The sequence below is a fragment of the Amblyomma mixtum genome, chromosome 6, assembly GCF_055824585.1.
Source record: "Amblyomma mixtum isolate Tamu chromosome 6, ASM5582458v1, whole genome shotgun sequence".
NCBI classification, from domain to species: Eukaryota; Metazoa; Arthropoda; class Arachnida; order Ixodida; family Ixodidae; genus Amblyomma; species Amblyomma mixtum.
The window spans coordinates 29,995,580-30,067,668 of NC_143017.1; the positions used below are offsets into that span (position 1 = coordinate 29,995,580).

The 72,089-nt window shown below is 47.9% G+C and overlaps 1 protein-coding gene and 1 pseudogene across 1 annotated transcript; one reads left to right on the top strand and one right to left on the bottom strand.

Annotated features, from left to right (window-relative positions):
- The window catches only part of LOC149338624 (uncharacterized), an 18,269-nt pseudogene extending 17,159 nt beyond the window's left edge, over nt 1–1,110 (top strand).
- Nucleotides 1,111–43,036: 41,926 nt separating this feature from the next.
- On the bottom strand, nt 43,037–47,365 carry LOC149338625 (uncharacterized). The gene has a single exon (XM_089550768.1). The coding sequence runs from the start codon at nt 47,363–47,365 to the stop codon at nt 43,037–43,039; it is 4,329 nt and encodes a 1,442-aa protein (XP_089406894.1).
- Between the last annotated feature and the right edge of the window lie 24,724 nt (nt 47,366–72,089).

The window sequence follows — 72,089 nt, forward strand, 5'->3', positions numbered from 1 at the left end:
TTACTGCGTCATTTCCTTTCCTCAAATACAATTTTCATTTACTTCATTACGCGTCCTCTTGTCTTCTTTCACTCCCACTTCCTCCCTTCCTCTACGGTGCGGTTCAGGTGTCCACCGAGATGACAGAGAATTACTGCGCCATTTCCTTTCCTCAAAAATCGTTGCGTTCAAAGAGCGGGGCATCGCGCCGAACGGGTGGTGGCGTTCCGTGGACTCCCTGGCAGCGCTACAACACGCTCTCGCGTTCCACTCCTAAATGCGAAGCTTAAGCGTCATTAGTTAGCCGTTAATTAGTATTCAGGCATTAATCAGTAATAAAACCATTAATTAGTGATTTGTCATCACTAAGTAATTAGTACTCATATGTGACGCCACCAGTGCCACAGAAGCAGCAAAAGTGGTTCGGAAAACGCTTTCGCCTCTACGCACTTTAGACAGTCAAAGTGCCCCCTGGATTTTTCATTTTGCTGGTCGGCGTCTCGGTTTTGGGAAATGTATTTCCCCGGCGAGACGGGATTCCGTCACACTCTCGACTTCATAACCCTGTGTATTGTTGAGAGCCTTAGCTTGTGATGTGAAATTAAACCCAGCTTAATTTTCTTGACATGGTCAAATAGACATTGCAGGAATCAATCGGGGTGACGTGCAACAGCTCTCCTGGAGTGCAGTTTATGGAATATACAAATATATTGAATGCATTTAACGCTTTCTTTGGTTCAACGCACTTCATTTATGTACTCCTGTGATTCCTCAATTTTACTGTTGCAATGGTTTGTGCAGGAATCCTTCAGGATAGCAAAATGCACAGCAAATTGGAGAGGCTGGTAGGGGGCCAAAACTACGTTATCTATGGCGACCCAGCGTTCAACAGTGGTATGAGCCGTGTATGACAAGCTGTTTAGTGGGGATTTGGCGAAGTTGTCGCAGAGTTTGCATTTTTGGGCTTCAAAAAAACCAAAAGCTCCTTCGGCAACAAGTTGCGGAGATGTACAAGTCAGCAACAATTTGTGCAAGTGCCGCACAAGCTTATACGGCAGCCAGGTGTTGAATTATTTTGCTCTGAGCCCCCGTTCTTTGCACAACTATCTGAATCATCATCGCACCTACTAAAAGATGATTCTATGCCACTGTGCAAAAAACCAGAACATGCAACCGAACTTGTGTACATAAAGAATGCTCATTTTGGTTTTCCTTCCATGGAAATGAATCCTCTATGTCAGTTTTTTTTTAAATACATTCATTGTATTTTGTTTATTTTGCTCAGCACTTTCTCAGTAATACTCTACATTGCTTGCTGCTGAGTTGAAGATGTGCAACGCTCTTCGGCCTTTTTCTCTTGTTTCCGCTCTTTTTCCATAGCATCGAGCCACAATGCCTCGGCACGCTCTTCAGTCAAACGATTGAGCTCTTGCTGCTTCAGGATGAGCTCAGCAAGAGTTCTTGCTTTCTCCCAAGCAAGCTTTTCCTCTTCAAGAGCTAGCCGTCTGGACTCCAGAAGGAAATCCTTTTCTTTAATGGTCTGCTCGTGTCTTAATTTTTTTTTCCAAGAATTCATAGTCAGCGGAATGTTCGTGCCGTTTTTTTTTCCTGCGGCGAAAAGAAGTCTATTAAAAATGAACTGTGGCAGATATGTTGTGGAACTGCTGCAGTTGCAACAAACAATTTTACTCCATGTAAAAAAATCGAGCCAAAAATCTGAGGCGCACTCACAGCTGGTCATCTGTGTTACTCGACAGCATCTATCACTGACTATCTCACCCCGTACAGCTGGCCGGAGTGCAGGAGTTGTTGCGTCAGCCTGCACTGGCTGGCAGCCTGTACTCAGATGGACAGGGCTGGTAGAGCGACCAGGCAGCTGCACAGTCCCAATTTGATCCTCCAGATTTTAAATTCCGACGTCCTCGGTATCGCTGTCATTCTGGTCGCAATTCAGGATCTGGTTAAACACCTGGGACGCGCTTTCGCTTCCATCGTCACCTGCAAAAAACGTATTACGCGGTAAAGATTAGGTACAGCTGCAGCTGCTGTCCAATAACAGTATTATACCTTATTCCACATATCGTTGTTAGTCTCCACCCACCTACTTAGGTGGGCTGGAACTGTTCACCTTTTTAGGTAGGCTGATATTTAATTTTTCATTGTGAGTGATGAAGTTCAGTGATGGTCGCTGTGCAAGTGAACAGTCATATTGTCACGTTGTAGTGACGGCAGTCCAGCGGTCAGGAAGACACCAATAAGACTTGAAAACGAAGCTCCCTATTTGCATACTGGAAAATTGCAGCGCAGCAGTAACAAGGACAACACGAGAAGAACGCAAACACAAGCGCTGTGTTTGCGTTCTTCTCGTCTCCTCCTTGTTACTGCTGCGCTGCAATTTTCCAGTATGCAGAACCAACTAGCCAGTCACTATGTTTTAAGGCCTTTATTTGGGCTGACTTGCGCCCGCAAAAGAGCTGAATCACTCGGCGGCGGCGTAAGCGACAAACGTGCTCGTCAGTCGTCGAACTACGAATGCCCGCTGCTCGCGGCATCGTTCAGTTTAAAGCCAGCAAGGAAACTTCGAGATAACAGGTTGAGATCATCTAGAGTAATCTGGAAACACGTAGATGCAGCTCGGCATGGCTGGGATCAATCGTCGAGATTAGTCCGGTCGCTTCTCGCGTCACCAACACAAATGATAACACCCCTTTCCTGCGGCCTTGCGCGAACGAACGGACAATACAATGATACGTGGCAATATCATAACCTTGCTTTGTAAAACTTCCAAACAAAAAGATGCGTGCAAAACAAAAAAATGCTTAACAGAAAAAGCTTAGCTGTACCATGCATGCCTATTGTATGCATACACTCGTACTGTCAGCATTTTCTTGGGATTGAAATTGAACATTGTCATACCTGCATCGTAGAAAATCTCAGCAGAAAAAGATAGAGTCTGATTTGGGCAGCAAAACTTCCCCTCCCCAGATGTTATTAGTGGACATGGAGAGGTATGCTGAGGGGCCCGTTCTCTCCGGAAAACTCACTTCAAAAATCGCATGCTGCGTACGCGACTTGAATATATTGCCGCGGCCGCCGCGGTGGCTCAGCGGTTATGGTGCTCGGCTGCGGACCCAAAAGACGCGGGTTCGATCCCGGCCGCGGCGGCTAGAATTTCTTTGGAGGAGAAATTCTAGAGGCCCGTGTACTGTGCGATGTCAGTGCACATTAAAGAACCCCAGGTGGTCAAAATTTCTGGAGCCCTCCACTACGGCGTCTCTCATAGCCTTAGTCGCTTGGGGACGTTAAACCCCATAAACTATAGTGAACTAGAATACGCATCGATAGTATTCTAGTTCACTATACCATAAACCAATATATTGCCACGCGCCTAACGCGCCGCGCGGCCTCTGCGCTGGATCGAAGACGACGACGAAGCGGCGGTGGACTCTCGCGGCGCGCTTGTTCTGTTTGGTGTCGTGGAAGCTGGCTCTATAATTAAAAGAAGGCTCCTAGTCTTGGGTTTTTCCCGACGCCTACCTTCACGGCTCCTCTGGTCGTGGCAGTATTATTATTGAAGCGTTTACTGATGACTGTAATGTACATTAATTAGTTCCGGTCAAGTAAGGTTGCATTCTATTCATGGCTAAAACAAATTGCACGTGGTCTGATTCTTTGAGCATCACTCATGACGTACGGTGCATCGGAGTTTTCTGCGAAGCGATGTCGACAAGGAGAACAGAAGTTAGTGACACAGCAGATGCTGAATGAAATGGAAGACTGGCTTAAAAGGCAAAACCATCGTCAATGAACATTGGATGCGATCGGGTATACCGACACTCACCGGCGCTTACGCCGAAGTGTGCCATGGCAAATTTATCTCGGGCTCGCGCAGGAGAATTGTGCATCACTGCTGGGGCGCAGTTCGCCTCGCTAGGAGTGTCAGCAGGGGCAGGACATGCCTGCCTTACGGCGTGTCCGGAGTTTCACTCCGTGCTCCCTTGCAAGGTCAAGAACCTCCTGCAGCAAAACCTTACTGCACCTGATATTGCTCCTCGTTTCCCGAACTGAAAATCAATCACAAAGACATGTAAGCTATGCTCAGGATACTCAGTGCAACATACTTTGGTAGGAAACTCACTTGTTCAGACTTGCTCTGTCGTTGGCCGCGTAGTTCCCCAGCAGAAGCTACGTTCTCTCACGAACGACACGAACAGTGAACGATCTTCCTGAGATATCTTGCATTTTCGATGCAATATTCGTCCATTGCATTGGGTATTGGAAAGGGTTCTCGCTCCGGACATAGGAGAGAAGTTCTAGATCCAAATGAACGGGAAAGCGCACGCGATTCCTGGCCGACATGATGCCCTTTGTTCCGCCACAAACTTTGAAACTGCTCTGAGAGCAAATCAAAGCTCTGCAGCTACCGCAGCTCCATACCGGTGAAAATTTTTCTGAATTAATAATGAAAATAATCACCGTATTAAAATGCTCTGTTTTTTAAAGAGTAAATCAATTGGTCTAAGAGATCATACTGGCGCAAATACGAAGAATTACTTCGCCCGGTGTTGTTGTTATGACAGCAGTGTACACCATACCTAGTTAGCCTTAACACCAAGAAAATCGTCAATTTATCTGAAAAACAACAACTAGTTGTGGCCTATACCATGATTTAGGGGTGAGATTGGGCAAAATAAAAGTGAATACAACCTTTTAGAGCGAGCTACCACGTCGAAAAGTCCAGCGGAGACATAGCATTCGGCTCGAAGCGGGCGGACAGGGCGCCGCCATGTTGTCAACGTTAACCACGCAAGCCACGCAAGCAACTGAACGCAAAGTCCGCTGGCTTGCGTACGTACGCACGACGCAGGGCTATCGTTGGCGTTCTGCGCATGCGTATTAACTTCCCTGCAAGCTCCTTGCTTACGCTAAGCCGTAGTGGACGCACAGCTAAAACTATCAAATGGCTCATACTAGCGGCCATGACTATCCATCCGTCCGTCTGTTACATCTGAAGTGAAAATCATATATGTAGTGATTACTAGTCACGTCATGACTAACTAGTCATTAACCAGTCATCAACTAATCAGTCATGGCTAGTTATTCAATAACAAATTATGACTACGTAGTGAGTCATTAACCAATCATGACTAGTTAGTCATTCAGACATCATGACTAGTTAATCCTCAACCAATTGGTCATGAGTAGCTAGTCATTAACCAGTCATGACTAGTTAGTCATGATTGGTTATCCATGGCTGGTTACTTATGACTATTTTTTTATTTATTTATTTGGGAATACTGCAGAGTCGGCTGACTCCAAGCAGGAGTGGGCACAAAAAACAATTACAAGAATCAAGAATACAAGAATACAAGAATACACTAATACAAGAATACACGAATACAGGAAACAATACAAGAATACAAGTACAAGTACAACTTTACCCCAGCATTTTTAGGTTTTTAATGCACTCTTGCGCACTGGGACTGTCGACAATATTCTTAGGTAATTTATTCCAAGCGCGTATGGTTCTCGGAAAAAAATGAATACTTAAAGGTATCGTTTAGGGGGCTATATTCACGAATCATTTTCCCGTTACCAAAACGCGAGCTTGTGCGTAGTGTGTGAGGGGTAATGAAATTATGATTGTTGATGTCTATTATATTGTTATATATTAAATACAAGTATTTTAATCTGCATTCGGAACGCCTCGCTCATAGTGTCTCGAGACCAAGATAATCAATCATTTCTGTCACGCTGTCAGTGCGTTTATATTTATTACAAATGAATCTGGCCGCGGTTCTTTGAACCTTTGGAAATATTTTTCTTTGTATAAGGGTCCCATAGACACGAAGCATACTCCAGACATGGCCGAACCAACGCTTTATAGGCTGCTAGTTTCACGTGCATGGGGGCTTTTGAAAGCTTGCGTCTAATAAACCAGAGAGATTTAAGGGCTTTGGTGCAGACTGTATTAATATGAAAATCCCAACTGAGATTGTGTGTAATAGTAACTCCGGGGTATTTAACAGACGGCGATTCCTTAAGTGCAGTGCCATTTACAGAATAAGAATGTTGTAAAACGGTTTTGTTCCTGGATATGCGGAGGACTAAGCACTTATCAGCATTTAAAAACATGTTCCAATTTGCGCACCAACCTGAAACGTCAGCAAGGGCTTTGTTAAGTTTAATTTGGTCAGTTGCACATTTAACACAGGTGTGAAGAACGCAGTCATCTGCGAAAAGCTTTATCTTAACATCACTGTGTATGACTTTTACGATATCATTAACAAAAATAAGGAATAAAATCGGTCCCAGAACCGAGCCTTGTGGTACCCCTGATGTCACCTGCAGTGCCTCTGAGCAGTACTTGTCAACTTGGACGTACTGATACCTGTTTTCTAGGTAAGCCCTAATGAACTCGATAAGTCTGCTATTTATTCCCATGTCGTAAAGTTTCTGTAATAATTTATTATGTGGCACTTTATCAAATGCTTTCGCATAGTCTAAAAATATAGCATCAATCTGTTCTTTGTTATTAATCGCGAGTGAAAAATCATGGCATGCACTAAGGAGCTGCGTTACAGTCGACAAACCACGCCGAAACCCGTGCTGTGCGTCTGATAACAGTTTGTTTTCTTCGAGAAATACGGTCAAGTGTCGGCAGATTATATGTTCTAATATTTTGCAACTAGTTGAGGTCAAGGAAATTGGACGGTAATTGGATACACTCAGGCGATCAGTTGATTTGAATATGGGAATGATACGAGCACCCCTCCAGTCTGCCGGAAGAGAACACTGTGCTAGTGACGCGTTAAAAATGAGGAACAAGTAATGTGAAATTCATTCCGCGTAACGGTGCAGGAAAACTGTAGGAATGTTATCGGGGCCGCCCGATTTTTTAGCGTCAAGGTTAAGGAGGAAGTTTAAAATACCTTCCCGACTCACAATGACATCAGGCATAGAAGAAAAATACCCAGCAGGCCCGGTAACAAGATGACTATCCTTCTGGGCGTATACGGATTGAAAGTACCTGTTAAATTCATCGGCAACTGGTTTTGCCTCTAAGACTGGGCAGCCGTCAACCATCAACGAAATACTATTGGATTTGGTGCCACCTATATACCTCCAAAATTTCCCTGGTGCTTCTTTCATGAAATTGCCTAAAGTTGTAGTGAAGAAAGTGTCCTTAGCCTTTTTGACCTCAGTTTTCAGCGCTGCGCTTAGAGTGTTAATAGCAGGGTCTCGAGACCGACCTGATCGTCTCATTCTCTTAAGCTTTCTTTTCATGTGTATGATCTGTCTCGTAACCCAGGGGTTTTGTTTCTTTTTCTGAATCCTGTCAGGAACAAACATGGCAATACAATGAAGACAAATTTGCTTGAATTTACACCACAAAACATTCACATCTACGTCAACATAAAAACCGTCCAAATTCATTTCTAAACAGTCCAGGATGCTCTCATCGTCTGCCCTGTTGAAATCTTTCACAACAATCACAGGCTTGCTTTTGCCACAAAACCTTTCAAAGGAAAAGGTGCCAAATACTAAGTTGTGATCAGAGAGCCCGTTCATCACATCAACAGTGTCACATTTGACAGCGGAACTTATAAACAATAAATCAATAATATGCCTAGTGGTTGGAGTTACTCTGGTAGGGTCAGTAACAATTTGAGCTAGACCACATGAAAATGCAGTGTTCAACAGAATCTCTGAGTGCCTTACATTCATGCCCATCGTATTCATGGTTGACCAATCGAAGTTCGGCAAATTGAAATCCCCAGCTAAGAAAAACTTTACGTGCTCACCCCGAAAACGCTGTACATAATCGTAGAGTTGCTCGAGAAATGCAAGATCTACCGTAGGAGGGCGGTATACAACACCGAGAGCTATAGAGTTACCGTAAAAATCAATTTTACAAAAGATGCTTTCGTGTTTAGGAATAGCTGGCAAAATTGTCACATTAATGTTTTCCTTAACTACAATAGCAACTCCACCCCCTCGGGATTGTCTGTCACATGTAAATATGTTATACGATGTGGGGATGGTTTCATTATCGAGCACACCGGCGTGCAACCAGGTCTCCGTCAGCAGCGTGACATGCGGGTCAAGGTCATAGAGCAGCGCTTCAAATCCGACACTTTTATTCACGATACTCTGCACATTTAAAGAAAGTAACCTTAGTTGACAAGTGTTATTTCCTGGTCATTTGGGTGCCCCGTTTGCGGCCATTCGCCGGGTTCTCACTCGATTTTGAGGCAAAGCCTGGTTTTCGTTATCTTGTGCAATACGGTCGTCTGAATCTGCACCGGGCCCCACAAGCTCCCGTCTTTCGTTTTTTTCCTCATCCCACACGTACGTCACCTTGTTGAGAGCGAGCTTATCGTACTTCAGATACGCTTTATGTTCAGGCATGAGAGTGTCTTTAACGGACGACCATAGCTGCTTTCTTATTTTTTGGATTCTGAAGGAATAATCCTCCGACAACGAATAATCAGTGCCCTTTAGTTTCTTTGCATTTCTGAGGAGCTCCATTTTCTCATTAAAATCAAAAAACCGCTTTATCACTGGGCGCGTTTTGTCTGGCCCCCTTCTTCCCAATCTGTGTATGCGCTCAAGACTGTTTACTTTTATTCCCAGTTTCGTTTCAAATATTTCTGTCAAAACAACATCCCTGAGCGATACCACAGTTTCGGATGCAGATTCAGCGATTCCGTAAACGATTATGTTATTGCACCGATTTCTGTTCTCAAGATCATCGATTTTTTTTAGTAGAAATTCAGTCTGCTCATTGAACTTCGAAACCCGACGCTCACATTCTTCCACCCTTTCTATGGTCTCTGAAAACGACAGCAGCTTCTGCTCAATAGAAGCGAGCCTTCTGTTAGTTTCAGCAACATGACTTTCCAAGCTTTCCCGTATAGTCTTAAGTTAATTTGAGGCCTCCTGTTGATTGGCAAGAATAGCTGCCAGCTGTTCAGAAACCGCAGGGCCAGGGCCAGGGTTCATTTCTACATCCCCACTTAACAGAAGAACAATAAAGCACAAAGAGTCAAAACAACTCGCGACACATTCACACAACACCCTTGGGCAAGGGACTACAACCAGACACAAGGAATCGCTCTTAAAGTCGTGACTACTTGATTTTCTACTAACCTGCGCAAAAAAGACGACCCAGGTTAGCCGCGTCTGCATTCTTTGGTTGGTCCCTTGCCCACTGATGAAAAAAGCTTGTGGGGCGGTGCCGGACGGCTCGGGTGATGACGATGTTGCTCCGATGTACCTTTGCAGAACAGGAAAATGTCCGAAATTCGAGGCATTTCTTCCAGCCCGCAAGCTATCACTGCCGTCGAGCAACACAACTTGTACTTGATGAAGCTTGAAGATTAGTGATGGATTGCCAATGTGGAATTCTTGAAATGTCACCGGCTCATTGCACGCAGCAAGAACCTGCGCAAAAAAGACGACCCAGGTTAGCCGCGTCTGCATTCTTTGGTTGCTCCCTTGCCCACAAGGGACCAACTCAACAATTATGACTACTTAGTCATTAACCAATCCTGACTAGTTAGTCATGGGTAATGACTAATTAGTCGTGACCAGCCAATCCAAGTGGCCCCACAGCCGCCTCGTGTGTGCCTACGGCCGTCGTCTCGTTGGTGGCTTACTGCGCATGCGCTAAGGTGGCCCCACTGTCGCGAGCACTGCTTTCTCGCCAGACGCCTTGCAGCCATCGGATGCGATGGGTGCCTTTACAGATGCATCAACCGTACCAGAGAAAGTTGCGTGAAAAGGCTTTAGCGTGTTCTGGGCCCACTTGGGCTACCCCCTTCCGGGCCCACTTCGGCTTCCTGTGCATGGTTCACCTACGCCGTCTCCACAGGGTCTACCCGAACAGCCCCGTGGGCTTCTTAGGGGACACTTATGGGAAGTCAACATGGGTTACCCACATAGAACCTATAGCTGTATGCCTTTGAGGCCGCCGATCTAAGCACTTTAAGCTTACCTTGCCACTCAGAGGGGCTTTCTTCACTTCATGAGTACTTTTTGTGTGCATGTTACTGCTGGAAATACATTCCACATACTGAGATCAGAATGCAACCCCAGGTGGTCGAAATTTCCGGGGCCCTTCACTCCGGCGTCCCTCATAGCGTGAGTCGCTTTGGGACGTTGAACCCCCTAAACATAAACAATGCAAGTAAAAATGGCTCTTATTTATTTATTGTTCTCTCAAGGTGTTTTGAAAATTGGTTTTGAAGAAAGGTAAATTACGCATTAACTGTCTCACATATCTGGGTGAACACCCGAACTGCGCCTTATGGGGAGGGTTAGAGGAGGGTGTGAAAGAAAAAAAGAAAGAACCAGGTGCTGTTGTGGATGTCTCCGGAATCTCCGGGGATCTTTAACGTTTACTGGCGTTAAAGATCCCCAGATGGTCCGAATTATTCCGGAGAGTTCCAAACTCATTTTTGGGCATTCTTGAACACGATGCCACAATTACAGGGGTGAAAGGTGCACCGCTTTCATTCGGGATTTTCGGCCTCCGTTCCTGTCCCTTGACCCCCGCAGAAACTCCGACACTCTGTTGTTGATTGTTTCCAAAATGACTGTAGGGATTCTGCGCTGTACAGCAGCTGTAAAAGTGAATAAATAAACATACATTTCCAACTGACATTCGGTATGGCGGGTAGAAATCACTTTGCACAGTATTACAATCACATCTTCCAGGAAATACTTCATAATCATATGCAATGCTTCAATGTGCAATGCTTGAAATATCAGCTAATTGCTTTTGCTATTAATATCGAGTATACAGCATAACCAAAAGGTCCATGGCCCATTAAATTTGGATGCCTTGAAAATAGCTTTTTCCTACAGTTAGATGGTGTGTTCACAAAATGTCTATAATCCATAGAATATTCACATTTACTCACCAACCACTGCGCTGTACAGCAGTAGCGTTCTTTGCCCCGCCCCTCAAATGTGTACCTGAGAGCCACAGGAGTTTTTAATGCCATCATCATAACAAATTTTGTGGCCTCATCAGCCGTGTCGCCGCCAAAAAGTGCCAGTTTTTTATCTGAAATGTATTATGCAGATTACATAAAGTGAACTATGCCTACGAAAACCATACAGTAAATATTTAATAACACTCCCTCTTCGAGGAGCCATGTGGAAGGCAACATTCAATCAGAAACGTGTAGAACAGGATATAGAAATGACTCAAACACACCTGTGATCTCAGTGGTGTGACTCCGGCTGCTGAAAACAGAATTCTCTAATGTCTTATATACACCCCTCTTTGCATCATTCTATTAACTTCCTTTTATGCACGATTCAATGATATATGCTTCCCTAGCAATAAGATGAGTGTATCGTGCTGGGTCATGCCAGAATATGGCACGTGATGCGCACCTTGTCGCGCGTCAATTGAGAACGGCCTATATACGCGGTCACAATAAACCCAGCGGCAGCATTGCCGCTCCCGGATTCTTAGTCATTTGTTTCTTATCAGCCTGTCTGGGACTTATACATGGTGTCAGAAGTGGGATACATGGTGGAAGCAGCTACGACGCTTCGTTCGTCCCGGCAAGCATGGAACTACTGAAGCCACCAGACCATCTTCGTCTCATGGGAAATTTTCAGAAGAACTGGGAGCTTTTCAAGCAAAAGTTCGAACTGTACGTACAAGCAACACAGTCAGCAACGCCACTGACAGAAGCTGCTAAAACCGCCATGCTCCTGACTGCTGCCGGGGACGACGCACTGGAAGTCTTCAACAACTTTACGGTCGCCGAAGATGAAAACAAGCAAGACTACAAGACTGTGGTAAAAAAATTTGAAGCGTACTGCGGAGAACAGCTAAACGAAGTCTACAAAAGATACGTCTTCAGAACAAGGACGCAAGATGAAGGTGGACCAGTGGAGCACTTCATACGAGACCTGCGCAAGCAAGCAAGGTACTGTAACTTCGAACTGCTTTCCGATTCAATGATTCGCGAACAAATCGTGTTTGGTACCTGCAGCAGTAAACTAAGGGAAAAAATGCTGAGAGAGAAGAATTTGACGCTCCAAAAGGCAGAACAAATATGCAAGGCCGCAGAAGTGGCGAGCAAACAATAATAAGCATGGCAAAGTAACGAGGCAAAAGTGGACGCTGTTGAAAAAGGCTATCCACGTCGCAGCCAAGGGCTGAAAAATGCGTTCCAGTGTTCCAAGTGTAACAGAAGACACGAGCCAAGGAAATGCCCCGCCTTTGGCAAAATCTGCCGTGCTTGTGCCGGCAGAAATCATTTCGCGGTTTGCTGCAGAAAGCATGAGGTTTCCGGAGTGCAACACGAAAATGAGGATTTCGAAATACTGGACGTCACCGTATGCGGAATCCAGAAAATGGACTGGATTGTTAATGCCGAAGTTGGAGAACAGCAGGTTGCATTCAAAATGGACACTGGCTCCCAAGCCAATCTATTACGACTGTCTGTGTACAACAGATTCCGAACGAAGCCACGCCTGAGGCCAAGTAATTCCGTCTTGCGGTCCTATAGCGGGAATGCAATCATGCACTGCGGAGTGACAACTCAAGTAGTCACGATCAATGATCGTCGGTGCCTAGCAGACTTCTTCGTTGTGAAGCGGGGCCAGCCGATGTTAGGTCTGGGACTGGCTGAATCCCTTACACTACTGTCCCGTGCTGTGGATTCCGTGACCGCAGACAAGGTTGCCCCAGCAGTACAGCAATTTCGCCACCTTTTCGAAGGCACTGGTTTCGCGAAGCGAGAATATCGGATGGTGCTTCGTGACGATGCAATTCCGGTGATCCACGCAGCGCGTCGCGTCCCCTTGGCGTTACGGGAACCCCTGCGGAAAGAACTCTTGCGCATGGAAAAGGCGAACATCATCTGCAAAGTGGATGAGCCCACTGATTGGGTAAGGCCTTCTGTTATTGTGAGGAAAAACGATGGTAGCCTCAGGGTGTGCATAGATCCAAGAAATGTAAACGCATGCTTGAAATGGGAGCACTACCAGATGCCACAACGCGAAGATATTGAGACGGAGCTATCCGGCGCAAAATTTTTCAGTCGACTCGACGCTGATGCGGGGTTCCACCAAATTCCACTCGACGAGGCCACTTCAAAGATATGCACGTTCGCCACGCCGTTTGGTCGCTACCGCTTCCTTAGACTCCCATTTGGAATCGCATCCGCACCCGAAGTCTTCCAGAAAACGCTTAGCGAAATTTTTGACCCTTTACTTGGAGTAAGGGTCGACATAAATGACATTTCGGTGTGGGGACCTTCTAAGCAGGAGCATGACGATCGCCTGAAAGAGAGAGAGAGAGAGAAAACTTTTATTTTTCAGCTCAAGTCCGAGCCTTCTTAGTTGCCCGTTTGGTGGGCGCTATTTATCGGCGGTGGCAGAGTAGGGCCACGTGTCCCTTGGATGCGTCGGATGTGGGCGGCGAGGAGCGGCCAGAGGGTGGGCTGCAGAGAGGTTGGTGGAGCGGTCCATCGGGCCCACGTGAGGTGAAAGGGGGGAGGCAAGGTATGCGAGGAAGGTATGGTGGGAGAGTTAGTTGCGCGGGGGCATAACCAATATGTATGAATGTTGGAGGGATGCTCTCCGCACACGAGACAGGCGGGTTTGCCCGGTTTATGAAGGATATAGTGGGAATACAGTTCGCAGGGAAGGGAGTTAGTCTGTGCCTGTCGAATTAGAGTGGCGTCAGCACGGCAAAGGAAATGGGAGGGTGACGGAAGGGTTCGTCGCATGTGCCGCAAATTGCGAAGGTGTTCGCGGCGGTCCTGTCGGTGTGTAGCGCGGTCTGCCTTGGGATTATAATGGGCTGGCCAGGCAGTCGGAGGGCCCGGTGGTATTTTTTCACGGGCCAGAGCATGAGCAAGCTCATTCTCCGGTATACCTTGATGACCAGGAATCCATTCAAGGCGGACATGGAGCGTAGGGTGGGCTGTTAGGTATTGCAGCAAAGTGTCTAGGATATGGGGAGGGAGTTTTTGAGATTCGAATGAGCGTATGGCAGCCTGAGAGTCTGCACGTATGGTGATGGTGGAGGACAGGTGGTCGTGAAGCGTAATCGCCTCTGCTATGGCCAGAGTTTCTGCGTCGGTTGAGGAGGGCACTCCTGTGTGGAGATGTGTGGAGGTGCTTCGAGGGCCGACTACTGCAGTAACTACTTGGTGCTCGAGGATATGGGCATCGGTATAGTAAGTGTCGTGGCCCAGTACGGGTAAATGGCTCGCCAGTGCTTCACGCCGCCCGGGATTTATCGTTGGAGACATGTGGCGTGGAATGGGTTTTACAGTAAGACGCGGGAGGCTTTTCCACGGGGGAGCAGATGGTTGAAGCGGGGGTAGTTGGGAAATGGTGTGTCCGAAAAGGCTGAGGAGGTCTCTGCCTTGCTCGGAGGTAGAGAGACGGTGTATCTGGGCTCGGTGGTGTGCTGCTGCGCGTTCTTCGAGGGAGTTGAAAATGGCGGCGTCTGCGATCAGAGCATTTGCGGCGTAGATGGGAACTCCCATGGCTAATCGAGTGAAGCGACGCAGAGAGGCTTCCAGTTTGCTTACTTGAGAGGATGTGAGGCGTTGATAGGGGTAGGCGTACATGACCCTCGAATAAACGAGTGCTTCTATAACTCGACGGAGTTCGTGTTCTCTGAGTCCATGCTTTTGACGAGATATGCGGGACAGCATGTGGCGAATTTGGTTCAGTTGTTGCAGGAGTTGGCTAAGCCACACGTTGCACTTGCCATCTTGTTGAAAAGTGAAGCCAAGGATCTTGATGTGGCTCCGTCGGGGAATAGGGGTTTGCGCGAGAGAGAGTTGAATGAGTTCGCGGTAGGAAGAAGCGGTTTTTTGAGGAGCGTTAGAAACCACGATGTATTCCGACTTTTCGGCGGAACAACTCATACCTATGCGGCGTGCATGCTCCTGAACGACGTCGAGGCCTTGCTGCAAAGTGGATTCTAGTTCCCCGGCGTTTCCTGTGGTAGACCAGAGAGAGATATCATCCGCATATATAGCGTGGCGTAGGCCAGGGATTTCAGCGAGTTTTCGGGGCAGTTCTTTCATTGCCAAGTTGAAAAGCATAGGTGAAAGAATGGATCCCTGTGGTGTACCTGCGGTGAGGGGAAAGGGGGCGGAAGGTGTGCCGTCGGGGCCAATGATTCGGAGGGTCCTGTCTGTAAGAAAGTCTTTGATGTAGTTGAACATGCGGACCCCAGGGCGAGTGTCTGCCAGGTTGGTGAGAATTGCGGAGTGGGCGACATTATCAAAAGCCTTTTTGATATCCACGCCGGTCAAAATTCGAAGCTGTGCGCTGCTTGGGAAGGCGTACAAATCCTCATAGATTTGCCGTCCAATGTCTTGTGTGCATACGTGGGCGCGGAATCCGACCATAGTGGGAGCAAGACAGCGATTGGTATGCAGGTGCCATTCGAGGCGGGTAAGGGCCATCTTCTCCATCAGCTTCCCTAGGCAAGAAGTCATGGATATAGGTCGGAGGTTAGTGATGAGCGCAGAGGATTTTCCTGGTTTCGGAATCATAATTACGTGTGCCTCTTTCCATGCAGCGGGAATTTTCCCGGAGCGCCAAACAGTATTAATAATCTGAATAAGTTCGTCTAGTTTTGAATCGGGGAGATTACGGAGTATACCATAGGTAATTTTATCTGGGCCGGGTGCTGTGTTTCGCTTAAGGGAGCGTAGAGCAGCCTGAAGTTCGGCGAACGTAAAGTCGGAATTCATTCCTTGTTCGTCTGCTTCTTCTTCGGTGTAAGGGTATGACGGGGAGCTGGCAGGAGAAGTAGAGGATGGGTAAAATTGATTTCGGATTTGCTCAACCAGCTCTTCTTGTGAGACGGAGAGGGCCAACTGTAGCTTTTGAAGTGTGTTACGAGGTTTACCCTGTCCAAGTAGGGTGCGCATAATGTGCCAGACTTTTGGAGTGTGGAGTCTCTCGACCATGTCATCGCAGAGCTGAAGCCAGTTGTTCGTGGCTAGTTGGTCAGCGTATTCTTGGGCTGCTTGCGTTAGTTCAGCAACTTTTCTTTTCAATGCGTGGCTAGATCTACAGTTGCGCCAAGCTTTTATGGCCCGGCGACGTTGTTTCCATAGCCCAAGTAGGTGTGTGTCAATGTATGGATAGTCGGGAGATCGGTGGACATGTTTGGTGTGTTGGGAGACGGTCTCCATAATGGCGCTACACCATTTTTCGGGGTCCTCGAGTGAGACTGATAAGGAGTCGAGGGCCGGCCGAGCCTTTGGCCAGTCTACGAGCATAGTGGGAGGTAGATGTGTTCCGGGTGGTCTGGAGGGTCGCTGGGACGTGAGCGTTATCTGAAGAATACAGTGATCACTCCCCATCGTGTCACCCGTATTACTCCAAGAAGCGCGGAGGTCGCTGCGAATCCATGCGAGGTCGGGGTTTGTGTCGGATTGTGCTCCACATCCTAGACGTGTAGGCATGAACGTGTCATTCAGGAGGGTGAGGTGATGAATACTGGCGAAGCGGTCGAGTTTTCGTCCGGAGGCTGAAGTACGGTCGTATCCCCATGCAGGGTGTGGGCAGTTGAAGTCACCAAGAAGGACGAAAGTAGTAGGGACATTAGAGGCAGGAAGGGCCGTATGCAAAGGTGGGATGCTGGTTTTGGAGTCGGAGGGAGTCCAGTAGCAGTTTAAAATCGTGATACGGTGACCCTGATAGGTGGAGTGTGTCAGGACATGCTCTTTCGTCCCGGAGTTGAGGTGGGATGTATCTTCCTGAATGGTGGGTATCGTGCGCCGTATGTATGTAACCGTCAAAATCGGCGGAGGAGGGGGCGTTTGATGTCCTTTTCTCTTCATGACTATACTTGGCTGAGTAAAATGGTCGTAACCTGGCAAAGAAAAGGCACCGTGCGTTTCCTGCAGTGCGATGACGTCTGGGTTAACGCCAGTAATCCGCATGTGTTGCAAGAGGGCATTTTTCTTGCGACGAAAACCGCGGCAGTTCCACTGCCAAATAATTAGAGGGTTTTGGGGTGGGGATGTGTGTCGCATGATATCACTCATCATGCCGGTCTTCCTCCATTGTGTCGAGGTTAGGCACTAGAGGGGCGCTTGCGCGCTTTCGAGGGGGAGCATTGGAGTCTGCGTCGGGAGAGGGTGGGGCAGAGGACGCGAGGGAGAGGAGATGGTGCTCTAGTTGCTCGACGCGAGCCGTCAGTTGTTGTAAGGCCAATAGGACGGGAGCAAGGGATTGCTGTATGAGAGCAATAGCGTTGTCGGTAGGGAGGGGTGAAAGTGGAGTAGGTGTGGAGGGACGTGAGTAAAACCGGTTTTGGAAGGACGGGGGAGGGGGTGCGATGGATGTGGGAGATGGACCGCTCACCTGGTGACTTGGTGGAGTCAGTGACTGCATCACGGAAGCTTGCGGTTTAGTAGAGGAGGTGGAGGTGCTGGTTGCCGCACCAGAAGTGGTGGACGGTGGCCGCTTGGCAGAGGGCTTGGTTCGAGATTGACTTCTTTGCGCGGTCTCGTGCCCCGGGCTGTTGCTGCTGCTGCTGCAGGAGAGCTGAAGGGCCTCGTAGCGGTTCGAGGTAGGCAGGGGCGGCCAGATGGTCGCGTCGGCTTTAGGGGGTGGAGGGGCGGCGCGGGCGCGATGGCGTCGTTGGGCGCGGTGCCACTTTAGGACTGCAGCGTCGGCGTCTTTCCTTGCGGGGCATTCAGGATGAGACGGTGTGTGGTCGCCCTTGCAGTTCCAGCAGTGTGGTTCACATTCGTGTGGGGTAGTCGTTGGGTCTTGGTCAGGAGGAAACGGTTGGCTGCAAATCGAGCACCGAACAAGGCTGGGCTTGTTAGGACAGACGTCGGCACGGTGTCCTATGGCGTGACAATGCGTGCATTGTTTGCTGTGCGGCTTTTGCGGGTAGACGCGGTACACTCCGCTGTAGAAGACGGCATAGCGTGGTAGACGGGGCCCTTCGACGGTGAGCAGAAGTGTGTTGGTACGTCCGAGACGGCGGGCGCTTAGGAGTCGGGTGCCGTCAACACGAAGGTTAGCGGCAAAGTCTTCTTCGGTAAAGTCCATGGTGATGCCGTGTATAACACCACGGGCGTTAAGGGGGTCGTTAGCTACGTACGAGGTGACTTCGTACTGTGTGTTGTTCAGTGAAACTTGCTTGAGTTGGAGCAGCTTGTCAGCAGCGGCTGGGCGGTGGGTATCGATGGCCAGGATGTTTTGCGAGGTGCGGAGTTTGATGTAGGTATTGTCACGTTCAGTCTTGGTTAGGCGGGCGGAATCCATGACGGACCGACAGAGCACAGGGAATAAAGTGTTGCCGAGGTTGAGGTGGTTCGCAAATTTCATGACGATCGTGGCTGCGGTGGCTTGCCGGGGCGCCGCGGGAGCACAGTGCTTGTGATTCAGCGCCTGGGCTGCTGACTGGCTAGGCGAGCTCCCCGCCGTTCCGGCTGCGAGCATGCTGGCGAGCGCGGGGGGCGTTGCCCCGGCGGTGCAGATGTAGGCTTGGCTTAGCGCGCCCGGCGTGGGCGGCCAGCCAGATGCTGATGTGCCAAAAAACGGCGCAGAACGCTTGGAATTTTGATTACCAGGCGTACAGGCGATGAAGTAGCGCTCCTGTAGAACGGATGGTGGCGATCCGAGGTCAGGAACCTGGACGTAGACGTGATTTTGCTGGAGCTCGGTGTGCGCACAGCCGATCACGGTGGCGCTGGTGGCGCCCTCCTCCTCGCCTGAAAGCCGCTCTGTCTGCAGCACAACAAGCAGGGCTAACATTTAACTTGGCCAAGTGCAACTTCGGAGTACAGGAAATAGCTTTCTTGGGCGATGTGCTTAGTCAAGCGGGAATTCGTCCAAACCCGGCATTGGTAGACGGTGTAAGCAAAATGCCCGTGCCAAACGATAAACTTGCCATTCAGCGCATGCTCGGCGTAATCAACTATTTCGGGAAATATCTGCCAACACTAGCTGAGAAAACAAAGCTTCTTAGAAGCCTCTTACGGAAGGACACCGTGTTTAACTGGACAGAAAAGCACGCACAAGAATGGGAAACAATCTGCGACGCACTGCGCACTGCCCCGCTGCTGACGATACTCCACCCCGCGAAAGAAACGAAGATAACGTCAGATGCTTCTAAAGATGGCCTAGGCGCTGCTCTGCTTCAGCGACACACCAGTGGCTGGCTTCCTGTCGCTTACGCGTCGCGAGCGATGACCGAAGTTGCAAAACGCTATTCCCAGATCGAGAAAGAGGCCATGGGAATTGCATACGCCTGTCACAAGTTCCACCAGTTTGTGTACGGCAGGAAAATCGTAATAGATACCGACCACAAACCACTGATCGCCATTGCGTGCAAAGACATTGGCAGCATGCCCCCCCCCCCCCCCCCCCCCCAGGCTTCAACGTTTTTGTCTTCGTCTGTTAATATAGGAGTATGCTCTACACTTTGTGCCAGGAAACTACTTGACACTTGCTGACATGCTGTCAAGGGCCACAGCGGCAGAATGTGGAGACTCTAGCGATTTCGGCGACATTCAAGTTCACGCAGTTGCTGTTCTGTCGTCCTCGGTAAGCGAAAGAACAAAACGGCTTTTGGCACAGGAGACCTATAACGACCCGGAGCTGCGTTCAGCAGCAGAAAACCTGTCTTCAAACAAAGCGGCCGAAGGAACACTGAACACTGCTGAAGGGCAGCAAAGTAGTTATTCCAAAGAAGATACGTCCAGAAACGCTCAGGCGCATTCACGAGGGTTATCTGGGTCTAAATAAGAGCAAAGCGAAGGCAAGGCGTTTAGTCTTCCGGCCCGGTTTTAACTCCGACATTGCAGACATTGTACGGAAATGTGCGGTTTGTAAAACCTATGCGTACAAACAGCCGAACGAGCCTCTCATGTTACGACCCCCTCCTGATCACCCCTGGTACCGAATCGGCGTAGATCTCTTCTACTATGCTGGATCCATGCATCTTGCAGTTTTTGACGCATATTAAAATTTTCCAGAGGTCGATAAACTCGGAGACGCGTCTGCAGCTGCGGTCATCGACAAGTTGGCAGCCATCTTTGCAAGATACGGAATCCCGGTGGAAGTCTGCACGGACAACGGCCCCCAGTTTTCAAGCCACCAATTCACCGCCTTCGCGAGACGGTACGATTTCAAACACATTACTTCGAGCCCCGAGTTTCCACGTTCCAACGGGCTTGCGTTTTTCGCAAGCCCGTTCAGATTATCAAGATGTTCAGATTATCAAGATGTTCAGATTATCAAGGTGTTCAGATTATCAAGGTGTTCAGATTATCAAGGTGTTCAGATTATCAAGGTGTTCAGATTTCAGATTTCCGGTGTTCAGATTATCAAGCGGCTTCGTAAGAAGACCGGGAACGCACATGAAGATTTTTGGTTAGGTTTACTCGCATACCGCTCTGCTCCACTGCAGGATGGTCGGTCACCGGCGGAACTTCTGCAGGGCAGGCGCATACGCACCAGACTACCAGACTTCTGCCAGGAGCCCAAACCACCCGTAAAGAAGCGCCAGCAGCAGTCGTCGGGGAGGCCGCACGAACTGCAACCAGGACAGATTGTTCGCGTGAGAGGCCAGGCCTGGACACAAAAAGCGAAAGTATTAGAAAAAGTAGCACCTAGATCCTACAAAATTGCAACAGAAGAGGGCAGAACGCTGCGACGTAACCGTCAGCATCTGCTGGCCACCTCGGAGGCATTCAGGCACTCCAGCTACAGCGACGACAGTGACAGTGACGTGGGAGACGCTGATGCCGAAGAACCTCCGCATCGGTCTTCACCTCGTGCGACTACGCCGGCACCTAGTAGATCGTCAAGGACTACGGCTGAACCACGACTTTTAGCATACAGATCCAACTTTGAACAAATCTCTTAGAGGCGCTTATCTCTGTAGCGTTTGTTGTTCCCATTGTTCTTTCTTTGCTGTTCTATTAAAAAAAACGATGGGAAGATGTATCGTGCTGAGTCATGCCGGCATATGGCACGTGGTGCGCACCGTGTTGCGCGTCAACCGAGAACGGCCTATATAAGCGCTCACAATAAACCCAGCGGCAGGATTGCCGCTCCCGGAATCTTAGTCGATTGTCAGTCTCTTATCAGCCTGTCTGGCACTGATACAATGAGGGGAAAAAAGTGAAGCCGTTTCTTCAAGCAAGCCTTGAACGATGACAAGTTCTAATCTGGAGCTACATGAGTGATGCAAGCGCATGACCGTCAGCTGCCACTATGCACAGCAAGGCTAATACTTGTTTTAATTTTTGCAGTCCGCTAGATAACTTTTTGCAGTCCGCCAGACTGGGCACGGTGGCATTTCAGAGATGCGGTCACGTAATCCGTTCCTCTTCATTCCGCAGTTGTGGATCGGAGTGCGGTTGGCCATCGCCAGCTGCTTCGCCGGGCCGCCTGTGCATGAAAAGGAGTTCGTCATCCAGAACATCATCGCCTTTCACGTGGATCCTGTGCTTCATCCGACGCCCTGGAATTCCATGATAAGACAATCAGCGGCTACATGCAACGATGACAGCGTGCATGACCCAGGAAGGGCGCCACCACATCACCAGCCTATAAATGACCCACTCGGGACCGGCGCGCCCACTAGGCACGGTGGCATTTCAGGGATGCGGTCACGTAATCCGTTCCTCTTAATTCCGCAGGTGAGGAAACGCTACGCAAAATGTATTCGTTCTAGTGATCCCTTTCTATTTCTGCTGCCGTGCCCACGGATGTGTTGGTTCTTCTATCGAGTTGCTCTGTACTTGAAAGAATTGTTAGTGCTGGATGGTGATATTGAGACAAATCCGGGTCCCAATAATGCACAACTTTCAGAACTACTGGAAGATATAGCTGCAGACATCAAAGAGATAAAAGAAAAACGGTTGACTGACATAGAAACTAAACTAGATGCAGTATCGGGACTGGAAGCCAAAATCGTTCTCTGTCAAGGCCAGCTCGAATCTATGAATCGCGGAATTCAAAACCTGGAAAACAGAATAGATGAGCCGCCGCGGTGGCTCAGCGGTTATGGTGCTCGGCTGCTGACCCGAAAGACGCGGGTTCGATCCCGGCCGCGGCGGCTGGAATTTCTTTGGAGGAGAAATTCTAGAGGCCCGTGTACTGTGCGATGTCAGTGCACGTTAAGAACCCCAGGTGGTCGAAATTTCCGGAGCCCTCCACTACGGCGTCTCTCATAGCCTCAGTCGCTTTGGGACGTTAAACCCCATAAACCAACCAACCAGAATAGATGACTTGGAAAACCGCAGCCGTAGATCGAACTTAATTGTTTACGGCTTCAAAGAAGAAGACGACGAGACTTCTGAGTCCCTGGAGCGTGATGTTAACCAAAAGATCATTCAAGACAAACTTGATCTCGCACCAGTTACCATAGAGCGCATTCATCGTTTGGGAAAACCTGCAGAGAACAAACCTAGGCCAGTTACATTCAAGCTCCTGGACTCTCGTCAAAAAACCGAAATTCTAAAGCAAGGACTTAAACTGACAGACAGCGGTATATCGATCGGCGAAGATTTTTCCTATAAAATAAGAGACATAAGAAGAAATCTCTGGAACAGTACCAAGCCGAACCGCGATAAAGGCGACAATGTTTCATTAGTTTTCGACAAAATTTTTATCAACAGTCAAGCCTACGTTTGGGGCTATGAAAAGAACTACAAGGTGCCTTTACGAAAAAACTATCGTACAAAACGGACACGACCCTTAACGCCTTCAGTGGTGCAGTCAACTCCATAGATAACGCAATTCTAAGCCATAAAAAGGGCTCTGCTTCTAAATACCGATTTCCCCAACATAAACGTAATAGAGGTGACAAAGGAATTGCGACAGTGACAGTGAATAAGTATCTCCGAATAATTAATGTTAACGCTCGAAGCGTCGCCAATAAAACCGAGCAGCTTGAAATCCTTCTCCTTCAACATGACCCTCATTTTGCGCTTATAACAGAAACATGGCTGCACAGCAAGATTACCGATGACCTCATCTTTCCACCCTCGTACAAGGTATTTCGCAAGGATAGGCCCTCGAGAGGTGGAGGAGTTTCAGTACTCATCAAAAATAATATACAAGCTGTTTCGCTAGAAGATGTACCTGATCTTGAGTGCCTTTGCATGAAACTTTTTTTCTGGGGACATTGCTTTATTTTGTATGCGGTTCACAGGCCTAATGTAACACAACATTATCTAACTAAGTTACAAGTTCACGTGTCAAATTACAAAAAGAGTAAAATATTGCTATTCGGTGATTTAAACTTACCTGGCGTTGACTGGGAACGTCTGCAGCCATGTTCCGGGTACAAAAAAAACGTGGATATTGTATTCGACATTATGTTTACGCACAACTTGTGTCAAGTGGTTCGCGAGCCAACCCGCGAATTTCGCATGAGTAATTCAGTCTTGGATCTTGCATTTGTTCCCCATGTTTTGCATGATTGCAACGTGTCTGTCGCACCAGAACTTTCAAATCATCATTTTGTTTGTGCTTTCATTCCCATAAAACCGCTTGCAAGACAAAAACATGTAAAGCACATCGTATCAAGGAATTCACACGTGCCGATGACGGCTCAGTTATTGAGCATCTTGAAACATGCATTGCCGAATTTGATGGAACCGACGCCTGCGCACTTTGGAATCAGTTTAAGAAAATGTGTCACTATTGCCTTAAAAATTTCATACCTGTAAAATACAAAAACGTTCGCAAGCAGACGCCTTGGATGACACGCCGTATCATTCATCTCAGACGCCGAATCAAAAGGCTAAAAAAGCAACACGCACAGCAGAGCACAATCAACCATTTAAGAGAAAGCTTCACCCTTGCTGTACGCCGTTCAAAAGATTATTATTTCAAAACAACTCTGCCGAACTTCATAAAAAATGACCCGGGTAAATTCTGGCGCCACATTAGCGATAAAAAAGCCCCTATACCAGAAATGACTATCAACGGTACAACGGTTACCAATCAGCCTGCCATTGCTCACCATTTTAACAATTACTTTCACAGTGTATTTTCTCAACCAAAACCGTACGATGCACCAAGCACAACTTCAGCACATCCATCTGAAGTTAACTTCATCTGGTATGATGGTGTCGTTTCAATGTTACTAAACCTGAAAACTAAATCATCCCCAGGGCCCGACGATATTCCTAACGGTTTTCTTTGGAGGTGCACTGAATCTCTGGCCAGGTTTTTCGTTATTATATTTCGCGCGTCATTGTTAACCGGGTGTGTACCTGAGGACTGGAAGATAGCCCGAGTCGTACCTGTATTTAAAAAAGGCGACCGCCTTCAGGTGACGATTTATCGACCTATATCCTTAACGTCATCTTGCTGCAAATTAATGGAACATATTGTCGCAAATAGCATTAATGAATTCTTAGATCGCAACAACATTCTCAGACTACCAGCATGGTTTTCGCAAAGGGTTTTCCACAGTAACTCAACTACTTGCAGTTATCCATTCATTTGCGGCATAACTTGGCAATAACAGCCAGATTGACGCGATCTTTCTAGATTTCAGTAAAGCGCTTGACAAAGTTCCACACCACAGCCTAATTCTAAAACTACAAACTATTGGACTTCCGCCTATTTTTATTTCCTGAATAAATGATTATTTAACTAACCGGAGTCAACATGTTTCAATCGGTCCGCACCAGTCTGGCTGTCTCCCAGTCACATCAGGTGTGCCACAGGGAAGCGTACTGGGGCCACTACTCTTTCTAATATACATTAACCACATCATCGGTGAGGTTTGCCCTGGTGTACATATTCGATTATATGCTGATGACTGTGTCTTATTTCGCGATGTTAGCAATGAAAATGATCAGAGTGACCTACAAAATACGCTTACTAATATTGTACAGTGGTGCAAGCGCTGGGACATGACACTGAACGCAGATAAAAGCGTTTCTCTTCGCATAACTAACAAGATAAACGCTCTACAATATGTATATAAATTAGAATCATCACCATTGCAACAAGTAGCGTCCCTAAAGTACTTGGGTGTAACACTTTCTAATAACCTTTCTTGGAACTCTCACATATATAACATCTCTTCACTCGCATTCCGTAAGCTCTGTTATATAAGGCATAAACTTCGAAACGCCCCCGCTAACGTTAAGCTCTTAGGTTATAATACTCTAATTAGACCCAAGCTTGAATATGCTTGCATAATTTGGGACTCGTATACTAAGTCTAACATAAGAAAGTTCGAGAACATTGAAAGGAAAGCAATTAGATTCATATATTCAAAATATATACCCACTGACTCCCCCTCAGACTTGATGCATGCTAACGGTATTGAAGAACTACAGACGAAATTTTCGTTTAGATTTTCTTTCATTACTTCTTAACGATAAACTCAGACTTGACCCTTCTGCCTATCTTTCCCCAATGCCAACACGGAATACACGACACTATCACAAAGCTCTTTTAAAACCACATTTTGCCCGGACTAACTCGTTCAAGTTTTCCTTTTTCCCACGCACCATATCCGACTGGAACTCATTAACCGAACCTAATCAACCCTGAAAATCAGACGCGTTTCTCAGCCATCTTTGATAGTGCGTATTATATATTTTTGTGCTTTGTCTTGCATTACTGTATTGTTGTTTCACTACATTATCGTTGCTGTATTGTTGTATTTTTGTTGCTATAATTTTGCTTTTTGTGAACCTGCCGTTCTGCTTGGACTAACCATGGTGTTGGGCTCGACGCGCCGTCTGCAGCGACGACAGTGGCGCCAGCGGGACTGGGCTACGTGAATAACGGCCGGTTTCAGCACGCTGAGTGTGTGTGTGTATTTGTGTACGCGTTTGCTTCCGGTGTCCCGTTCTGGGAATTGTTTTGGTCGCGCACACGTGCGCCCGCCGGTGGCTCCTTACCCTCTCCTTCGAGGTCGAGAAACGGCCGTCGCCCCCTCCTTCTCGGCCGAGAGACACTGCTGGCTAGCCTTTGCGGCAGCCTTTGTCGGCGGCTGCGGCGGTGGGAAAGCGCGGCGGCGCAACCAGGGGACGGAGGCCCCTAAATCGGCTGTCGGCGGAAACGCGTCTGTTTGGATTCTCAAGTTCGCTCAAAACCGACAGCGGACCGACAACGAAAGGGAGTCCATCACGGTGCGAACGGCTCCGACTTGACAGCGAGAATGTGTATATCACCTTAGTTGCCGCCAAAGGACTCCTAATTCCACGGAACGATGGGTGAACAAAATACACAAATCGACCATCTGTGCGTGGGAGGACCGGCGAGAGTGTAAATGTCCCGCCTTTTTGTCACGGTGGCGAGAGGGTGATGTTCCGCCCTTTTGTGGGCGGGTTTCGTCAAGGAATGTGATTGGCGATGTTCGAACAACCAAGTTTCCCCCAGATAGGTACCTAGGGAATTGAAAATGTATAAAACGTGGCTTCAGTGTGCTTCTAGGGGGAGACTCCTGATAACCTGCTTTGTAAATAAAATCGTCTATCTTGTCTGGCAGTAACCGGCTGCATCTTATTCGGCACGTTGCTGGAGAGAAGAACTTCGGAGACCATCCCGAGGTACGAACAACAGTGCACTAACATATCTGGCGCAGTCGACAGGATCTCCAGCGATGGGCGAATGAGAGCAGCAGCGGTGGACGGCGGACGAGACCGGTGGCGTGGACGGCGGACCCGAGAACGTCACTGAGGAGCCAGCGGCCTGCCAAAGCGAGTCCCTCCTGACCTGTGGAAGAAGAGAGCACCGCGGAGCGACTCTTCAGAAGTCAGGCGAGTGCCACTTGGTTTCCTGTCGGGCGCAGTTGATGACAATGCCATATAACTTGCGAGACAGGGAGGTTAACACCACAGATGCGGAGTCGGACGGAGTTGAAAGCTTGCAGGAGTTGGCGGTGACCAGTGACGCGGGGGGGAATCTGAGTAGCGCCATGGCGGAAACAGCGTCGGAGCAGCAGATGAGAATGCTGGAGCTTCGATTTAAAATTGCTGAAGCAGAAAAAGAAAAGCAACGATTAATTCTGGAGAGCCAGAAGTTGCGAGCCCAAGAGCGGGCTGAGTCCCACGAAGAAGGTAACAGCGGAGCGCTAGCTGTGGATAGGTCAGAGGAGGATAGGCGCCTAAAATATGCATCCTTATTGAAAGGAGTACTAGCACCGATGCCGAGTCGGGAATTCCTAGTGCCCGGGTGGTTTGAGGATGTGGAGGCGACTCTTGATTCATATGACGTCCCGTCTGAGTGGCGGGCCGGGCTTGTCTTGCCACAGTTGAGTGAAAGAGCACGCGGATTGCTTTCTACGTTGACAGCCGAAGAAAGAAAGGACTATAGAAAAATGAAGCAAAGTATTCTAGATGGATTGAGGTTGTCAGCAGCAGAATATAGAAGGATGTTTGAGGGATCGGCAAAAGCAGCAGATGAGACATGGGGCCAATTCGCAATCCGGCTGGGAAACTATTTTGAATACTATACAAAAACCTCGAAGGCTACCACTTTTGCAGAATTAAAGCAGTTAATGGTCACAGACAGGTTGAAGGACTGCTTAGCAGCTGAGGCACGGGCTCATATTGTTGTCAATGAGAATCAGAGGTTCCTTTCTCCGGGCGAAGTGGCCAAGCTGGCGGAGAGTTTCGATGAAAGCGTGAGATGCAAACCAGGGTCAGCAGCTCATTTGGGAGGCTATCGAAAGAGGCCGAGTGGGGACCAGAAGGAGCGGGCAGGTGCAACACCTCATCAATGGGAGAATTCTACTTTAAGAGGAATGAAAGGACGGTGCTTTGAATGCAAGTCACCAAATCACTTCGCTAGAGATTGCCCTCTCAAAAGGACAGGGGATAAGGCAGGCAGACGAGGCCAAGAAAAACCAGGAGACCGCGCCGTGGTGGCTAAAGTGAATGCTCCTTTGGAAGAAATAGCTCCCGCGAATGAGGTTGGCATGCAGGAAACGGAGAGGGTAGGTAGGAATTGCCTCGAAACAGTAACATTGAAAAGTTCGGAACAAAGCATTAATGCTGTGATTGATTCCGGGACTGAAATGACTGTTATCAGGCGAGCTCTAGTGCCGAAGTATGAGGCAGCTGGTTCCACAATAAAGCTGAGGGGAGCTTTCGGCGATGAAGTAAGAGCTGAGCTTGCATATTTGCCTCTCAGAGCAACAGAAGGTGCACCGTTTGTCTCGTTCGACAGGGCACAACCAGCTTTGCTATGTGCGCTGACAGACAAACTGTTGGCCGGAATAGACGCGCTCATAACTCCCGCAGACTACAGACAACTCCTTGAAGAAAGGGCAGTTGTAAACGAAGTTGTTTCAGAGGCAGAGACCGAAGGCGGTGAAAAGGAGACGACAGAGCATAAAAATCAGCAGACGGGTGCGTCCTTGGCGGTTACGGGAACAGACTAAGAAGCCGAGAAAAGGCAGAGCGCTCGGCAAGTTTTCCGTGAGGCTCAGGAAAATGACTCGTCGCTGCAGGAGGCTTGGAAGCAGGCTAGAGCTGGCACACATGGAATGATAATCCAGGATGAGTTACTATATCACCAGGAGCACGTAGTGGGACGCATGTGCACACAGTTGGTGCTGCCATCGCATAAACGACAGGAAGCACTAGTGAGGGCACACGATTCGCCTTGGGCAGGCCATTTGGGAGAGTGAAAGACTTTGCAGCGCATAAAAATGTCCTTTTATTGGCCGACCATGGGCCGAGAGGTCAAGGAGCATTGTCAGTCCTGCCACCAGTGCCAAATCAGGGCCCCCGTGAAAACACAGGACCGCGTACCCATAACGGCATTGGCCAGGCCTAGTGCACCATTCCAGGTGATATACATGGATTGTATCGGTCCACTGGATCCACCATCAGCAAGGGGACATCGCTACGCACTGTGTGTAGTTGATTTGCATACTAGATGGCCTGAGGTTGTTTGTTTGAGGTCCTTAACAGCTAAGGCTACCTGTGACGCGCTCACCCAGATATTTTCCAGAATGGGAGTGCCAGAGACCATATGTTCTGATCAGGGCACAAATTTTACATCAAATTTAACGCAAATTATGCTGCAGAAAATGGGAGCGACTCCCAGATTTTCCACTCCCGATCATCCACAAAGTAATGGACTGGTAGAGCGGTGGAACGGCACTTTTAAAAGGATGCTGTTTCACATTGTAAGTGAGCATGGACGCGAGTGGGATCGAATGGTGCCATTCCTGCTTTGGGCTTATAGAGAGGTGCCACATGCCATCACGGGTAAATCACCGTTCGAGCTTATGTATGGTAGGATGCCTGTCGGACCTCTGGCTATACTGCAAAAGACGTGATCAGGAGACTGGGTTGTTCCCGACTCATTGGCAGTGCCAGCAGCAGACTATCTCGATAAATTGAGAAATGATCTCGAGGAAGCCAGTAGGGAAGCGGCAAAAAGTAGCGAGCTCACGCAGCAAGCTTATGTGGGGAGGTACAACTTGAGGACCACCAACAAACAATTTTCTCCAGGTGACCAGGTTCTTTGGCTGGAGAAAGAAGGCGATGGGAAGTTAATGGCACACTGGAAAGGTCCAGTAACAGTTGTGGAAAAGGTGCGGCCATATAGCTATACGATTGAGCTAAGTGATGGCACGCGCCGATCAGTGCATGCAAATAAGCTTAGGCCATACAACGCGAGGGTCAACACTGTAGGCATAGTATTTGAAGGCGACACGGAGTTTGGAGAACTTCCCGCGTGGTCAGATACAACGACAGCACTTGAGCAGCTGGAACGGGTAACTCTCAGCCATTTAGATCTGCTGCAGCAAAGGCAGGTAAAGGAACTAATCGGGAAGCACTGTGAGGTGTTCAGTGATAAACCTGGACGCTGCAACTGGGGAGTGCACAAAATCAAGCTAAAAGATGGGGCGCAGCTGAAGCGTGCGTACCCTTACAAGGTGCCTATGGCACTAAGAAAGGAAGTTGACCGACAGGTGGCAGAGCTAAGGTCGTGGGGTTTGATATATCCGATAGAAAGCTCCCATGCACATCCCGTGGTGTGCGTTGCTAAGAAAGATGGCAGTGTCAGGTTATGTTGTGACTATCGCAAGCTGAATGAAGCAACGGAGCCTGATGCGTTTCCTATGAACCTGCCAGGTGACCTAATTTACGAGGTAGCGCAGGCAAAGTACATAACCCTGCTCGATATGCTAAGAGGATATTGGCAGATTCCGTTGGACGAAAAAGCCCAGGAGTACACAGCATTTGTCACCTCGTCTGGACAGTACGCTTGGAAGGTTATGCCGTTTGGACTGAGAAATTCGGCAAGCACCTACCAAAGAATAATCAATCAGATCCTTGTACCACACCGTGAATATGCGTGCGCATATATAGATGACATGTGCGTCTTCTCGCAGACATGGGAAGAGCACCTCGAACACCTCGGAAGGGTACTGGCTTCGCTAGCGGCCGCAGGGCTCACAGTTAATGTCACTAAGTGCCATTTCGCGCAAAAGGAAGTGCGGTTTCTGGGTCATATCGTGGGGTCAGGAAAACACGGCGCAGATCCAGAAAAGCTTAGAGCCATTCAAGAAATTCCTGTACCACAAACAAAAAGACAGCTGCGTAGCTTTTTGGGGCTAGCAAATTATTACCGGGATTACGTTCCGGAGTATTCAAAGGTGGTGCTACCACTGACGAACCTGACCGGAAAGCGCGTGCCTCAGAAGATACCGTGGAAGGAGGATGCCGAGGGTGCTTTTATAAAGGTAAAGGAGTGTTTGACAAAGGCCGCAGCGTTGAGCGCACCCGATCTGAACAAAGAGTTCATTCTGGCCACTGATGCTTCAGATTATGCCGTCGGAGCATGTCTAGCACAGTTGGATGACGAAGGAAAAGAGCAACCCATTTCATTCCTGAGCAAGAAATTAAGCCCGGCCCAGTCACGATGGGCTACAATCGAGAAAGAAGCCTACGCCATCATTTGGGCGCTGGGAAAGCTTGACACGTGGCTGTTCGGTGCACGAATCAGGGTAATTACCGACCACAATCCCTTGAAATTTCTTACTCTGACCACGCCACTAAGTGCGAAGCTGACAAGGTGGGCGCTGGCTCTCCAGAAGTACAACATTGTAGTGGAGTACAAAAAGGGGTCTCTAAACGCAAATGCCGACGCTATGTCGCGTATGGTCGCCAATGACGAAAGCGAGTAAGATACCGTCGTCCGGTTTCGCGGCCTCGGTTTGCGAGAGGTATGGCATTGTTGGGTGCTGCGTTGGCGGGGGACCGAGGGGTACTTGTTGACAGATGAAGTGGGAGCAATGCGTCGAGCTCCTGTGATTGTTGTGTGCAGCAAGTTCGAAGACTGTGCCGCACAGTTTTGTGGGGAGGTGTTGGGCTCGACGCGCCGTCTGCAGCGACGACAGTGGCGCCAGCGGGACTGGGCTACGTGAATAACGGCCGGTTTCAGCACGCTGAGTGTGTGTGTGTATTTGTGTACGCGTTTGCTTCCGGTGTCCCGTTCTGGGAATTGTTTTGGTCGCGCACACGTGCGCCCGCCGGTGGCTCCTTACCCTCTCCTTCGAGGTCGAGAAACGGCCGTCGCCCCCTCCTTCTCGGCCGAGAGACACTGCTGGCTAGCCTTTGCGGCAGCCTTTGTCGGCGGCTGCGGCGGTGGGAAAGCGCGGCGGCGCAACCAGGGGACGGAGGCCCCTAAATCGGCTGTCGGCGGAAACGCGTCTGTTTGGATTCTCAAGTTCGCTCAAAACCGACAGAGGACCGACAACGAAAGGGAGTCCATCACGGTTTCGAACGGCTCCGACTTGACAGCGAGAATGTGTATATCACCTTAGTTGCCGCCAAAGGACTCCTAATTCCACGGAACGATGGGTGAACAAAATACACAAATCGACCATCTGTGCGTGGGAGGACCGGCGAGAGTGTGAATGTCCCGCCTTTTTGTCACGGTGGCGAGAGGGTGATGTTCCGCCCTTTTGTGGGCGGGTTTCGTCAAGGAATGTGATTGGCGATGTTCGAACAACCAAGTTTCCCCCAGATAGGTACCTAGGGAATTGAAAATGTATAAAACGTGGCTTCAGTGTGCTTCTAGGGGGAGACTCCTGATAACCTGCTTTGTAAATAAAATCGTCTATCTTGTCTGGCAGTAACCGGCTGCATCTTATTCGGCACGTTGCTGGAGAGAAGAACTTCGGAGACCATCCCGAGGTACGAACAACAGTGCACTAACATATCTCATGGTCTGCAGTATGTACATAAAAAATAAAATAAAAATATATGGACTGCAGGAAATCCTCATCCAACTACACTACACTTGTATAAATTAAGCTGTCAACTCTACAAAGACAAATGCAACACAGGCCAATTTCCCAACTTAATCCGAAGTGGACTTTGCATATATAGAGGGTTCAAATTCAAGTACTATGCATTAAATATTTATAAAAAAGTTTTATGTTGCCAGTAGTTCATGTGCACAATTCAAAGAAATGCAGTACTAAGGCAAATATCGATTCAGACGACTATTCTATGCTTATGACGCCAATAACAGAATAACAATTTTTCAAGTTGTTCATTATGCTGTTGCTGAAGAGAGTAAGACGTATTTAATTCAATTGCTGTTTATTCAGAAACTTGAACAATTCGGGATGACCGCATGGCACAGGCCAATGCCAACATAAACCTACGACATCGAAAGCTTATGAATTCTAATGACAGCACTCACGCAGGTTAATTTGAATGGCTTCCCAACAGTGGACATGTCAAAGTACGACCAGCACAAGTGAGTGACCGAATAGCCCCCTTTAAACCTGAACCGTGATGCAGTGCTGACCGCCCAACTAATATGCGAGCGCGATGACAGCTGTAGCTCTGTCACCAAAACAAATAATCTAGCCATACAGTTTCTGCCTGTCATTAATAAACCTTCACGTTAACCTGCCGCAAGTATAGCTGTGCTCCACACTGTTTCAACACTGAATAGCAAGCCAATGATTTACTTTTTTTACGGCACTTAGCTCTATCAGCACCTGCACGCTACTCTCGCTTCCATCTGCATGGTTTCGTCGTTCGCCTAGTGTTCCGTATCCGTGCATTCACCACATGTTTCTCTTCATAGCAAGCGCAGTGGGCTCTCCTCACATGCGAAGCTGCCACCGGTATTATGCCACACTAAGAAAAAGTCCACTGAGGCCCTTTCTATTCCGGAATAATTCTGTTCGGAAGCTTCAAATTTTTTGTACACAATGAAGCACTTGACAGCGCTCTGGAAAATCCCTGCTGCGCTGTTTTCTACGTCAAAAGCAGGCAACGATATTTCAGCTCCTTGCAGAACAACTTCAGAAATTCTGTTCTTAGCTTTTGTCTTTTCTTTCTGGCCTTTTAGTCCGAATTAATGCGCTTTCACAGTTCAATTTATTTTCTTTAAAGGCCCCCTTGTATCGGGGGTATTTGTTAGCTTAGCATAACAGCATATTTGTTAGCATAACACTAAGTTTCTTCTAGACCGCATTCCAGCTTATGCTACAAAGATATGATCTGCAGAACAAGTCTGCTTTACTTAACCTAAAAAAAAAAGAAAAAAGTTCATCTCAAAGTTTCGAATGTAGCTTTCAACAAAATGTGTATTACTGCAAAACGTCACTAATTCGAACTTCTAGGGACCGGAAAAAAATTTCAAATGATCATATGACCTCTAAAAACTGACAGCAACCACCTGCATCCCAGTAAATACACATAGTTAAAGAATTGGCAATGGTCGCGTGAGTTTCGGATAAGAACAACACAAAAATGACTATTTTTCGCATTTCCATGAATGATTGGTTTCATGCACACTGCCACCAGAGTCAAAGCAGAGCATCTAATTGCTAAGGGCCTCCCCGGAATATTTCCCGGTGCAATGCTGCAGTAGCGGTGCGTCACGGGTGCGTTTCGTTCGAGCAGGCTTCACCACATAATGCATGAAACGACACTTGAGTGCACAGTTTGGGACAATAAAATAACCACGCATATGGAAGCGAGGGAAACGCGCAGTGCCACCAATCAGCATTCAAAACAGCACTCAGCAGAGCTTGATTAGCTGGCTGATGCACGTCCGACAGACGCTGTGGCCACGGGCCAGCATGAAGCTCATAAAAGCAAAACCAAAACTAAGTGGTCAGCCTATTCTCGGAGGTGAGGCCGTTAATTTTTTCGTCATGCCAGCAGTTGCGAGCACGTCAGATGTGCATGCTCATCTCTGCAGCATGCAGTTCATGTTTGGAGGGGGGGCTACCTTGATGATTGCGTACCGTGCCGATCATACCTGGCTGCAGCTAGCCTTAAGAGCCCGTTCAAATTAACTGGTGCGAGACCCATAGCATCCAAATTGGTGGGCTTCCGAAGCCATGGCCGTTGGCGAGGACCATGCCAGCAGTTCAAATTTTTTGGTTTTTAGGGATTAACGGAGGTCGAATTAACCAGCTTTTAGTTAACAGTCTCAGATGTATGTTACACGGAACAAAGCAGGCAGCTGCTGCCACAGCCGCTGCCCCCTCTGTCCCCGCCCTCTGACACCCATGGCTGCCATACCGGTCATGGCGCCAATTTTGTCATACAGTTTTGCGGTTTTACCTTCTCTCTGCATTTTTGAGGCAACGTAGCCTCGTGATATGACTGAATAGGATACCATTTCGCGGGGACGTTTCTCCGGCCCTTTGCCACACGTCAGGCAACCGCGGCGCGGCAGGTCGTAGTTAGAATTAACCACGGCAGAATCTATTCACGTTTAAATTAACAGGCTTTATTATTACATATAGGCTTCTATGGAGCTTGGCCGGAACGAGTAGTACAGTTAAAATTATCCATAAATTCATAATAATGACCTAAAACTAGGAGCTTTTACTAGATCTACTTCAGGACTTCCTCCCATACATTTCTAACATCATTTGAGAAGACAAAAGACTGCAAGACAGCAAATGCTTGCTTACCAAAACAGCCCTCTGGTCTTTATCTGATAAAGCCTCTTCTATGTAAGCAAGTCTTTCTAATGAGGAGGCAAACATCAGTACGTCACTTCTGGACTCCATTTCTAGCGTGGCAGAATGGTTCCCTTTTAATTATTTATGTCGGATCGGATCTCCAACAGAAACTTCACAATACGATGATTAATGCATAGAAAAAAACCCTCTCCTAAATAAGAAATCATTAATTCATGTGAAGGTATAGCTGGACTGAGCAAACATAACAAACGTGCACATACATATGACTCATTCATTTCAACTCATTCAATTCCACCTTCCTTAGTACAAACTTCTGGCTCACTCAAATAGAACCTTTGTTCAAATCAACATTCGCAATGGTCTTAATTCAAACTCTGCAAAACTTAAAACAGGAATTCGGTTTCCTTAAGCTCAAATTATTAAAGGCACCAACAACTGACCAAAATATGTCATAAGATTGTGGTGGAAATGAAAAAAAAAATCATATTGCACGCATGACTGACATCTGGGGCATATCGCTTTTCATAAAGAAAAAATAAACTGCGGGGGGCCCTTCTTGAAGCGGTGCAACACGGGCTGCACTGTCATGAAACATCCTCCTCATCAGGGTCTCAACTAAGTGCTCGGCTATGTAGCGCAGGAAATTTCACAGGTGGCGCCCGCTTCGTCTTGCCTTCTTTTGGGGCCATCATTGTAATGGCTAAACTGTCAATAGAATCTCTTTGTTTTCTTTTGAACAGCTATCCACTTAGCTCCCGCATTTGACGCATTCTGTATGACCAATAAGCTAGACACATTGCAGGCTTTCTTGGCATACAAACGCCTACTTTGACGACAAGCTTGCAAAAGAGTATGAAGCTGTTTTTCAATGCCTTGTTAGTCAAATTAGTGAGATCAATCACAGTGGCTAAGTGAGGCCGATAGCTACAGTAAAGGCCCGCATACAATATCGGACTTCTTTCCTGATTCTAACATGTTAAACTTGCAGCTCACATTAAATGCAAATCCAAGCAATTTTCTGCTCAAATTTCAAATCAAATCTTTATTTTTCTTAGAATAAGGATGGGGCCGTCGCAAAAAGCTGCTCCAAGTGGCAGCTTGACGAGGCGACTGCCCCTACATCTTGGCAGCAGTTGGCACCACATCATACATAGTTTTCATACATTTGAAAACGAAATGACAAACGCACTCAGTTGAAATACACTCACTATAAATAAATGACATCACTGGCTTTGTAATGATAAATTATACTATGTAATTAAGCAGAAAAGAAACAACGAACAGTAATAACATACAAGAAAGCAAGAACAAAGAAGGAAAAATGGAAATACAAAAATACATGCAAAATATATGCAGACACGTACTCACACAGGCTTCTGCGTGTTTTGAACACATGCAAATTTTACACAGCAAGATAAAGCGGGAGGTTCTATCCCAAAACATTCTTTCACAAGAACCGGGTCTTCGAGAATTTTTTTGAAAAGCGACAGACATCTATTCTAGAGTTATTAAACTTGTTTAGCAGCATTGGGAGATTATATCTCAATGACTGCAAGGCATAATTATTTTTCGGCGTTGGAGTTCACCATTTGTTTGTCAATCGAGTTGCATATACGTACTTGGGTTGGGGCGCAATTGTGATGTGTATAAAATGTATTTGTGTTCTTAACTGCTATGCAGTAGGTCTGGAATAAACTATATTGGAATAAATTACTTGCTTTAATTGTTTTATATTGGTCGAATAGTTCATGCGTGAGTGAAGCAAATGGTGCATTGGCAATAATCCTCACTACTGTCTTTTGTATTCTTACTAATTTGCCAATGTTTGTTTTTGGGCTTGTTCCCCAAATCAGCGAGCTTTGTTTAAAATGCCACTAACTTTGCACAGCTTTTTGGGGATTTCATTAACATGACAAACCCAGCTAAGTCTAATTGAAAACTCAACACCCAGCACATTAATTTTATCGACTAGGTCTACAGTTTCACCACCAAGTAGCATATTCAGTGAATGTACAATCTTGTTCGTGGGCCGGTAAAGCAAAGCTTTTGTATTCGTGGTGTTTATATAAAGAGCCTTTTCACTGGTCCAATTAGGCAAGACCTGTTTAATTGTTCATTCGATGTCTACCGTAGTCTCACCGGTTATCAAAAGAGTTGTGTCATCAGCGTAAAATATGAACGAAAGATCGGGATCATTAAGCACATAATGTAAGTCATTTACGTACATTGTAAATAAAAGTGGTCCTACTATACTGCTTTGGGGGACTCCTGCTACCCCACGTATTCCACATTGTAGTTGCAGTTTCATGTTATTCAGTGCTTTCATCACCTGACTTCCAATGAAAGTAGCCGTTATCTAGCAGTACTTTCAGTATGCAGCTTCTACCCAGTTAAGACGCTTCGATTTTGATGACTTTTCACCATGTCACTGGAAGCAAGATCGCATCTCGCATGATGTCTGGATCATGAAAGCTGTACATAGCTGCTTTTAAAACAAAAATAACTTCAGCTGCAACCAGCAAGGGTACTCCGTCAAGCACTGCTACATGGTCTGGATGAGATAGATGATTTCATCACGCTGACTTCGCGACGTCCACGTCATTAAAATAAGACTACCGCATCTCGCATAGTGTCGAAGTTGCGAAAGCAGTAATAGACTCCTTTTGAATGGAAAGAAATTGTAGCTGCTGAAAGTATAGGTGCCATTTGACCCGCTCCTGCATGGACTGGATGAGGTATGGAAAGCCTGTCGTTATGGTCGCTGGACAGCAGACACTTTGGTCAGCATTCCTAAGGAGTCCATAGGTTGTGCTTCCAACATACATACATACATACATACATACATACATACATACATACATACATACATACATACATACATACATACATACATACATACATACATACATACATACATACATACATACATACATACATACATACATACATACATACATACATACATACATACATACATACATACATACATACATACATACATACATACATACATACATACATACATACATACATACATACATACATACATACATACATACATACATACATACATACATACATACATACATACATACATACATACATACATACATACATACATACATACATACATACATACATACATACATACATACATACATACATACATACATACATACATACATACATACACACATACATACATACATACATACATACATACATACATACATACATACATACGTACATACATACATACATACGAGGGGGTACCCAAAAGAAACCGGACTAAATTCTTTGGTCGGCAAAGCTTCTGTGGTACCGCGTTTTGCCACTAGGAGCGCATAGAACGAACATTCCAGTCAGTAAGCCGAGTGCCGTCGTTGAAGGAGGTCAGACTAGTTTAGACAGAGTTTTAGAGTGACGACTGTTTTGTATGAATGTCGTTTTTGCAATGGCTGATTTTCGTGAAGAGCGTGCGCCGGTGAAATTCTGATTTTTGCTCGGAAAAAGTTGAATGGAAACTCTTGAAATATTAAGAAAGACGTACAAGGACGATGCTATGGGGACAACTCAAGTGTTCATGAATCGAATCCTGAATCAAAGCAACAATCATGCCAATGGAAAACTTCAAATTCACCTCGCCTCAAGAAAGCTCGTCAGGTGAAACCAAACCTCAAAACAATGCTGATTTGTTTTTTCGACGTGAGAGAAGTCGTCCATTGAGAATTTGTTCCGCAGGGTCATACAGTTAGCCAGGCTTTCTACTTGGATGTTTTGAAAAGATTGGGCAACAGTGTTCGGTGGAAGCGGCCAGATTTGTGGCGGTCGGGTGACTGGTTTTTCCATCATGGCAATGCCCCTGCTCAAACAGCCCTGTTTCTACGATAATTTTGGACCAAAAATGGCATGACCCCTATTCCTCAACCCTCATACTCTCCCGATCTTGCCCCGTGCTACTTTCCTTGTTTCCTAGAATGAAAAAATAGGTGAATAGAAAGCGTTTCGCTGATGTTGCTGAGGTGAAGAAAAAACGACGGAGGCACTGTCAAGCATCACAAAAGATGAATTTAAACAATGTTTTGAAAAATGGAATGAGAGATTCGACAAGCGTATCATTGCAAGTGGGGAATACTTTGAAGGAGATTGAAGGTCTGTGCTTAAAATCTGAACAAATAAGTTCAAACAAAAATAAGTCCGGTTTCTTTTGGGTACCCCCTCGTACATACATATTTATTTTGTCATATTTACACATGGAAGTATGTGTGCCCGCGGAAGCGCAAGACAGGGCGCTTGTGGGCGGGCCACGGCAATCAAACAAAGTGCAGACTCAGTACAGACAAAATTACATGGTTTGCAATATAAAAGAAAAAAAAGAAACAAAAACATATTGTTACAGGTTCTATTTACAAATACTATTTACAAGGCAGGTCGAGAAGAGCCTGGTGCGCCGGCGGCAGGATACTGGACTTTCTCTTCTTCTTCCAGCCGCCGCACGTCTTCTTTGTTCCTCAGAGCCCATGCGCAGCACGTGACATTTCCCCGTTCGCAGACGAAGCCCTCTGGGCCAGTGAATCAATCGGGATCCCGAGAGTGGAATGGCTTCAGCCGTGCGACATGCACGACCTGGGTTGTCCTTGAGCGGCGTCCTTGCGTTGATTGGGGAGAGATGACATAGTTGAGGTCATTGAGGCGAGCAACAACGATGAACGGGCCTGTGTAGTGGGATAGCAGCTTTTCTGATAAACCACGCTTGCGTAGGGGCGTCCACAACCATACAACGTCACCGGGCAGGTAGGAGACATCCTTGCGCCGGCGGTCATAACGCTGCTTAGAGCGATGCTGTGATGCCAAGGTGCGTATCCGGGCAATCCGACGGGCTTCTTCAGCGCGACATAGAGTGTTGGCAATAGAAGGCTCGGTGTCGAGAGAGAAAGGTAAGATGCTGTCGAGGGAGCTTCGAGGCGGACGGGCATAAAGGAGGAAGAATGGGCTGTAACCAGTTATTTCATGCCTCGACGTGTTATAGGCGTATGTAATGAAGGGAAGCACGTCGTCCCAGTTCTTATGGCGGGAATCGACATACATGGCCAGCATGGTCGTGAGTGTCCGATTGGTACGTTCAACCAGTCCATTAGTCTGGGGGTGGTACGGCGTCGAGTGGCGAAAATGGCATGAACTAAGACGCAGAAGCTCTTCCACAACGTCTGCCGTAAACTGGCGACCGCGGTCACTGATAACAACTCGAGGAGGTCCATGCCGGAGGATGACAGCACGAAGAAGGAAGAGCGAGACCTCAGCAGCGGTGGCGCAAGGTAGGGCGGCGGTCTCACAGTAACGGGTGAGGTGATCCACGCACACTATAATCCAGCGGTTACCGTTGGACGAGCGGGGAAACGGGCCGAGCAGATCGAGTCCAACTTGTTCATATGGCGTGCTTGGAGGTGGCACAGGATGCAGGCGTCCAGGCGAAGAAGTCGTGGGAAGCTTGAACCGCTGACACTGCACGCAGGTGGCCACGTAGCGCTGAACCATATGACGCATTTTTGGCCAGTAAAAGCGTTCTTTGATGCGGTTAAGGGTCCTGGCAAACCCCAAGTGCCCAGCCGTGACGTCATCGTGCATTGCCTGCAGAACAGAGGAGTACAGAGTAGCCGGAACGACGAGGAGAAAGCGCGCACCTCCAGGCGAGTAATTCGTTCTATAGAGTAAACCGTCGCGAATGCAGAAAGGGCTTGCGGATGTCGGGTCACGGGCTTCGGCAAAAAGCGGCGCCAAGTGCTGATCCTTGCGTTGTTCCGTCTGGAAAGTGCCAAGATCTGGAAACTCTTGGGAAACGCCAGCGAGATAGTCGTCGAAGTTTTCATCATCGGAAGTAGTAACCGTGAGCGGCAGCCACGGGAGGCAATCTGCGTCGGCGTGTTGGCGGCCACTTTTGTAAGACACTTTGAAGTTAAACTCTTGGAGGCGTAACGCCCAGCGGGCCAACCGACCGCAGGGGTCGCGTAGATTGACCAGCCAGCACAGAGAATGGTGGTCTGTGACGACTGTAAAAGCACGTCCATAAAGGTACGAACGAAACCGTTGTACGCCGAAAACAACGGCGAGACACTCTTGCTCTGTTACAGTGTAATTGCGTTCCGACTTGCTGAGGGTGCGACTTGCATAAGCGACAACGTGTTGATTGCCCTCATGGCGTTGGATAAGCACAGCACCCACGCCGATGCCGCTGGCGTCAGTGTGGAGTTCAGTCGGTGCTGTCGGGCAGAAATGACGTAATATTGGCCGCGAGGTGAGGAGAAACTTGAGCTGCCGAAACGCGGAGTCGCATTCGGGAGTCCAGTGGAAAGGGGTGTCTTTCTGCAGGAGACTTGTAAGCGGGTAGGCTAAATCAGAAAACTTGGGAACGAAACGCCGAAAATATGAGCAAAGTCCTAGGAAACTCCTGAGCTCTTTCACTGATTTGGGTTCTTTGACACTGCTTACAGCTTCAACCTTCTGCGGGTCGGGTCTGACGCCATCCTTGTCAACGAGATGACTGTCAGGATATGGTGGGCGGCTAGATGTTTGGTTGGCGCCGAAGTTATAATTAATCGGGCCAACCTGCCCACTGCTGCACTCTCCGTAAGTTCGGAGGGGGAGGAGCGACAACCTCTCCACCCCGCGTGCGGAAGATGAGGTTAGACTGCTGACCGGCGATAGGGGCCACGCCTGATTAGCCGTTGACCGGAGGCATGAGGCGTAGGCGGGTTACTTATCAAACACTTTATACTTGGGCAAACCAGCACAACAAAAAGTTACAAAACAAGGCCCAACAAAACAGCGGCAATACAGAGACGCGACACGAATAAACACAGAATCGAACACAAACAACTATTAACAATAGGAAGGAAAACAACAGGGCGAGAACAATACAACAAAGTTACACGATTAAAGCAATATACAAAAGAATAGGGCGAGAACAGCGACTGAACAAAGAAAAGGGTGGAGCGAGTGGTGAGAATCGGTGACTTAGCTGCGTAGTGGCAGGGTCCGGTCGCAGGGAGCGTCGGGCTGCGGAAGCGCGCGGTGCTGATGGGGGGTGCGGATACGGGCGCACTTGGGCCCCGGGTTACGCGTCTTCCACGCGTCTTTCGGGGCCGCCGTCGCCGCGCTCTACGCGTCAGACACCGCCTAGGCTCACTTCCCGGCCACTACCCTGGCTGACCCCGCACACGTCGGCACGCACCGAAATCTCTAAACCAACTGCCTCGGTCGTGATTTTCCCGCCACCGTGTTCACGTGACAAACCACAAAAAAAAACAAATAAAAGCAAACGAATCCTCTCGGCCCCGTGCACCAACGACTTACAGATGTCGAGAAGGGGGGAGAAGAGACATGAAGAAACTGAAGGGGACGCGAAGGAAAGGTATGGTCCCAACGAGGAGGGATGTTAACTTCTCAAGGTTGGGACGGGCGCCAGGGCACCCACCGGCCGCTTCCCGTCCCCCCTCGCGAAAGCACTCGCTTCTGAGGAGGGGGGCGGCGTAGTCTTGACCCCCCAGCGTCGCGAGAGGTCAACGCCCCCGCGGGGGAAGGCAAAGTCATCGCCGCTGCGTCGCGACATGCCCGCATACTGCCGGCGCCATGGCCAGCCGTGGCCACTTTGGTCGGTCAAGAAAGAAGAAAAATAAAGCATGCGCGCACCTTGTGACACAACCCCCACGAAAAGAATGTTATTCTTAATAACATTTCAAAATAAAATACACAAATGTCGTGCATGCACAAATGCGTCTTGCCGAGCAAGCAAACGAAGATGAATTAACGCGCACTTCACTGTTAGGAGCGCGCACCAGTTCTTCGTCGCACAACGTTTCCCACGATGGCTCGCACAGTCGCGCACTGCACACTTCACGCAGTCACATCACAGTCACTGCAGACTGTTCCACACAGCACTTGGAATTGAAACAGTTCAACACTGCACACAACATCCGCAGATTTTGCGTTGCCAAACATTCCAAGCACAACAAAAGGTCCACGACAGACAAAGGAAAAAAAAAAGAATATACTAACTTACTAACTAAGGGGGAAACTGAGCCGCCGTAGCGCGCATGTAGTTCCCTCCATGCCGATTCACGCCCGGCTGAGGTAGTCTGCGCCGACGTTATCTTTTCCTTTAATGCTCTCGACTCCGAAGTCGTACTCCTGTAGGAGCAGCGCCCAGCGAAGCAGCCGTGAATTCATGAACTGAGCCTCGTTCAGATATTTGAGGGGCTGATGATCAGTCTGGACGGTGAACCGTTTGCCGTATAGATAGAAGTTGAAGCGCTTGATCGCCCAAACAATGGCCAAGCACTCCTTTTCAACTGCTGCGTATGCCCTCTCTCTTGGAAGTAGCTTCCGACTCGCGTAGGCGACGGGGTGCAGAAGTCCGCCCCCCTCCTGCAGGAGTACCGCGCCAACCCCTTGATCTGAGGCGTCGGTACGCAGCACAAATGGCTTGCCGAAGTCTGCAACCTGCAGGATGGGGGCTTCTGAGAGCAATCGCTTCAAGCTGTTAAAGGCTTGTTCTTCTTCCCCTCCCCACCTAACGCTGTTCGGCGCGAGCTTCCTGGTCAAGTCTGTCAGAGGGGCGGCAACAGTTGCGTAATTCGGGATGAATTCGCGGTAGTATCCTGCTAGGCCCAAAAATGCTCGCACTTGGCGCTTGGTCATCGGTCGGGGGGCCTGGCGGATCCTTTCTAAGGTTGATTCCATGGGACCAAGGGTCCCCTTTCCAATCGTGTGGCCCAGGAAACACAGCTGATCGACGCCGAGTTCGCATTTCTTCGGGTGCACTGTCATCCCGGCCTCCCGGATTCGCGTGAGAACCTGCTCCAGTGCCCTTAGATGGTCCTCCCATGACTCGGTCGCCACGAGCAGGTCGTCGTAGTAATGGTAGACGTTGTCTATCCCGTCTAGAAGCTTCCTCATCAGCTTCGCGAAGACGGCTGGGGCGGTCTTGATGCCGAAAGGCATGCTCCTAAATTGGTAGAGGCCACTGGGAGCCGAAAACGCCGTCTTTTCTCTTGATCTGTCATCCAGAGGGACTTGCCAATAGCCCTTTGCGAGATCCATCTTGGAGAAGAACTTTCTTCCTCCCACCTCAGCGATGAGGCAGTCGGCGCGGGGGATGGGTTCGGCGTCGGCGACCAGTACATCATTTAACCTTCGGAAGTCTACGCAAAAGCGGTTCGAACCGTCGGGCTTCTTTATAAGGACGGTTGGCGCATTATACGGTGAGCGCGACTTCTCGATCACGCCCATCCGCATCATCGAGGCCACCTCCCTCTCAACTTCCTGACGCACAGCGAAGGGAAGCGGGTACTGTTTGACCTGGATGGGCCTGTTGGTTGTTGTCGTCAAACTGCACACGGCCCACGTGGTGTACCCTGGCCGATCGGAAAACAGCTCCTGGTATCGGGCTATTAGGGACCGCAGCTCCTCTGCCTGTGGTCGGGTCAGTTTCTCGGACGCCGCGACATCGTGGTAGTCGGCTTGTTCACCTACAGGCCACACCAGCGCCCCTTCCTCGATATCGGATGCTACCGCCGCCACCACCGGCACGTGGGAGTCGGTTTCCGGGACCCGGCTGAAGTACTTCTTCAGCATATTGGCATGAAATGTTTTCGGGTTTCCCTCCACGTCTACGACGTAGTCGACTTCCCCCTTCTTTCCCTTAACCACATAGGGACCCTTCCATTTCATTGTGAGCTTGTTGTGCTCGGTTGGTAGCAGTAGAAGCACCTGGTCTCCAATCTGTAGTGCCCTCGATTTGGCCCCGCGGTCGTAATACCGCTTGTATCGCTCGCCTGCTTCTTCTAGCGCTTCATGTGCCATTTGACAGGTCGTTTCGAGCTTCTCCCGCAGGTCAATCACATACTGGTAGGCTGTCTTGGTCTCCTCTTCCAGTTTATCCCCGGTCCATAATTCCTTCAGTATGGTGAGGGGGCCTCGCACGTTCCGCCCATACAAAAGTTCGAAAGGGGAGAACCCCGTGCTGGCCTGGGGTACCTCCCTGTAGGCGAACAAAAGAGGCTCGATGAACCGGTCCCAGTCCTTAGGCTGTTCGGTGCACATACGGCGGAGCATCTTCTTTAGCGTCCCGTTCAGCTTTTCAACGAGGCCGTTCGCCATTGGGTGGTACGGCGAGGTGGTCTGCAGGCGAAGGGACAGCAGACGGCCGACTTCTGTCATGAGTTCCGAGGTGAAATTCGACCCTCGGTCACTCAGCATCTCTTCGGGCACACCAACTCGGGCAAAAATTTGCAAGAGAGCCTCGGCCACCCGCTCCGTCTCGATACTGGGCAGGGCGACTGCCTCTGGGAACCGCGTCGCATAGTCGACTAGCGTCATAATGTACCGATTCCCCTTCCGAGTCGTGGGCTTGAGGGGTCCAATAATATCGATGGCCACCCTGCGAAACGGCGTGTCAACGAGAGGCATTTTCTCTAGGGGGACCTTTTTGACGGATCCCCGTGGCGCGGTCTTCTGGCAACTGTCGCACGACGTCACAAACCGATCGGCGTCACTGTGCACGCCGGGCCAGAAGAAGTCAGCCAGAATTCGGTCACACGTCTTTTTGCGCCCCAAATGACCTGCCATCAGTCCGCAGTGCGCGAGGCGGAGAACTTTGCTTCGATGTTGAGAGGGGACCACCAGCTGTAAAGTAAACGAGCCCGACTCTGGCATGAACTGGCGGTAGAGCAGGTCATTCCTTAGCAGAAAGGTGTACGAGCCTCCTCCCTTGCACTGGATTATTCTCTCCCCCCTCTGCATCTGGAAACAACGTCGGAGGGTCTCGTCCGCTTGTTGCTCTCGGCTCATCTGCGACGGTGTGACTCCCGCAATAGCGGTTGGTACGCGTAGCTTGCGGAACGTCTCCGACGATTGCTGCCTGGACTGTTGACGGGTGGTCACGGCCGCCGCGGGTGCGGGCTCTTCCGGGGCATTTGGCTGCCCCTGTACGGGATCCGATGTACCCGTTTCGTCCCCCTCGGTGCTCGGGGCGGTACTGTTCCAAGTCGCGTCTGGCTCGGACGGATGCCTGGCGCCGTCGATATTCCCAAGAATGAGGTCGAACAGCGGCGATTCCATACATCCGGCCAGCACCTCTCCTCTATAGTAGGGTGTGTCAACATGGATTCGTGCCTCGGGTAGCCTTCTGACCGAGCGGTCCACCAGGTAAACGGCTCGGTTCCGGCCAGTAAGTTGGGACTTTGTGACAAGGTCTCGGTTGACAATAACAATGTTACAGCCAGTGTCCCTTAATACTTTTATCTTCTGCCCGGCGATGCGACCTTCAACGACGGGAAGGGTACCGGACGTTTGGGCCCTGCCGAGGTTCACCACCGGCACGAACTGACCATCCTTCAGCTCTAAATAGCCGTTCTGAATGCAGGCCGACACGTCCTTTGCTCCAGGGAGTGCCCTGTTGCCCTGCTCAGAATATCTCCGGTTCTCCTTGCACTGCGCCGCGGCGTGCCCCGATCGCCCGCAAATGTAGCAGCGAAGCGCGGATGGTACGGACGCTGATGGCGGCCTTCCCTGTTGGCCCTTGCGGCCAGCATCCGAAGATTTGTCCACGGACCGAGCCTCACGCTTCGGTTCGCGCCTGCCAAAGTAAGTGGCCCCCCTGGCACTCACATAGTTGTCAGCCCTTTGCAGCAGTTCATTCGTGTCGGCTGCCGTTTTCTCTTTCAGAAAAGTAGCCATCGAAGGCGTGCAGTTCTCTAGAAACTGCTCCGTTAAAAGAAGGCTCTTAATACCCTCGTAGCTCTTCTCGGATGCGGAGAGTTGTACCCACCTCTCCCAATAATTCTCCAATCGGGTGAAGAATTGAGACGGAGTTTCGTGTTCGTGGGGCGCTTCTGCCCTGAACTTCTGTCGGAACCCCTCCTCCGTCAAGTGGAAACGTAGCAGGAGAGCTCGCTTGACTTTATCGTAGTCCCCCGCGTCCGATCCAGGCATCCGGCCGAAAACGCTCAATGCCTCTCCCGTCAGGCAGGTGCTCAGGGCTGTAGCCCATTGCTCTCGTGGCCACTTCTGCGCCTCCGCGACCCGCTCAAATCTTGTCAGGTAGGCGTCCAAGTCGTCCGTTTTATCGTTAAACGGCGCCATCAGCTTATGTGGACTGACACCTGTGAAACGCGATGTCGCTTCACTTCCATTTGCAGCGGAATCCGAACTCGCGCTCACGCTACCCTCGCTTCTAGCGCGGAGAATCTGCAGCTCCGTGTTCATCTCTAGTAGCCGCCGAGCGGAGCGCGCCTTGTCTCTTTCGTCCTCATCGCGAAGCCGCTGCTCCTCTTCTTTCAAGTGCTCGCGGTGCCTCGCGCGCTCGTCTCTGAGGAATTCCTGAAGGGCTACCCCCTCAAAGCCTAGCTGCCTCCCGAAAGCAATTATCTTCTCCAAATCTGCCATTGCGCCAAGGCTCTGGTTCTCAGTTCTCGCAATGCCCGAGATTATTGCCTGGATGCTATGCCTCGCGGTCAAGGCCAATCGTGGTCAGCAAGTCCTGTCGCGGACGCCAATTGTCAGGATATGGTGGGCGGCTAGATGTTTGGTTGGCGCCGAAGTTATAATTAATCGGGCCAACCTGCCCACTGCTGCACTCTCCGTAAGTTCGGAGGGGGAGGAGCGACAACCTCTCCACCCCGCGTGCGGAAGATGAGGTTAGACTGCTGACCGGCGATAGGGGCCACGCCTGATTAGCCGTTGACCGGAGGCATGAGGCGTAGGCGGGTTACTTATCAAACACTTTATACTTGGGCAAACCAGCACAACAAAAAGTTACAAAACAAGGCCCAACAAAACAGCGGCAATACAGAGACGCGACACGAATAAACACAGAATCGAACACAAACAACTATTAACAATAGGAAGGAAAACAACAGGGCGAGAACAATACAACAAAGTTACACGATTAAAGCAATATACAAAAGAATAGGGCGAGAACAGCGACTGAACAAAGAAAAGGGTGGAGCGAGTGGTGAGAATCGGTGACTTAGCTGCGTAGTGGCAGGGTCCGGTCGCAGGGAGCGTCGGGCTGCGGAAGCGCGCGGTGCTGATGGGGGGTGTGGATACGGGCGCACTTGGGCCCCGGGTTACGCGTCTTCCACGCGTCTTTCGGGGCCGCCGTCGCCGCGCTCTACGCGTCAGACACCGCCTAGGCTCACTTCCCGGCCACTACCCTGGCTGACCCCGCACACGTCGGCACGCACCGAAATCTCTAAACCAACTGCCTCGGTCGTGATTTTCCCGCCACCGTGTTCACGTGACAAACCACAAAAAAAAACAAATAAAAGCAAACGAATCCTCTCGGCCCCGTGCACCAACGACTTACAGATGTCGAGAAGGGGGGAGAAGAGACATGAAGAAACTGAAGGGGACGCGAAGGAAAGGTATGGTCCCAACGAGGAGGGATGTTAACTTCTCAAGGTTGGGACGGGCGCCAGGGCACCCACCGGCCGCTTCCCGTCCCCCCTCGCGAAAGCACTCGCTTCTGAGGAGGGGGGCGGCGTAGTCTTGACCCCCCAGCGTCGCGAGAGGTCAACGCCCCCGCGGGGGAAGGCAAAGTCATCGCCGCTGCGTCGCGACATGCCCGCATACTGCCGGCGCCATGGCCAGCCGTGGCCACTTTGGTCGGTCAAGGAAGAAGAAAAATAAAGCATGCGCGCACCTTGTGACAATGACCAAGCACAGTAATTTGGCGTTCACCGAAGCGACACTTCTTCGAGTTCAGCACGAGGCCCGCTCTCTCTATGCAGTCTAGGACAATGGCTAAGCGGCTGTTATGTTCGGCGAAGGTCCTACCAAAAATAACAACATCGTCCAGATAACACATGCAAACTTGCCACTTCAGGCCACGTAAAAGCGTATCCATAAATCGTTCAAAAGTGGCAGGAGCGTTGCAAAGGCCGAAAGGCATAACATTAAATTCATACAACCCGTCAGGTGTCACGAATGCTGTCTTCTCTTTGTCTTGCGGGTGGATCGGGATCTGCCAGTACCCGGACCGTAGATCCACCGAGGAAAAGTAGGAGGCTGAGTGGAGGCAGTCAATGGCATCATCAACGCGCGGGAGCGGGTAAACATCCTTCTTTGTGACAGTGTTAAGCCGGCGGTAGTCGACACAAAATCGCCAAGTGCCATCTTTCTTTTTGACAAGGATCACTGGAGCAGCCCACGGGCTTGAGGATTCCTGAATGATGCCGCGGTGCAACATGTCACGGACTTGTTCATCGATTATCTGACGTTCGGTAGGCGAGACGCGGTATGGCTTCTGTCGAATCGGCTGTGCAGATCCAGTATTGATCATGTGATGGGTACGGGAAGCTGGAATCGGCGGTGGTTGGTCGCGACCAAAGTCAAACACGTCAGCATGCTTCATAAGAACGGCCACTAGTACCTGGCGGTCGCTAGTGGGTAGGGATTTGTTGACCATGGCTAGGAATTGAGAGTCGCTCAGATCGCGGCGTCTAGTTGGACGAGACACGTTGTCAGTGATCGCGGCAACTGGTATAGAAAAACGTTCTTCAAAGCCAGCAAGTTTTAAACCACATGGCAATACTGCAGGTTCGTTGGAGTGATTGACAGTCCAAAGAGTGGCATGGCCCTTGGTCACATGGACGACGCTGCGGGGTAATAGCACACTTTTCTTTGCACAGTTAAGGGAACAAGGTTCCACCACAGCATCGAAGGCATCAGAAATCGTGCTCGAGGACACAACGGGAACGAATATGGCAGACATTGCTGGAACGACGGTATCTTCAGAGACAGAAAACACTTGGGCAACCACTGGCGAGTCTTCTATGAGAGCTGACCGAAGGCCAGGACTTAACGATATGCCACCACTGCGGAAGTCGAGAGTAGCGCCGCACTGGTGCAAAAAGTCAATACCGAGGATGATGTCATGCGTAGAACGAGGGAGCACCGTGAATTCAGTTCGGAACATGTGGCCAGCGATCACTACATTCACAAAACAAATACCAATCGGAACCAATGATTCTCCCCCTACACCCCGGAATATAACAGCACGATCCCAAGCGAACATTATTTTATGACCCAGTCGGTTCTTGAAAGTTGAACTCATCACTGACACCGTGGCACCAGTGTCCACTAAGGCCATGACGCAAATACCGTCCACTAAAACTTCAAGGCGGTTCCTTAACATAACAATGGGCAGAGGAATTGGCACTATCGATGATCCGGCGACCGCACCTCCATCCCGGGGACGGTGGGGAACGACGTTGGGGAGAAGGCGAGCGGCGAGAGCGGTGCGGAGGTGGAGTCAGACTTCGGTCAGAGGCAGGGGAGTCGTTCCGTGGTGGCGCGTAACTGGATGGGCGCTGAGACGATGTGAAGACACGGTCATGAACAGGCGCATTGAAACTGGGGCGAGGGTATGACCATTGGCGCTGGGAGCGGGAATACTGGCCCCGGCGACGGCAGAATCTAGAGATGTGACCGACCATACCACAGCGGTAACAAAGTGGTGGGTCGGGGGGGCACTCGGGATAACACTCCTCGTAGCCAGTGTCGAAACGACCATCGTACTCCGGCTGCCGCAGGTGGCGTTGCGGACGAGCTGGCGCCCTGGGGCCGGGGCGGGTGATCCGGGGAGCGTCGCTGTAATCAATGCGAGGAGCACTGGTAGGGGCCTGGCCAGACGAACTCCAAGGGGAGGAGCGGTAGGCGGGAGCCGCCTGCAGAGAACAGCTCTCATACGGGACCTCACTGCGGCGCGCAACATCTTGATGCCGGGAGAGTTCGTCACGCACGATTTGACGAATGACGTCAGGGAGAGTCGCCGCATTCACAGGCTCGTGGAAATCCACGCTGGCGACGGTGGTGACGTTAGGCAGGCGACCGAACTTGGGAGTAATTCGACGCAGTTTTAGAGCTTCAAAGGTGCGGCAGTGCTTGATGATATCCATGGGCGAGTCTAAATTTTCTTTACTAATAAGAAAGCTGTAGACGTCCTCTGCGATGCCCTTGAGGAGATGACCAACGCGATCTTCGTCGGACATACTGGGATTAACGACTTTGCACAGCTTCAAGACCTCTTCTATGTAAGTCGTGCAGGTCTCTCCAGGCACTTGCGCTCTCTGAAGCAAAGACTGCTCAGCGCATTTTCGTTTGGCAACGGTATCCCCGAAGCAGCTGCGGAGCTCTTCCATGAAGCGGTCCCAACTCGTTATTGATGCCTCATGGTTTTCGAACCAAGTTAGCGCGGTGCCATCGAGAAAGAAGACGACATTGGCCAGCTGAAGAGTGGCATCCCAGCCGTTGTATTTGCTCAGCCGCTTGTAATTGGTGAGCCAATCATCCACGTCTTCGCCAGCCTTCCCGGAAAACGTCCGCGGCTCACGGTAGTGCTGCCAAGCGGGCGTTGCTGCGCCGGTCGGACGTGCGTCGGCTTCCTTGGGCATTTGCACGGGCAACGGTGGCAATCCGGCGATTCTTCGGCTGCAGCGGTTGCGAGAGGGGTCCGTGGTGATCGACCCAGCACCTCCACCACACTGTTACAGGTTCTATTTACAAATACTATTTACAAGGCAGGTCGAGAAGAGCCTGGTGCGCCGGCGGCAGGATACTGGACTTTCTCTTCTTCTTCCAGCCGCCGCACGTCTTCTTTGTTCCTCAGAGCCCATGCGCAGCACGTGACAATATATTGATAGGAACAACAATCACACTTGTACACATTGAAAAAGTAGGTTAAATACATAGATTATGAGCATGCAACAACAACAAAAAAAGCAACCGTGCTTCGTAACACATATCAACAAGACCTTCAAAGTGTTTCGAGCCATTATGTCAGTGTACCGTTTTAAAGGTTCTAGACGTAACTAGCCAGGATTTTACTTGTGATTTGACCTCTTTGATAGTCTGCAATGATAGTATTTTTGTTGGAAGCTGGTTAAAAAGGAAGGGGATGTAGAACATTCGCCACCTTTTTCCATAGTGTGTATATATCTTAGGAAGCTTAAACGGCTCTACTTTTCTTAGTATTTTAGGTTTGTTCACAGGAAGCTTAAAGTTATTAGAAAAGTAGTTTCTACTAATTACTACATGTGTAAATAAATCTTGAATGAAGTACACATCAGCTGCAATCATTCCTTCAGCACTATCTAAGGTCTCCTTAGACGTGCCATACAAAATGTTTGCGGAAATTCTGTGTAGTAATCTATCGATTTGGCTCCTTCTAGACAACGCACATGAGCCATAAACAGTGACACCATACCTTAATATAGACTCTCGTATAGCCTTAAACACAATCTGACGCAACCTAACAGAAGTATTGAATTTCATTCTGTAAAGATACATAGAAGTTACACGGAGTCGTTTGATGACATGCTCAACATGAAAAGACCAAGACATGTTGGCGTCGAGATGAATACCTAGATATTTGACTCTTTCAGACAAGGGCAGTGAAACGCATTGACATCTAGGGCAGAAAGTACCGTGCAAAATAACAGATTCCTTTAATGTGACCTTTTTGTGCGGATTTCTAAAACAAACCAGAGCCGTTTTCTGCTTGTTAATGTAAATCTGGTTACCTGAAAACCAATCACACACTTTTTTAACATCCGTTTGTAGCAGCTCTGGAGCCCTGTTGTACGACTCATTCGGAACAAGGAGCGCTGTGTCATCAGCGTACTGGTAAAGTACCGAATTCAGTCTAAGATATGCCAAGTCATTTACATAAATATTGAAAAGGAAAGGTCCTAAAACGGAGCCTTGTGGCACGCCATATAGAAGAGGTTTGAAGTCGCTGAAATTATCTTTGACTCGCACAACCTGAACACGATTTGAAAGGTAGTTTGAGAAAAATATGAGGTAAGGTCCGCGAAATCCAATGTTCTCTAATTTCTGCAACAGAATGCCGTGGTCCACTGTGTCGAAAGCTTTGGTTAAGTCTAAGAACAATCAAGGACAATCTCATTTCTCTCTATATGCATGTTAATATTGTCACAACAATCTTCTAGAAGATCTACAGTGCTAGTCTCGCGCCGGAAGCCATACTGTGTGCTATTTAGGATATCAAATCTGTCACAAACGACAACATGCTCTGATATACTATTTTCTCTCTATATGCATGTTAATATTGTCACAACCATCTTCTAGAAGATCTACAGTGCTAGTCTCGCGCCAGAAGCCATACTGTGTGCCAGTTAGGATATCAAATCTGTCACAAACGACAACATGCTCTGATATACTATTTTCTCCATTAAAATAGTAATGGTAGGCCATATAGCGATTGGTCGGTAGTTCCTCTTATCAGTTTTTTTGCCCGACTTATAGATGGGCCGTATAACGGATATTTTCATACCTTGTGGTATTTACCCTGTTGAGAAGCAGCCGTTAAGAATATGCAGGAACACAATTTTTAGTTTGCTGTAATTATTTCTTACATCTCGTAGTCGGATCTTATCGTATCCGGGAGGTTTGCTCAGTGGGAGGACCTGAAGAATATTCCATAACTCAATGTCATCAACCGTCGGTAAGTACGCAGAGTTTGATACGTTTGGACCGTTGAATGGCGCCGGAGGCGCTTGCGGTTGCGCTTTTAAGTCCGTCACAGATGTAGCAAACTGTTCGCTGAACGAGTCCGCCGTAGATTGATTACTTTCACTGCCAAAGGTACGGCTTAATTCAGTATCTAGATTTTTGTTCTTAGTTTTACCCATTATGGCATGAAGAAGTCCCCACGTTTTAGAGCGCAGCTTTTTGGCGTCCGTTCCTGGGTTTCGCGTCGTCGTCGGCGTCGGCGTTGTCGTCGGCCTCGTAACCAGCTCCGCCCCCCTTTCATCCCCCCAGCGCTATCGGCGTCAGCGGCATCAGTCAGTCGCTGCTATCTCTTCCCTCCTCCCTTTATCGTGTTGTCCGCTTGCTGCGCGCGCTTCTGCCCCCATCGTTTGCCGCTGGGTGTACACGCCGCCCCCCTCCCCCCTCTTCCTGCGAGTCTCCGGTTGTCAAAGCGCCGGCTCGAACTTAATTCCTTTCTTCGCTCCTCCTCCAATGCAATCCCTGTGCGGTGGCAATCAGAGAGCCAGATCGGTGGCGGCGGATCTGTATATGTGCACCGCCCGAGCCGAAATTGCGAATACGTGTGAAAAATAAAAAAAAAAATTCTGTGATAGCGCATACATGTGTTGCTCGATTTCTTTGCCTCAATCTATCGAAAAGGTGAAACAGCTTATTTGCTGCGCTCAAATTTCGCATTAGGAAGTAACGTAATCGTCGGTAATTTTTTTTTCCGCCCTCCTCACACTACCTCTCCATCCAGACACCTCCCCCAGAAGATGCAGAGCAAGCCGCCATTGCACTTGTTATCACCCGCACGAAAGCCCGGTACATTTTTTTTCATATTACCGCGGCATTTTACAAACTCAGCAGAGTAAAACCGCCGCTTTCCTAATCTTAACTTTGATGTAAGCTTATTCCGAACTGTACGATACAACTTCTGTAACTCAGTGTCGGAGGGACTACTCTTACAAAGTTGCCAAAGCTTGCTTTTTTCAAAAGATAACGCCAACATGTCATTTGTTATCCACTTCTTTTCAGGGTTTCTTAGTTTTTGCTTCACCTCTCTCATGGAACATGAGTAAATTTCGTTGAATTTCTTAACAAGTAAATCATATGCGTCCGTGTGATGATGTATTGTTAAGCTTTCCCAGTCAAAGTTCTGGATCAGGCCATTTACACGTCGGTCGTCTAGTATGGTTATTGTACGTACAGTTGACATGGGTGTTACAGGTTCGCTGCTGACCAAACAAAGAGCCTGAAAATAATGATCTGCCACTTTTTCTCGTATCACTGCAGCCATTAAGTCTAATGTTAAGTCTAACGTGGATATCAAATGTGCTGAATGATGCCGAAGACGAGTTTCTCTCAGCAAATATTATTGATAAGAGACTCCAGGACGATTACACCTGACGACCACGACGACTGAAGCACCAACTGCAGAGTAAATACTAAATGCTTTCAGTGAGCTTTACTTACTCTCATTTCTTACTCTTACTCTCTGGTGTGAGCTCAGTTTAAACGTTACAAAAACGCGTGAAACCAGGCACAGTTCAGTGGTCGAGAAAAAAACACTAATTTTTATAAAGCACTCCGCATAATTTTAATGACATCTGCAGAAATTCTCGCTTTCAGAGACAACTTACGGCCCGAGAGCTAGAGTTTGAAAGTTTTTCTCGCTTAAACAAAATCCCCCCGATTAAAACCTCAGAAATGAAAAGCAATAAACCGTTTTACTAAACCCTCCATCATTTGCATTTTTTGTTGGACCATCTCAGGGAGAAATAAACGGGCGTTTATGGTTCAAAAATGCATTTTTCTTCAACTTCAGTATTTTATTGGTCAAATGTTTAGGGGAATTCCTCGAGGTTTAAATGATTTCCGATAAGGCAGTAATTGGCAGCAGCGGCAGCAAGCCGTGAACACCATTTGAAAAACTGCTCTTTTGCAGTGCGGTCTACTTCGAGGCCCCACCGAACGTGCACACGAAGCGCTGCGTCAACTTCTGGCTGAACATTTCACGGATCCGCCCCAGTGACGAGGGATTCCTGGCAAGAAGTCATCTGCACATGCGCACCCAGCCAGCTCGACCCAACAAAAAGCGGAGCATCTTCGGCCACCCGTCACTTGGCAGCAGCGGCAGCAAGCCGTGAACACCATTTGTAAAACTGCTCTTTTGCAGGTTAGTAGCCCTATGTTTCCATAATATCCATTTTAATAGTATTTCTGCTGCTGCTGCTGCTGCCATTTGCTGACATTTGTTGACATTTGCTATGCTTTTTGCATTACTGAGATCCATTTTGCGAGTACTTCTGTACACTTCAAGCAATGTCTGATTCCTGTAGCACGTGTGATGTGATCATCTCTGACGATGAGCCATTTGTGGAATGTTACAAATGCGAGAGCAACTATCACTTTGGAAAATGTGCTGGTCTTACTGAAAAGACCTTCAAATCGAAGTATGAGGCCACAAAGAAAGCGTGGCAGTGCCCATCATGCAGAAGTGCAGGAAGTAGCAACACATGTAGTAAAGAAAGTAGTGGCTCTGAAACAGATATCAAACGCGCTTTTCTCAATTAACCAAAAGTTATAACGGCTGATGCCCCTGACAGAAAAAATTGAAAGCATGGAGGAGTCTCTTAGCTTCATATCTTCGAAGTTTGATGAATTTGAGCAAAAGGTCGGCCATCAAGAGGCTGATATCATGGACCTAAAAAAGAGGATATCGGAGCTTGAGAAAAAGGATGACTTAAATCAGGCAGCACAAGCTCAGTTTGAAAAGGAGATACACGATCTCGAATTCCGAAGCAGGCTTGGAACTTGGAACTGCATGGCATACAAGAAGTGCAGGATGAGGATCTAACAGTCATATTGAATAACGTGGCTGATAAACTTCGAGTGCCTCGCTTGATGGAATCGGAGATAGCAACTGTTCATCGACTTCCCGCTAAACGTGATAAGACGCCAGGCATCATTGTGCGTTTTGCGAAGCAAGCTACAAGAGAAAGCTGGTTGAAGAATAAGAAGAACCTAAAAGATAGCGACCCGCCCATTTTCATGCAAGAAAATTTAACACGCCGAATTAGAGAACTGCTTCAAGCAACTAAAGTCTGTGCCAAAGAAAAAGGCTATAAGTTCACTTCGTATGTCAATGGAAAGGTTTTCGTTAGGCGATGTGAGGGAATGAGTGCCATTCATGTGAAGGGAAAGAGCGATTTGGATCGGCTATAGCACTCAGCATGGTATCTTTCGAGTTTCTTCTTGAAACATAATCGACATGCAGCAGATGTATTATCTGCCGAGTGACTTGAACCGCACTGCTTCGTGTGTTGCGCTGACAACTCTTAACGCTATTCACCTGAACGCACGCTCTGTAAAAAACAAGATATTGTGTTTAGAGGAGTTTTTTGGCGAATTTTCATTTGCTTTTTCTTTGATCATGCTCAGTGAGACTTGGAGCACAGATGATTCCGACGTTTTCAGGATGACCAAATACAAAACTTATTACTTGAATCGCTCCGGCCTCCGGGGGGGGGGGGGGGGGGGGGGGGTGGAGTGGCTTTACTGGTGTCAGATGACATTGAATGCGACAAGTTGGACTCGTACAGTCTTATTACTGAATATTTTGAAGTGCTATCAGCCTGTACTGGCAGGTTCGTGTTTTCGGTTTGCTATCGTCCACCGAAGGGAAGTATGGTTAGGTTTTTGGAATTTTACGACTGTTTTCTTTCCTTTATAACAGATAACAAATACACTCTAATAGCTGGAGGTGATTTTAATATCGATATGTTGAAGGATAACTCCTCTACTAGAGACTTTAACGCTGTCTTGGCCTCGAACGGATTTATTAATCTTATTAACGATCCAACAAGGGTAACACATGAAAGTGAGTCACTTCTTGATCTGCTGATTACGAACACTTCCCAACCGATAGTTGAGTCGGGCGTAATATCATGTGCGATCAGTGACCACCTTCCAGTGTTTGCATGCATAAATAAGACTAGACTGGTAAAGTACCGACAGGAGAAAGCGAAGTACCAAAGTATAACCAATGCTACCGTCAATTCATTTCACAGCTCACTGGAACAAGTTGAGTGGGATAGTATTGACGTTAGCAGTGACGCAAATGAGGCTTACGATGAGTTCCTCCGAGTATTTAAACAGCTCTACCATTCCTCTTTCCCGCTAAAAGTGCGTGCAATAAAGCGTAAAACTCGCAAACCTTGGATATCTTCTGAGTTGCGCCAAGAAATTAAAACGAAAGACAAACTGTACAAAATCTTTTTGAACACACGTTCAACAGATGACCTAAGCATTTTTAAGAAATACAGAAATAGATTAACAAAAAAGCTACGTATCGCTCATGCGGAATACTTCGCGGCATTTCTTGAAATTAAAAATGGTCGCCACGATCTGTTGTGGTCAAGGTTGAATTTCTTACTGAGGCGTGAGCAACCACAGGCTGCCCTGCGGGCTTTAAAGCTTGATAATAAAGATGTATCCGGCAGAGAGTTGGCAGATGCCTTCAACAACTTTTTTACCACCCTTGCCCATAACGCCCGTCAAGTGATTTCAACACCTATTTTAACTCTTACAATAGGGACACAATATTTCTGAACCCAGTTACGACAGAGGAGGTTATATCAGTTGTACAAAGCCTAAATAACAGCCATAGCTGTGACATTGACGGCATTCAAGTGAGGCCTGTCAAGCATGTCATAAGAGTTATTGCCCCTGTTCTTGCAGATATATTTAACTTATGCTTTACTACGGGCACATTTCCTAAAAAAATGCAAATAGCCAAAGTAACGGTTTTGTATAAGAAAGGAGACCGCAATGATTTAGGAAATTATAGACCAGTATCGATACTCCCAATCTTCTCGAAAGCTTTTGAAAAAGTTCTGTATACACGGTTGTCTGATTTTATTGATAAACATGACCTTTTGTCACCTAATCAGTTTGGGTTTTGTAAAAATAAATCTGCCGAGTTAGCAATACTCGAACAAAAGGAATATATACTAACACAGTTTGAAAATAAGGCCTTTGTTATCGGTGTCTTCGTGGACTTCTCGAAGGCATTCGATTTAGTAAACCACAGTGTACTCCTGAAAAACTTCGAGCGTTGTGGTATTCGTGGACTGGCTCAAATGATACTGAAATCATATCTTTCGCATAGAAAACAGGCTGTAAGCATAGGCAATGTGACATCTGAACTAAAACTTGTTACTTCTGGCGTTCCCCAGGGTAGTATATTGGGACCATTACTTTTTAATATGTACCTAAATGATATCTCCAACATTAACTCCGCCGCTAAATTTATTATCTACGCTGACGACACTAGCATCTTTTTTACTGGAAATGATCTTGATCTCCTTGTTCGGGAATGCAATGACACCTTGAGTGAATTACAAAAGTGGCCCGAATCCAGATACATGCGTATAAATGAGAAGAAAACAAAAGCTGTCATATTTCGTCCTAAAAACAAAGTACTTCCCTCACCCATCGAGATTAAACTGAACTCGCGACGTATAGACATAGTTGAACAATTTAAATGCCTTGGAGTAGTTTTTTCTTCCAGCATGTCTTGGGAACACCACACGGACCATATTGTCACGAAACTGGCTCAAATAACCGGAGTCATAAGTCGGCTCAGATGCGTCATTCCAAGAACAGTAAAGTTACTCCTCTACAATTCACTTTTCTACTCCTATTTAAACTACTGCCATCTAGTGTGGGGTACAGCTACGGTTAGCTGTCTTCAGCGTATCTACATTTTTCAGAAAAAGTTTCTTCGTCATGTTTACAATGTCCCCTGGGACTCCCCAAGCAAAGATGTCTTTCTACAAAGTGGTGTGCTAAAAATACACAACTTGTATAAATATCGCTTGAGTGTCCGGTTTAAACTCGAAACACGTAGAAATGTAAACCACATACGTAAACTTGCTGAACTACATACCCGAGATGCAAGCTACACAACATGGTATGCGGAGACATGGATAGTCCCGACCCCACGGTTAAACTCGGGTAGAGAACGCCTGCAGTTCACTCTTCCGTCCCTGCTAAACGCGTATATATATAATAATTTTGACCTCTTCAGTTCGTCAAACAGGTCGTTGCGTGCTTTGTATGCTAGCATGTAGGATTTTTGTTTTGTGCTTTTTTTCCTTCTTTCTCTTTTTTTTCTTTTTTTTTCTTTCTTTCTTTGCTGCCCTTACCTGTGTCTACCCAATGTGAATATTGTGTCAATATTGTATAATGTTCTTTCGTTTTCTCTTGTACCTGCTCATTATTGTATACTTGTTATCACGCTTTGCAACTGCCTTTTGTATTAAAAGCCTTGCTGTCAAGCTGCTGCCAAGCGAAAGGGGGCTGTGGCTTAGTCAAGCTGTCTCTCAGATTTTTCTGCGCCTCCGCTGTCTGTATCTTTACAAGGCAGAAATAAAGAATTTGAATTTGAATTTGAATTTATTCATTGGCATCCACCCAAGGGCAGCAAGCTTTCCTTTGTAGCCGTTGGCTGCGCGTGAAATGAAATTAAAAGTTGGGCAAAATCTCGTATGGCCAGGGTGAATTACAAAACGTGACATTGCAGACGCCAACCACAACATAGAAAAGAATACACAAATGACGTTTCGGCTCCCATACGGGATCCTTGTTCGCAGTAAAAACGAGAAGCGGGTGCGCGAGGTTATGTATGCTTGAAAAGGGGGCTCAGGAAGCGTGCGTAAGCAGTTGTCAGATTTCCGCAGCTTCGGTTCAAGGTGTGACAGGTAGTTTGTATTGTCGAAGATTCCGGGTGAAGGCGAGGGAATTTCTTCGTTTCTGCCGCAAGAACGTGTGCCTTGCCCCAGCCGGTAACGTGTTGTTTCGATATGGAGTGCTGGGCGATAGCACTGGAATTCGCTTTTCGGTTTTTAACGTCGTTTTTATGGTCTTTTAGGCACCTTTCGAAGTTACCAGTTTGACCAATGTAGAGGCAGTCGCAGTCGGAAGCAGGGAATGCTGTAAAGCACGCCGGGATATTTTTCTTTCGAAAGAACGTCCTTTACGTGGACCAAAGCATGTCGCAGTTTTCTGGTCGGAACGTGGGCAATGTCAGCAATGAAGGTGCGCAGAATGCGTTCCAATGCCTCGCTGATTCCGGGGTTGGGGGGAACAGCGGCACGTATTAGGGGGGAAGACACAGCAATTTCACGTTCTGGTCGACACAGCTGTTTTTCGACCGATGCCACGAAAGATGTTGGGTAGTCATTGCGCGAAAGTTCTTGACGCACCATGCCAAAGCCATTTGCCCTGTCTTCAGAGCTCCAAATGCGTTTGCTCCTTTTTAATAAGGTGGCAGCAACCGACCTCTTATGTGAGGCTGGGTGGATGGATCTAAAGTTGAGATAACGCCTCGTGTGGGTAGGTTTCTAAAAACAGTGAATGCTAGTTTGCCACTATCGCGTTTTACCAAGAAGTCTAGAAAGGGTGACGCACCGTTCGCCTCGACCTCGGTGGTGGAATCAATGGCGTCCTCTATTGAGTTCTAATGCGACGAAAAGGCAGGCTGTGCTTCGGTGGATGCCAATAAGTAATTAGTCCCTTATTCAGAATTTCATCCCACTTCGTGGTATTTGGTTTCATCAGCTGCAGCATTTTTTATAGGTAATAAACAACTAGGGAAGCAAGATGAATATTTCCTAATTTCTGAGAGGAACTTGATACAAAGGTGTCAAAATGGTGTGAGTTTTGCATTCATTTAAATTGTAAAAAAAACGTTCAAAAATGCATGATCTGAATCATATGAAAAGCCACAATCTGCAAATGGCAATAAAAATTAGTGTAGTGCTTTCTAAAAATTTTGATTTTTTATCGACTTTTGAGCGTTGCCTGGTTTCAGGCCTTTTCAAACTGAGCTCATCTTATGAATAAATTTATTTCGACAAAAATATTTTAGGATTAGATCATAAGGATGTTGCGATAAGTTTGCACGAATTCTTTAAAAAAAAAATTGGAGACGGGCGAGCACAACGTATGGGACAACTGGAGTGCAATGACCCATCTCCAAGGACCTTCTTCTAAAAAACCTAACACTCACCAAGAAACTGAAGAACAACAGGGTAAAAACAAAGACGTTTTGGGACCCCTACGGATCCCTTGTTCACAATGAAAACGAAAAACGGATCGGCCTTGTCTATACAAGTGAAGGTCGCTGTAATGAGCATACGTAAGATGCAGGCAAGGGCCCACGTGTCCTATTAAGCGTGTGCGGAATTGATTGGATATGGAATAACTCTAGGAGTAGGCAGGATGATAATGATTTCTCGGTGGATATGACACTGGCTGCGTCCCAGGCGATAATGTGACCGGTGCTTTTTTGGTGATATGCCAAGGCGTTTTCTTCGGTTGTTTTCTTCGTTTTCTTCAGTTTACCCTGTTGTTCTTCAATTTCTTGGCGAGTGTTAGGTTTTTTAGAAGGATATCATTTCCTCGCCAGACTAGTTTTCGTCGAACTCTGGACTACATCTCCAAGGACCACTCGTCACAAATGAACGTGTTGACAAAACATCGGGTGTGCAACGATTGACAAGCACATCTCAGTTAATGACGCATTTGTAACACCCCTGTCAAGCGCGCAAGGTAAGCGCACTTATCGAGGATGCCCTTTGGGACCTCGAGTGATGTTTTAGGCTGTGTGGTGCTAAACAGGAAAGCAAACTTTACTCCCTGTAAAAAAAATGGCAACGGATAACGAGCAAAATTTTTCAAGAGGTCGATGGAAAAGAAAAAGGACTTGTAAAAATTAATTGTTTGACATAATAGTGCAGAGAAAACAGGCTTAAACAGTTTCAACAATGAAAAAAATATAAATAGAAGAAATGCCAAGACTAGCCAAGACAATCCACAATTTTGACAAAAACAAGAAAGTGACATGCAGTGGAGTTGCATCTGATCTCTTTACTTTGTTGTGTTGGTTTGCTTGTGGCTATAAGGAAGAATTTTTTTTTAACCACCAGCGTCATAGCAAGTAAAACTTCTGAGAACTTTTTTATCAAATATATATATTGCCCCTTCGAAGTCGCTGCTGGCGAGGCTATGCATCTGGCCTTCAAAGTATGCTCTGTAAACTCACTGAAATCCGAGTTCGCACTTCGACCAGTGCACTTATGTTCCACTATTTAGCTGTGCTAGAGTTTACTTTTAGCAAGTGACACTCTTCTAAGTGCACTTTAGTTTGAGTGCCTGACAGGGGTATAGCCCAAAGCTTACTATAGAGAACATTGCGGAGGTAATTAATGATGGGCAGCAGGCCCATGACAATGTAATAAGTGAAGGCGGGCTAGTTGGTGGCTGACAATGGAGTGCAAATTGCAACCGCGCCAAACGACGAAAGGAAAGCACAGGACAAAACGCGGAATTTCAACTGAGGTTTATTACAAGGAAAACCACATTTATTTAAGATTCGTAATCACACTTTATAAACAGCAGACATCATCATATTATCTAGGCACGTGGGCGCACGTGGCACAAGGTAGAATCTAGATAGTTGAATTCTTTCTTGGATAAGGATACTGAAGTGGAGCTTATGCAACGTCATTTTCTTTCTTTAAGCAGTAGGCTTCAAAAATTTCCCTGCGGATCTGGGTCATTAATTTTTTCAGAACTGTGTCGTAGAAACCAAGGCGTGCAGTTACGACAATGACGACAATGCTTTGCCAGTTCAGCGCCCCGCGCCAATGATTCAGAGGCTGCGCGGTGCTCCTGAAGTCTAACATTCAGGCAACGTTCAGTTTATCCTATGTAGCAATTCCCACATGTGAGGTGTATTTGGTACACCACCTCAGTTTTGCAGGGAACGAACCGTTCTACGTGCTTAGTGCGGCACTCATTTTTTTTTCTATTTCCCTGCCCCATATTGCACATGGCCGAAAGCTTTTTGGGCGCCGTGAAGACCACTGCGACACCGCATTTCATGGACACTTTTTTAGGCGATAGGAAATCTGGTGGAAGTACATACGGCACAGCCACGGATCTCCGGTGTTGCGGTTCTTCACTTGGGCAGTGCTTCGGTGGGCAACGAGCTTCCTTGGCAAGGGCTTCTATCACCGAGGTGACCATTTCGCGAGAAATATAATCACCACTCAGTCATTGTAACTGAAATTGCACGCTATCCTGCATTTCATGTGGGCAAGTCTTATCAAGAGCGGCGTGCAGGCAGTTTTTCGCTATTCCCCTTTTTATCAGCTTAGAATGAGGTGACTGGTGGTTTAAAATACATTTTTTGAGCTAGGCTGGTACCTTGAACACACCTGGGTTACACTAGTACTAGTAGCAATACATATGTAGAAAAACTTCAAGCATCCCTGCGATGGCAACTCGTAGGTGAATTTCAACCCAAAGGCACACTCACTGAAGATTTTAAGGATTCGGTTCACTACTGTAATGGCTCCTTATGGAGATATCCCTTTCAAGAAAATGGCATAATCGTCGAAAAATCTAAAAATCTTAGCCGAGTATGCTGTGTCGAGGCTTGCAGCGATTCGCTTGTCACAATATGATAAAAAGATGTCGCTTAATAATAGGGCAATACATGAACCGCTGCACACACCATGTTTCTGAATGAAATTCTTTCCCTCAAAGTTAACTATGGTCGAAGCAAGATAAAAACGGAGCTGTTCTACAAAGTCATCCACACTCATGCCACATGCGTTCTGAAAAGGCACTGAGCCGTAGTCATCTATGGTATCCTTAAGAGCACAAAGCAGTTTGTCTTATGGTATAAAATAAAAAAGGTCAACAATGTCGATGTAAAAAGGAAACAACGATTCACCTGTGCTTACTTGGTCACTAAGAAATATGATGAGTTCTTCAGGACTCTTAATCAAGAACGAGTCCTCAAAGCTGAGCATGCGTAGTTGTTTCCGAAGAAACTTTGAGAAGAAACTTCTTTTCCGCAAAGACCTACAGACAAGATGTTCCTTTACGGGCCATCGTATCCGAACGTGATACGGGGCAGGGGACAGTCTCGAAGTTTAGTTGAAGTTCCGCGTTTTCCCCTGTGCTTTCCTCTCTTCGTCCCTCGTCGTTGTCCGCGGTTGCAATATGCACTTCATTGCCACGACAATGACCAAATGAACCATGGCGATGAGCCAGGTGAAGAGCAATGTGGCAACGCTCCGTGAAGCCTTAGGAGTGCCTTTTGACACAGTACACTATTAGACTTGACAACAAAAGATCAGTCATAGTAGCGCATTTTTGCGAGGTCCACCACTAAAAAAAAATACCCACTTTACCGCAACAGCATTAAGGCTCCCGTTGGTCAGACAACCCGGCTTCGGTATTGTTGCCATCGAGCGACAAATCGTGACCATGCCTCTGGCAGGTGGTAGATAGCAAGTGACATAGCCGGGCGCTGATTGGTCGACAGGTTCCGAGATGTCGCGAGACCACCACATGGTGAGCTGGCAGGAGCTGCCAATATGGATAGCTTCTTTGAGATAAGAATCGAACCCGGGAACCTTGGATCCCGAGTCAGACATGCTACGCTTTGGCAACACAGGCACTCGTAGAGATTTGTACAGTATGGTTGTACCAGGGCTTTATACCTATGTCGCGTAGTATTTCACATAATGTGCTAGCTTAAAACTGTATGCTGAGTATGTGGGACATAACAGAGTCACTAATTAAGGTATTAGTGATTAAACAAACAGCAAAATGCATATACACAAAAGGGGAGCCGCAGACGAGAGCCACTACCACTGCGATGTTATACCCTTTAAACAGGTGTTCTGAAACATGCCCGTACACAATGGTAGTTGTCATGTGGCACTGCCTGATTCGTATAGAGTGGAATACTTTTTGTGTGATGGTGGTAAGATGCCATGAGAAGTGGATTCACTTCATTCGCTTATCCCGCACTAAACACGAATGTCAACAGCAAACCCAGATTATTTTCATGCCATTTGTAACATTCATCAAGACATGCAATCGTGAGGCCTGCTGGGCACAGACTATCATGCTTTGCTAGGTAAGTTTTAGAAATGCTGCAAGCCAGAAAAAAAAGCCTTATGCAGTTGACTCTTGGTAACGAAACACATTTAGATAGCTATGCAGAGTTCTAAATAAAGTCGAGAGTTCGACGAAAACTCGTCTGGTCGGGGACAAACATGTTGACGATGAAGATGGAACGCCGACCAAAGAAAAAGAAAAACAAAAACAGACGTTTCGGCTCCCGTACGGGAGCCTTGTTCACATTGAAATGAAGCAAGTAGCTCAGTGGCATTACATATGCTTGAAAAGAGGGCGCAGGGAGCGTGCGTAGATTGGGTTAAGATTTCCATCGTTGCGGTTGAGGGTGTGACTAGTAGTTTGGATGATTAATGATTCCAAGTGCAGGCGAGGGCGTAGCTTCTTTTCAGTTGAAAGCACGTGTGCCCGACCCCAGTCGATGTCATGGCCTGTAGATACTGCGTGCTCGGCGATAGCATTGGAATCCACTTTTTTGTTACGTACATCGTTACTATGTTCTTTTAGCCGCCTTTCGAAGTTTCCGGTTTCGCCAATGTATGCGTAGTCACAGTCGGAACAAGGAATCTTATACACTACGCCAGGATATTTTTCTTTGGGAAGGGGGTCTTTGACGTTTACCAACGCATGGCGCAGTTTTCTTGTCGGAACGTGGGCGATATGGACACCAAAGGTGCGCATGATGCGCGCTAAAGCCTCGCTTAGTCCGGGAGCATAGGGCACGGCAGCATGCTTCAAGGGTGACAAAGGAGTATCGCCTGCTGGGCGACATAACTGTTTTTCCACAAATTGCACAAATGAGGTCGGGTAGCTGTTGCTTGAAAGTTCTTGTCGTACAGTTTTAAAATCAATGGTCTGGTCTTCAAGGGAGCTGCAGATGCGTTGCGATCGTTTGAACAAGGACATAGCGACTGATTTCTTCTGTGTAGCAGGGTGAACCTAATTAAAGTTGAGGTATCTTCCGGTGTGAGTCGGTTTTCTATAAACGCTGAAACTGAGCTTATTGCTTTCCCGCTTTATCAATACATCCAGAAAGGGCAACGCACCGTTCGCTTCTTCTTCGGTAGTAAAGTCTATTGCTTGTTCTATAGAATTTAAATGGTGCGAGAAGGCGGCTAGGTCAGAATTACGAATCAGGCAAAAGCAGTCGTCAACATATCTCAGGAAAATTCTAGGAGGTGATGCAAACGTTTCAAGGGCACGGCGTTCGACGGATTCCATACAGAGGTTAGCGACGGTCACTGAAATAGAGGCACCCATTGGTGTGCCCTGAAGTTGACGGTAAAAGCGTCCTTGGAAGACGAAATAAGTATTATCCAGGCAGAACTGCAGGAGTCTACGGAGATCAAAAACTTCAATAGGGGTTCGTTTAGGTAGAGACTTGTCAACTTCGAGAGCAGAAGAGCAAACTTGTACGGCTAGGCCGACGGGAACGCATGTGAAAAGCGACTTGACGTCAAACGAGACCATGAGCTCGTCATCGTCCGGTGCTATGTCGCTTACCTTCTTGATGAAATCAGTCGAGTTGCGAACGTGCGTTGAGCCAAGGCCGACAAGAGGGGAGAGGATACGATGGAGGTAGCTGGACAGACTGTGAAGAGGGGACCGACTGTAGTCTACGATGGGGCGCATGGGCATACTACGTTTGTGCACCTTCGGTAGACCGTAGAGAGCAGGGGCTGAGCCGTTGGTGCACAGCAGAGTGAAGTAGAGTGGCTTGTAGGTCGGGGGAACGAAACGAAAGACGTCTGAAAGAAGTTTCTGCAAGTCGCGCTGAACTTTCGAGGTTGGGTCCTTGTCAAGACGGGAGTAGGTGCATTCATCTTCCAGGAGGCATTCCATTCTTCTTATGTGGTCGGTTCGGTTCAGGAGGACTGTGCTCTTTCCTTTATCAGCGGGCAGTATAACGAGATCTTTGTTGTCTCGCAGGCTCTTCACGGCTTTTTTGTTGTTCTGTGGTAAGCGGGGACAGGTGTTGTCCTGGGCGATACTTGGAGAGGACGCTGACTGCGCGAGTCCTTGCTTCATCGCGGCACGACGCTTCCACTTGATTCACCGCGTTTTCCACAGCACACACAAGTTTTTTTGGGGTCTAGAGTAGGTCCAGTGTTGAAATTGAGGCCAAGGTTTAAAACAGAAATTTCAGCGCTGCTAGGTTTGCACGACGAGAAGTGTCTAACGACGGTTGTGGGCGTGGCTTTTCAGTTGTTGGGCGTTGCGGAAGAAGGGGATGAAATTTGTTTTTGTGTGCAAGTTCAGCACACCGGGACTTTACACCTGCCTTGTGATTGGCGTGCAGCTGAATGCTGGCAAATTCTTCAGGGTAGAGTGATTCCAAGCGGCGTCGAGTGAAGAATGCCTCGTTTTCGAGAACTCTTAGCTTTTCTTTACATTCCAGTATCCTGGCCTGAAGGAGCGACCGTTCAGCTTTGGCGACAACGCTCAGACCAAAGCGTGTACAGACTGGACGGCTCAAACGGAGGGACCGTGGAATAACAGAACAGGACTTGCATGTTAGGTTGAACTGAATATGGCCTTTGAACAAAGAGATGCGAGTGATCAGGGACACGTACTGGCGGATGCTTGTGACGATGGGTTGGCCGTACGCCCGGCGAAGATTGATGAAGTCGAGAGCTCGACGAAAACTCGTCTGGTCGGGGACAAACATGTTGACGATGAAGATGGAACGCCAACCAAAGAAAAACAAAAACAAAAACAGACGTTTCGGCTCCCGTACGGGAGCCTTGTTTACATTGAAATGAAGCAAGTAGCTCAGTGGCATTACATATGCTTGAAAAGAGGGCGCAGGGAGCGTGCGTAGATTGGGTTAAGATTTCCATCGTTGCGGTTGAGGGTGTGACTAGTAGTTTGGATGATTAATGATTCCAAGTGCAGGCGAGGGCGTAGCTCCTTTCAGTTGAAAGCACGTGTGCCCGACCCCAGTCGATGTCATGGCCTGTAGATACTCCGTGCTCGGCGATAGCATTGGAATCCACTTTTTTGTTACGTACATCGTTACTATGTTCTTCTAGCCGCCTTTCGAAGTTTCCGGTTTCGCAAAAACAAATTGCATCGCCTTCTTCCGCAACGCCCGACAACTGAAAAAGCTACGCCCACAACCGTCGTTAGAAACTTCTCCTCGTACAAACCTAGCAGCGCTGAAATTTCTGTTTTAAACCTTGGCCTCAATTTCAACACTGGACCTACTCTAGACCCAAAAAAACTTGTGTGTGCTGTGGAAAACGCGGTGAATCAAGTGGAAGCGTCGCGCCGCGATGAAGCAAGGACTCGCGCAGTCAGCGTCCTCTCCAAGTATCGCCCAGGACAACACCTGTCCCCGCTTACCACAGAACAACAAAAAGCCGTGAAGAGCCTGCGAGACAACAAAGATCTCGTTATACTGCCCGCTGATAAAGGAAACAGCACAGTCCTCCTGAACCGAACCGACTACATAAGCAGAATGGAAAGCCTCCTGGAAGATGAAAGCACCTACTCCCGTCTTGACAAGGACCCAACCTCGAAAGTTCAGCGCGACTTGCAGAAACTTCTTTCAGACGTCTTTCGTTTCGTTCCCCCGACCTACAAGCCACTCTACTTCACTCTGTTGTGCACCAACGGCTCAACCCCTGCTCTCTACGGTCTACCGAAGGTGCACAAACCTGGTATGCCCATGCGCCCCATCGTAGACTACAGTCGGTCCCCTCTTCACAGTCTGTCCAGCTACCTCCATCGTATCCTCTCCCCTCTTGTCGGCCTTGGCTCAACGCACGTTCGCAACTCGACTGATTTCATCAAGAAGGTAAGCGACATAGCACCGGACGATGACGAGCTCATGGTCTCGTTTGACGTCAAGTCGCTTTCCACATGCGTTCCCGTCGGCCTAGCCGTACAAGTTTGCTCTGCTGCTCTCGAAGCTGACAAGTCTCTACCTAAACGAACCCCTATTGAAGTTTTTGATCTCCGTAGACTCCTGCAGTTCTGCCTGGATAATACTTATTTTGTCTTCCAAGGACGCTTTTACCGTCAACTTCAGGGCACACCAATGGGTGCCTCTATTTCAGTGACCGTCGCTAACCTCTGTAAGGAATCCGTCGAACGCCGTGCCCTTGAAACGTTTGCATCACCTCCTAGAATTTTCCTGAGATATGTTGACGACTGCTTTTGCCTGATTCGTAATTCTGACCTAGCCGCCTTCTCGCACCATTTAAATTCTATAGAACAAGCAATAGACTTCACTACTGAAGAAGAAGCGAATGGTGCGTTGCCCTTTCTGGATGTATTGATAAAGCGGGAAAGCAATAAGCTCAGTTTCAGCGTTTATAGAAAACCGACTCACACCGGAAGATACCTCAACTTTAATTCGGTTCACCCTGCTACACAGAAGAAATCAGTCGCTATGTCCTTGTTCAAACGATCGCAACGCATCTGCAGCTGCCTTGAAGACCAGACCATTTATTTTAAAACTGTACGACAAGAACTTTCAAGCAACAGCTACCCGACCTCATTTGTGCAATCTGTGGAAAAACAGTTATGTCGCCCAGCAGGCGATACTCCTTTGTCACCCTTGAAGCGTGCTGCCGTGCCCTATGCTCCCGGACTAAGCGAGGCTTTAGCGCACATCATGCGCACCTTTGGTGTCCATATCGCCCACGTTCCGACAAGAGAACTGCGCCATGCGTTGGTAAACGTCAAAGACCCCCTTCCCAAAGAAAAATATCCTGGCGTAGTGCATAAGATTCCTTGCTCCGACTGTGACTACGCATACATTGGCGAAACCGGAAACTTCGAAAGGCGGCTAAAAGAACATAGTAACGATGTACGTAACAAAAAAGTGGATTCCAATGCTATCGCCGAGCACGCAGTATCTACAGGCCATGACATCGACTGGGGTCGGGCACACGTGCTTTCAACTGAAAAGAAGCTACGCCCTCGCCTGCACTTGGAATCATTAATCATCCAAACTACTAGTCACACCCTCAACCGCAATGATGGAAATCTTAACCCAATCTACGCACGCTCCCTGCGCCCTCTTTTCAAGCATATGTAATGCAACTGAGCTACTTGCTTCATTTCAATGTGAACAAGGCTCCCGTACGGAAGCCGAAACGTCTGTTTTTGTTTTTGTTTTTCTTTGGTCGGCGTTCTATCTTCATCGTCAGAGTTCTAAATAATCCAAAACTTTTTATACATTTGATCTTGACTGGTATAAAGCATCAGTTTGAATAAACCAGATCTTTGAATTAAATAAGTTTACATTAATGACAGTCCACTGCAATTATGGCCAGTAATCACAAATATTCCTTCAAAACAAATAATGAAAACATTACCCCATCTAGTGCAACGACCTTCAACTTCATGGGTTTGAACAGAGAGCAAGAGGCTCCCATCTGAGTCTCAGTATCCAGAGTGGGAAAGCCATCTGGAGCATGTGCTGCATAGTGGCGAGAAGCTGCAGGGACGTATGAAAATGCGAGACACTGTAGCATATGAGAAGCAACATATACATTGTGTTGTTCATTTATCTGTCCGGGTTGTAGAAAATTATCCGGCGCTAACCACTGGTCTATTTCGCATCAGGCACAGACCACAGGGTATCTTATGGCAGTGTGCATTTTTCAAGAAGAATTTAAACATCAGAACATGCCTGAATTGTCCAGAATCGGCAAAAAAATGCGGTCGTATGCACCGAGAATTTTCGTCTGAGCGAGCGAAGAAGCAGTTCTGACAGGCTGCGTCATCTGGGGCACTGTGAGACCTACCCCACCTCCGAGCAGGGATGTTGGTTGCCACGCAGTTCGCCAAGTGGAGCAGCCGCTCAAATCGACTATCCCACTAGCCTTGATGAAAATTCGGCACGAAGACGACTCCAGTTGTATTCCGGGCAGTCCAGGCAAGTCCCGATGTTAAATTATTCATCGAAAAACGCAAACTACCATAAGTTACGTTATGGTCTGTGCTTGAGCAGAACTATACATGTTGTTTGGGCAGGAGAATTTCTTTCAACCCAGAGAGATAAGTATGCCATACCCTGAATAATGCTGCACACTCGGCATCTTGAAGCGTACCAAGGATTCAAGGCACGGCCACTAACCATAAAACTTTTCTAGGACGTCAAATGAAGTGGTTTCATCATGAAATGAATTTTCAGGGCTCTCTTTCCTACTTCAGGCAGCAGGTGCTTCTGCCATGTAATGCTGTACCTCTGCCGCTTTTACACACTAGCTCTCCAGTGGCTGGCAATCGCTTCCTTGCAATGCTGTGCAATTTTAGAAGGCCGTCCAGTAAAGACTGGCATCTAAGCCCAGAGCACACACGCCATTATATTCAATGAAGTCAGCTTTTTTGCGTAAAATCTCAGTTTCCCCGCAAGGGCACCTTGTGTAACGAGGTGTTGGTGCTTGGCGCCACCACGGACCCTTAGCCCACATACCGAAGCTGTCATCCGTACCGTGGCGATAGGTTGAAAGGTGGAGGGAAGAAACCTTGAACGGTGGCGGTCGAGGAAGTGGTCAATCCTCGGCCGATGGGCTCCTCGTCTGCCTACCAGGCGGGGAGGCCCGGGACCTTCCTCTGTGTATAAGGGTGAATCAGAGGCGACAAAGTAATGGGA

Bases quoted from the DNA above. Each gene is read 5' to 3' on its own strand.
- LOC149338625 (XM_089550768.1), bottom strand. From the start codon at position 47,365: ATGGCAGATTTGGAGAAGATAATTGCTTTCGGGAGGCAGCTAGGCTTT.